General features: G+C 43.3%; 1 long non-coding RNA gene across 1 annotated transcript; it reads right to left on the reverse strand.

Annotated features, from left to right (window-relative positions):
* Positions 1 to 20,381: 20,381 nt before the first annotated feature.
* LOC120093789 (uncharacterized) lies at positions 20,382 to 51,269 on the reverse strand. Its single transcript, XR_010053634.1, has 2 exons — positions 49,289 to 51,269; positions 20,382 to 38,058 (listed from the first exon to the last, which is right to left on the reverse strand). It is a non-coding gene; the product is annotated as an uncharacterized LOC120093789 (long non-coding RNA).
* Positions 51,270 to 57,172: the final 5,903 nt, after the last annotated feature.

Below are 57,172 nucleotides of genomic sequence, written 5' to 3' on the forward strand. Positions count from 1 at the left end.
AGCTCAAAACATCCAGGAAATTTGGGACATTTTGGAAAGATCAAACAAAGAATCATAGGAGTAGAAGAGATGAAGATTCTCGGTACCAACTGCCAGAAGATATCTTTAACAAAATCCTAGAAAAAACATTCCCAAACTAAAGGAAGAAATTGTACCAGAAAGGAAAGTCCTTCCACCACATAATAATCAAAAATGGATAGAACAAAGAAAGAGTACTCAAAGCTGCAAAGGACCAAGGACAAGTAGGCAATAACAGTATCAGAATTACACTTGACTTCTCCAAAGAGACTCTAAAAGATAAAAATTCGGGACATATTTCTTGCTGATCCTAAGAGAAGGCAGGAGCCACCCCAAAATACAATACTCAGCAAAACACTCAATCATCATAGAAATAGAAACCAAGAAATTCCATGACAAAACAAATTTTAAACAATATCTTTCTACTATTCCAGTCCTAAAGAGTGTACTAGAAGTAAAACTCCAACACCCGAGGATAACTACACCTGAGAAAATACAAGAGATTAATTATCACACACACACACACACACACACACACACACACACACACACACACAAACACTCAGACACACACAGAGAGAAAGAGAGAGAGAAAGAGAGACAGAGAAACAGAGAGAGATAGAGAGAGACAGAGAGAGACAGAGACAGAGACGAGAAGAGAAGAGAAGAGAAGAGGAGAGGAGAGGAGAGGAGAGGAGAGGAGAGGAGAGGAGAGGAGAGGAGAGGAGAGGAGAGGAGAGGAGAGGAGAGAAGAGAAGAGAATTACATAAACACACTAACACCCCCAACATCAACATCAAAATAATAGCAACTAACCATCATTGGTCCTTAACATCTCTCAATGTCAAATCACCAATAAAAATAGACACAGACTAACAGACTGAAACCTAAAACAAGATTGAGCATTCTACTGCATACATGAAACAAAACGCAGCAAAACAGTGGACACTATATCAGACTATAAAGCTATAAGATGATTTTCCAAGCAAGTGGACCTGAGAAATATGATGGAATTACTATTGTAATATGTAATAAAATAGACTTCCAACCAAATTTAATCAAAGGAGAGGAGGAAAGACATTCCATACTCTTCAAAGGAAAAATCTACCAAGATGAAATCTCAATTCTGAACATCTATGCCCAATTGCAAGGGCAGCCAGATTCATAAAAGACACTTTACTAAAGCTCAAATACACACTGAACAGCACACCATTATAACGGGGAACTTCAACACACCTCTCTCATCAATAGACAGGTGAGTGAAACAGAGAAACAATGAAAATTACAGAGACTATAAACCTAATGGATTAACAAATACTACAGGACATTTCACCCGAACATAATGGAATGTACCTTCTTATCACTCACAGAACCTTCCCAAAATCGACAATATATTGAGCATAAAAGGAACCTCCATAGACACAAGATTAAAATAACCCCATGCATTCTATCAGATCAGCACAGATTGAATGTGGACGACAACAACAACAGAAACAGCAAAAACACACACCCAGGGTAACTGAACGACTTTGTATCCAATTATCATTTGGTTAGAGAAAAACATTAAAAAATGAAAGACTTTTCAGAATCCAATGAAAATGAAAGCACAATATACCCAAACTTACAGCACACAGTAAGAAGTGTGGTAAGAGGAACAGTAATAACACTGTGTGCCTTCATAAGGAAAATGGAGAGATCTCATACTAGCAATGTAAGGGCACACCTGAAAGCTCTAGAAGAAAAAGAAACAAAAAGAGCCAAGAGGAGTCTATTGGTTCAGGTTCTCTCCTCAGCGATTCTTATGTGTGGTGCCCTTTAGGATATCTGCCCAGTTTGCTTGATAACAGAGATGGAGACACTTGTCTCTCTCCTCTGTTAGTGAAAGAAAACAGCAAAAGGGTCAGGAATGTTTATTTAAGCTTCAGGAAGAAAATTTAAGGAGAATATACCGAAATACTCAGCTGTTTCCTGACAGGCGTAGGAGGCATTTCACCACAAATTTTATATCCTGTGGGGCAAAGTGCTGGTTAGAAGATGACCTGTTTCAATCTGATGACACTTGACATCATGCTCCCACCATTGGCAAAAATATGAACTCTAATGGCAGTAAGTACAGATCCCTTGAGACCGCTGCAGGGGGGAAAATCTGATTATCTTCTATGTCCAGAAATGTCTATGTAGATAGAGTACTGTCAGGGAGTTCAGCTGAAAACGGTCTAGACACAGGGCTCTCTTGAACAGTATTTACTGCTCGGGCCTGTTGAGGGTTGAGTCAACAGATTATAGATTTGTGGATTATTAAATACAGCCTGGGACAGGCGATGCTGAACAAGAGTTGGGAATTAACATGAAGAGAGTCAATGCTACACTGATGAAAACTGAGGTGATAGCAGTTCACATGGCTGTTTAGCGAGAGTCCACCAACAGCAGGCCAGCACCTATCAAGTCATGCTTCATATCGGCACTTCCCGAGAAGTGTTTTCAGAAACAGGCAGCTTTATACAATGACTCTGGAGTCCTTCAGTCAGTGTTGCCTGCTTTTCTTATCCCTATCACAAGGTATATGACAAAAGCCCCTTAATGAGGAAGGATTTATTTTGCTTCACAGTTTCAAAAGGTTCAGTACTGTGTCAGGGAAGACACAGTGGTTAGAGCATGTGGCCTATGGTGATGGGAACCAAAGCTTAGGAGATTGTTTACCTGAGATTTGTTTACGAAGCAGAAGGCTCAAGCTGGCATCAGAGCCAGGTTATAACTCAAAGTCTATCCTCCAAGATACCTGTTTTCTCCAGCTAGGCTCTGGTCCTACATATGCCCCAACTTACCAAACTAGTATTGTTATGGTGTCCCCTTGTATCTAACATAATGTAATCATAAAGTTAATGCAGAAAAGTTTATTGTAATGAGCCACTGCAGAGATGCAGACAGGAATCTGGAGATAAACTCTGACCCTGAGTCAGAATGTTATACAATTTTTAATCAAATATCAACAACGGCTGTAATCATATGTGCCACGTTAGAGTTCCATTGTCTGTCAATCAGGACTGTACTAGGAACATTTCTTCGTGGTACATTTATGCTTGTCTCATTGGTTGGCTTGCTCAACTGCGGGAGAGTGGTTTGCCCAGCATTCATATCTCAACTTGCCAACCAAGATGACACTCATTCAGGTAGGGCTTGGGAAGTGAACCTTTGACACCTGTTCAGAATGCAAGTTTTATTCAAAATGAAATTGCGGTCTGCAGCTGGAGCTGACCCTGTGCCAGAGCTCTTTGTACCCAGATCCTACCGGGAAACAGCTGGTCTCCCAGGAGTGCTGACACACAGGCTTAGAGGAGGGCCAAGCCACTGTCACAGACAGCAAGAAAAGACCAGCTAACACCAGAGATAACCAGATGGCCAGACAAGTGTAAGGACCTAAGCAACAGAAACCAAGGTCACTTGGCATCCTGAGAACCCAGTTCTCCCACCACAGAAAGCCTGGATACCCAAACACACTGGAAAAGCAAGATTCTGATTTCAAACCACACCGCATAATGAAGGTAGAAGACTTTAAGAAGGATATAAATAATCCCTTTAAAGAAATACAGGACAATACAGGTAAACAGGTAGAAGATTTTAAAGAGGAAATACCAAAATTCCTTAAAGCAAGACAGGAATACACAACCAAACATGTGAAGGAATTGAGCAAAACCACCCAGGATCTAAAAATGGAAATAGAAACAATAAGGAAATCACAAAGGGAGACAACCCTGGAGATAGGAAACCTTGGACAGAGATGGGGAGTTATAGACGTAAACATCACAGTAGAAAAAGAGACTTGGGAGAGAAAGGGTTCATTTTAACTAGCAATTCTAGGTTAAAGTCCATCCTTGTTGCAAAGTCTTAGTAGCAAGGGCTTTAGACAGTTGGCCATGTCTCATTCACAGCCAAGAACAGACAAATGGATTTGTGTGTGGTCAGTTGCGCATTGGCTTGACTGTGCTCAGTGCAACCTCTTGACTAAGTAGTTCAGTAGCCCTTGCCTAGGGAATGTTGCTACCCTCAACGGGACGGATCTTCCTACACAATTAATTTCATTAAAGCACTCCCCTTAAGTCACGCTTCCAGGAAAAACCAATGGACCCAGTCCCTCACTGGCATGCTGTCCTTCTTGGGTGATTCTGTGTTGTGTCAGGTGACAAGGCTGATGGCACATCACAAAGATATTACTTTGCAGGTAAAGGACCCAAAGCCTGGAGAAGTGATGAACGTTAGCCCAAGATGACACAGTGACACAGTAAGCTCTGGATATGGACTCTCTCACTCGGGGTTCCTCAACATTGATTACATAATACTGATTGTGGTAGATTGAATGAGAATGGCTTCTGTAACCTCATGTGTTTCAACACTCACTCACCTATCAGTGGAACTATATGGGAAGGATTTGGAGGTGTGGCCTTGTTGGAGGCAGTATTGCTTCTTACAATGGGCTTTGTAGGTTCCAAAGGACCATACATTTCCCGGTGACCTCCCTCTGCCTTGCAACTGTGGATAAGGTTTTAGCCCTCAGCTACTGCTCCAGCACCATCTCTGTCTGCCTTGCTGCTGGGATTCTCTCCACCATGATGGTCCTGGACTCTAATCCTATGGAACTGTATTCCCCAATAACTCTTCCTTCTATAAATTACCTTGGTTGTGTTGTCTCTTCACAGCAACAGAAAAGCGACTGACTCTGATAAAATATCTACCTGCTGATGTCCTGGCCACAACCCTGTCAGTTTATTTATTTGGATGTAAGGAAATGAGGAGTCCATGCATCTTGCATTTTAAACGGGAAGGTGGTTGACATGTGCAGCCTACCACGGGAATGAATCTCTGGTAAACTATTTCCATCTCCTGTCCCATAGCCTTGGACTCCCCCATTTACCATGCTGGAGCTGCTTCTGCCTGAGACCTGGAGGACAATTTCTTAGACCTTCAGAGGGACATGATCATCTGAGACTTCCTAGCACCCTTAATGACACAGCCATTCCCACTGGCATCTGCCTTCCTTGAGGGAGACTGCAAGAACTCAGAAACTTATTTTACTGGATGCCATGGCAATTCTTTGCAGTGTCAGCAGAAATACTCCACAAGACACACACGCTAGCAGAAGCCTCCCCCAAGTCTTCAGCTCAGAATCTCTCTCAGCCCTAGCTTCAAGCATTGTATTGCAGAGCCTTGACTCAGAAATTCAACAAAATAACCACACACTATGGGATTCTTTGCTATACCCTCCTCTTACTATGGCTCAGAGGTGAAACATTGTAACCAACTATCCATCTGGAAGAGGCATGGGGGCAGATGGAATTGAAAAGTTCTTCCACCACTGATCATCTTTGAATAGACCCCCCAAACTCCTGGCTTCTGTATCCCTCCAATTGCTAAAGCAACTCTAATCCTCCAAGATCCTGACCAGGTTTGTTTACAATCTCACTGTTTTCCAAGCTCTCAATTTGAGTTTTATTTAATTTCCTGTGACGATATGGACACATGGAGTTCAGGGGATAACCTAAGGTGTCGGCCCATATTCTCCTTCTTCCTTGTTTGAATAAGGTCTCTTTGTTTTTTGCTGCTTCACATAGGCTAGATTCTGGGTCTGCTCCAGTCTCTACCTCACATCTTGCCTTTGAATACCTGGGATTGCAGGAGTGCTACCGAGCCTGAACTTTTACCTGAGTTCTGAGCATGCTGATCCAAGTCCACACGTAAGCGCTCTATTCATTAACCCAATTCCCCATCGCATAATTCATCTGTAGTCATGTAGATCTTTAAAATAAATATTGAAAAATAAAACCTTCCTATCATCTTAAAACTCTTGCCATGTATAGAAAACAGAACAGTCCTACCCTTTCTAACAAGCAAAGCCAAGCTATAGCCCAGTAAACCCAGAGCTGTTGGGAGTTAGAACCCAGGATCCAGTCACAGATCTCTCAATTGCAAGCTGTGCATATGAAATGTGAAATACTTGCAAGCTCTAAACCTTACACTAGAGAGCACATGTCTGGAATAGTTTGTTGTTAAAGCGCCAGCTCACTTTTTAGACCTGATAAGAACAGTTACTGGGTTCTATTCAAGGTTCTAACTATCCTTTTCAAATGCTACTGCTACCACCATCTTTTGGGGTGTGATTTTTTATGGAGTGAGGATGGGATGTGTACACCTGTTACCAGGTAGGCATTTGCCTGTGCACAGATCCCTGTTCTAAACTGTTCATTTGCTATTGTATGAGGCAATCTTTCTTTCCTGAATCCATCAAGGTCTTGGAACAAAGCAACAGAAATGATTGGGTGACTAATGCAAGAAAGTGGATGCAAGCACGGATGGAGATTCAAAATATCAATCAATCAAACAAAGAAACAAACAACAACTGTACTGTGAGGAACAGGGGTAGCCAGAAGGATGAACGTGGAGAAACAGGCAGGAATCATGGGAGCACTGGGTCTGGCCACCATGATTCTGGACTACATGGTCCAGTCTCTTTAGAATGCTGCAGCTGTCACTGTCACCCTGAGCATCCTCATGTCCAATCTCTCTCCCTCTTTTGTTACTATTGGTTGAGCAATCATTCTGTTCCTGTGGATTGGCTGTGAATGGTAGATGGGCAAACTGTGGAGGGTTCTGTCCCATTGGGAATTGCCAGTCTTTCACACACTGAAAATTCACCCTTAAGAAGATGTGGAGGTACAGGGACTGCTGATACAGTTCAGTGGTTAAGAGTCCATACAGCTCTTGCAGAGGCCCTGAGTTCAGTTCTAAGTACCCAAGTGTGGTGGCTTACAATGGCCTGTAACCCCTGCTCCAGGGAACTCCCTTCCTCTGGTCTCTGCAGGAACCTATACTCAGGTTCAGACACCTACATACACGTAATTAAAAATAACTAAATCTCCTTTGTAAAACATATGGAAATAAAATATAAGGGGCATTTTCTAGAAAGACATCTTTTAACTAGTAATCTTTTTCCTGCTGACAAAGTTTCAGAAGCAATGACTTGTCCTCTTCTACCTCAGAAGTCCTTGTACAACCTACAGGTCCAAACCCAGTGATTTCTAAAATCTGCTGTTTCTCCACATTTAAACACCCTGTCAGGTGAGAACAGTAGGAATAAAGTGATTGTTTCTTCTGAGGGTGATTACTGTTTGCAGACCCCTTTCCTTATTTGAGTTTAGTAGATAAAAATAAAAATTCTAGGTGGTGCTGACCTCCTGTGCATAATGGAAGAATAGCATTAACGCAAAACACTTTGTTATGTGTACTGGACACTGGACACCATATATTGATAATTCAATGCAAACCACCACATGCTGCTACATCTAATCTCTACCTTTTAGATTTATAGTGCAATTAAACATGAATACTTGTGCAGGAATTTGCCTGGCTTCTCATCTAAACCTTTGCCCCGTTCCTTCTATCCTTAGAAATGTAAGGTTCTTTAGAATTACCTGTTCTGGCAAGAATTCCCCTTCCAGTTTTCCCCAGCATTTTAACTACTCATTTTGAACACCAGTAGTGTTTTTACAAATAACTATATTTAAAGGTCCACATACTGAAGTTAGAGTTGGATGTGGAGGCACGGGTCTTTTAACTCCGAACTCAAGAGACATAGGTAGGTGGATCTGTACGAATTTGAGTCTAGCCTGGTCTACATAGTGAGATCCAGGCCAAATAGCTACATAGATAAATCCTGTCTCTAAAGTCAAACAAAATACTGGAGGACAGAGGAACCTTGAGCGAGATCTGCTTTGGCCTTGTGTAGGACCCTCAGACACAGAAATGACACAGGAGATAGGGCCCTGTCAAAGCCCTCCTAGTCTGTTCTAGATAAGCTTTCCAATTGCCTTGTTTTCTAATACGAAATTTCTTTTAACCTTGTAGTCTTAATTCAAATCTCACAAATCTCCTCTGTACAGAGTCCTGTCATGGTCCGGGCACCACTTTTGTGTTCTTACTACACATCCCTCTCGTTGATATTATCTTTTGTTTGTGTCTTGTATGTAACCAACTCCCATGCCATCCCCATGCCAGGGTAAGATCTTTGCTCTTTGTTGACCTTGTGCTTGTACTCCTGTGAGTTTTGCTCACAGCTGCCTCACTGGTCTCTCAGAAGCCCCTACTAAGGACCAGGGAAGTCAGGTGACTTTCTCCAAGCTGGCTTCCTAAAATGCTGAACTGCATTATTCCCACTCCTGAGAGGCATCTCACCCCTCTGGGGATGGAGAAAAACCATTCATTTGGCCACTCCCGCACAAGGAGACCAAAACATATACACTGTAGCAACTTTCCCTGCTTGGCTGCAGAGGGAATGCCTTCAGGGTGAGAAAGGAGGGGCTGGAGGGGCGGGCCTGGGTTCAGGGCCCTTGTCGCCCCAGCCAATGGGCTTTCCAGCATAAGGAGACCTGGCTGCCCAGTGGAGGTGCTCTCATACTGTGCAGGGCAGAGACAAAGCTCTGAGGCTGCAGCACTTCCACTGATCCTGTATTTGGCTTTGCCAATCCGAGGTACATGCGGGCCACCGTAGCTGGCATGGTCCGTAAGCCACAGCAAAGTCGACTAGGTGGGTTTTCTGGCCATACAGAGCACCGACCTCGAATTCGAGCTGCAGGCGGGCCCTCACTTGGTGCCAAATCCCTATAAGCTCATTCTTTTGTTAGAAGAATGTTGATAGTGCATGTTGGCAGGATGCAGGTTCTCCCTGGGCCCGGAATGCCATTCTCAGGTCCCAGGCTGATGCTGCCTGGCTCTAGTTCTATTCCCTGCAGAGCTCCGGAGCCCCAGGGCTCACAAAGCTATGACTTCTGAGGTTTTTAACCCAGCATCCAGAACTGTCCCCAGGAAAACCTTCCTCTGGAAAACTGAGACCACAGCAGGTGTTGGTGATCTGCACTGGATCCCTGCACCTGCTGTGTGCTGGTCCCTCGGGACCTGTTGCCTTGGGTCTGGGGCTCAGATCTGTTACGCAGTCTTCTATGTCCAGCTATCCGGAAGCAAAGGAAGAAACCTTGGAGCGTTTTCCTGGCCAGACTAGGAACACAGACTAACACCGATAGAGAGACCTGGTTATTTATTTTAGATTTACTTGGGTATAGGCCAGACAATATGCTCATCTGTAGGGGCCTAAAAGGAATCCCAGGAGATCCTGAGGCCTAAGAGGAATGACAGAATAAGAGGGATTGCACTGAGGTGTTGTGCAAACTGCAAAAGGTGGGTGGGTCCTGATGTAGCCTGAAAGACTGGGAAGTCTCTATTCAATACAGAGATGCAGTGACTGGAGAGTTTCCAGCCTGAAAACTGTGGAGGCAGAGGCATCAGGGACAGAAGAATTCCAGGTAGACTTTTTATATGCAGATGAAAGAATTGAAGAAGCCAGAATCCCAGCTAATCCAAGAGCAAATTACCAAGTAGAACCAGGACTTGCAGTAAGGACATATAGTGCAAGGGGGAGGGGCTAGCCAAAATATGCACAGGTCTAGAGCTCAATGCAACCTTACAAGTTTAATCCTAAGAAGAAGGAAGCTGGGAAAGAATTCCAGTTGGTCTCATGGCCATTCTGCTGGTTCTCTTGATAGTGATGGAGGCTGGTATCTACAAGCTAGGAAGTTGTAAAAAGTTGGTTTTAGGGCAACTTTGCTGCAAAGACTCTGGCCCCTTAAGGCTGACTGTCTGGCCAGAGCCCAGTAACCCTGGCTTCTGGGCATGGATTCAGGCAGGGAGATGCTGCCGGGTGATGCTTGCTTCTAGACTTTCCTGTCATTGTATTGGAAACTGTGACCTCTATCTTGTCATCAGGGAAAGCCCTTGTGGAGTTTCATAGAGCAGCTGTGCTCACTTTCTGAGGCCCGGTCCCTGTGAGAACTTCTGCCTTACCTGGGCTTATCGTTCTGTCTCCCAGGGCCCGGTGGGTACTGTTGGGGTTGCCATAAAGAGACTGGTATAGCAGCAATATAGAGGCTCATGGGACGTTAGAGCAGAAGTCACTTCATCTGTTTGCCTTAAAGACATTATTGGCCTTGTGAGATCTCTCTCTCTCTCTCTCTCTCTCTCTCTCTCTCTCTCTCTCTCTCCAACGTTCTCTCTCTGTGTATGTTGTTTTTTTATTAAGAGATTACTGTACCTAATTGTCACAAGCAAGATTCCTCAGCTAAAATGTCAGAGACACTGACCTAATTAATTTTAAATTGTTAATTTTCCTCAACCTAGAATTACCAAGGAATAACATCACAATGAGGGATTGGTTGTCTAGATCAGATTATCGTGTCAGTAAATCTGTCAGACATTGCATTTCTTTATAAGTTGATTCAGGGGAAGACCTAGCTCATGGTTACCAGTGCTCTTCTCTGGAGTCCTGGGTGGTGTAAGTATGGAAGAAGTGAGCTGGACAGTAGGCGTGGGATTATTCTTTCTCTGCCTTGTTCCCTCAAGTTCCTGCCACCTTGACATACCCGTAAACTATGAACTATAGCCTGAACTTGTGAACTTAAATGAACCCTTTCTTACCTAAGTTGCTTTGCGTTATTTTATCACAGCAGCTGAAATGAACACAGAAGTGGTGCTAAGGTTTCTGTGTAGAAGGGTCCTTGAGAACATGCTTTACTGTTCAAGTGAGTACAGAGTGCTGGCAGTAGGACCAGGCACAGGTTGATGCCAGTCCATGATGCAGAGGAAAAGAGGATTCACGCCATCTACTGAGGGTTTTGAAAGCCACAGTGACCAGCCAGGAAGTAGAGAATGCTCCCAAAGAGTGGTGCAACTTAAGCTTTCCCTCAACCAAACAGTTTCTAAGTCAGGACGCAACTATGGGCTATGCCCACTCAGTACTCCTGCCTGCTGGGCTTTAGGATGTAACATGCATCTGGTTCTTGTCGGGAGGACACACATGCTTTTCCACAGCATGGATTCTCTGTGTCACTAGACGGCTTTGGGAAGAAAATTAGGATTGAGAAAGACTCTTTGGGCTTTCAAGCTCTTTATGCCTCTGAAAATAAATGTTGGGCTTGAGTGCTTTCTAATGTGAGACACCATTATTAATAACTCGAACGACTGGAGAGCCCTATCCAGTGCTTTCTAGGTGCCTCTACCCTCGCCTAGTTGGCCCACAATATGCAGAGTTATTCTCAAGTTTTATCGAAGAAAGCACTTTCATTATCAATTTTTTGTCATCTCAGTGATTCTCAAGCCTAATCGAGTCTGTTCTATGACAGGAGCGACAACATCAGTCACAGCGTCTTATACTTCAAGAGATGCTCTTACTGATTAGTCACTCGTTAACACAACCACTGACTAATCCACTCAGTCTGTTTGGAAGGCTGTCCCAGGCAGGGAGATACAGGTCTACCTGCTAAGAAAATATAAAAGAAAATACTTTAAAAAGAAAATATCAAAGTATGGACCTTTGATTTATATGGCGTATAGGAGAGGAAAAGGGGTTTTGCCCCTGTGTGATTCTTGTGTCTTGCAGTTCAGTGCAGACTCCATGAAAAGACAATCCTGAGGCATATGGAAACCTTCCTTTCCTTTCCTTTCCCTCTCCTTTACAGAACTTTTAATTTTCATTCTCTTCTGTTTGTTGATTTTCCTCATTACAGCACAGGCTCCAGACATTCGAAAGCTGTTTCTCCCTGGGGCCTATAGAGTTAAGCACCTTCATTACATGTATGTGTGGATGGCTATGGTATGAAGAGTGAACCAGAGATTCATCCATGCTAGCCACAGCACCTACCCCAAGCTGTACCCCTATCCTGGCACATATATCTTGAAGAATGAAATGAACGGTGGACGTTTTTCACAGGATTATGAGAGGAGCGACCTCTCTGTCTCCATCTCCCCTCCCCATCCCCCTTCACACGACCCTCCGTCCCTCCATTCCTCTCCCCCCTTAACTCTCTCACACTGTGTGTGTGTGTGTGTGTGTGTGTGTGTGTGTGTGTGTGTGTGTGATGTTTAAATTGATACATGATACTGAGCAAAGCCAAGATCAGGAAACAGAAGGAATAGCTTTTCTGTGGACCATGAGGCAGAGGAACACATCTCACTGTAGCGGGAGCATCACTCAAGGCTTACTTCAAGCCAGTGGAGATGCACTTGAAGTTCCTTGGCTTTGGACGCATATTGAGTGCAGATTTTACTCAAAGTGCAGTGAAGCTAGAGAAACGTTTCCACCCAAGTAATGGTCTGATATAATATCATGTTATGGGTTTCTTGATTGTTTTGCATTGTTTCTAGGAGACAAGCTCTGTAAAGAAAGGCCAAGTTACTAGAGAAAGATGAATGGATTGACGAGCTTTAGTTTTCTAAGTATCACAGTAGCTACATCGAGAGAAAATAATGAAGTGTACACATCAGCTAGAAGTTAGGCGGTTAGTGAGATAGGAGTGTCTGTGCAAGCAGAGAGAAGAACGGAAGCATTTGAACTATATTTGGAGAGAGAATACATAAGATTTGATTCTATACATGATTGGAGGTATATAGAAGAGAAAGGTCAGAAGTGACTGTTAGACTTATCGTTTAGGGTTGGATGGATGGAAGATTTCTGTCACAGGGGGAATGGATGAATGACATGTGTCACATGGACACAGTGACCTGTGAGAAAGTAATTAAAGAAATTATAATACATGCTACAGTGTAAATGGTCCCTTTAAGCATTACAAAGTCTGCATAAGCATAAGAGAAGGCAGACACAGGACTGGGGAGAGAGCTGAGTGAGTACAGTGCTGTTGCTCCAGCATGAAGAGCTGAGGTCTGATCTTCTTCTCCCATGTAAATGGTGAGGGTGGTGGCCTGCACCTGTCACCACACATTAGCAGGTAGAGACCATGTGATTGGTGGTGAGGCAGCCAATCAGAAGCAGTGAACGCCAGGCTCAGGGAAAGAGTCTATCTCAAAAGAAGGGAGAAAGCCATCCCACCTTCAGTCTGTGGACTCTGAGCATTCAGTCCTGAGTGTGCAGATACATGCTTGCACACACACACACAGACCGTGGGCATAAGAAGCCAGATGCTGCACAGTTCCACCTGATCATATGTGTGAATCCACAGACAAAAGAAGGAAAACAGCGTTTGTCACAGGCTAAGGATACGCAGGAGGGGTGAATGGTTTCCTTTGTAGCAACGATGAGGCCTTAGAACTCGATAGAGGTGGGTGTTGTTTCCAGTATGAAGGTGCTAAGTGCCACTCGACCATGATCTTTAAAGTGCTTACTTTTGTACAATGTAAGGTCAATTCTTTAAAGATTAGAAGGATAGTGTGAGTGTTTTGGCAGTGGGGAGACTGGGGAAAGCAGGCTGTGTGGGGCTGGACTACTCCAATGCAGCATAGATCCATGAGGAGCGTGCATTTGATGTGGGTCTGTCGTCGAGCATATAAGCCTACGCTGAGATATAGGAAACAGTTGTCAGCTCTGAGATGTCAATCATGAAACAGGTGAACTCTTGTGACAAAAGATATGGAGGAAAACATAGGACGCTGGACCATTATAAAGTGGTACTCATAGCTACCCTATAAAGAAGAAACTGTGGTCCTTTTCAGACAGTGAAACCAAGAATAAACCTCCTACCTCAATCAATATGACCAAGATCAGACAGTTAATTTATGTGTGCCCAGGCTTCCAGCCTTCTGCCTTTCTCATGCCAGCATGATGATGCCATTTAAAACTTCATCACTGCCTCTCCCTCTGGCCCCATTCTTCCTGTCAGCCACGACTAAGTATTCACACATGGCAGGCACTGTTCTGGGCATATGTGGTTGGAAAGTGTAGACACAACTTTAGTCTCACCAAGGTGATCCAGTAAACAAGTAAGCATATCCCCCAGATACACCCTTGAGAATCACAGAGCAAAGACACCTCTCCAGGTTTATAGGTAGGAGGGAGATTTCCAGAGAACACGATAGTGAGGCTGAGGTTTGCAGTAGAAGCCGATGGAATGAACATGAGAGAGACAAGGATTTCTAGATCATCTGGCTGCCTCTGAGTATACCTGTGTGAGAATTCACTTTCCTGTCCTCTGTTCTCAGACTCTCGCATTCCTAGCTCATTACCTATACCAATATTTTCTGAATTCTTGCAGACCATGCAAAATGCAAATGAAATGGCCTGAACTTCATCAACTTGAACTTCATTCTGGATACAGAGTTTAAGGTCCATAGTCACTACAGTCAGAGGCAGGTGGATCTCTGTGGGTTCTAGGCCATCCTGATCTACATAACAAGTTCTGGTGAATCCTGACTTTTAAGAAGTTCAGAACTTCACATGCTATTAATCGAAGGTACATCAGTCTGGCCTTCAAAGTGAGCCCCAGCCCTTGAGCAAATTACTTTGGTTCTCTTTTTGTCCGATGAAAATGACTGACCCCAGAACCTCCTTCAGGTTAGGCTGGTACTCTACCATGGAGCCCATCTGTAGCACTCTCTTTACTTCTTAATTTGAGACAAGATCTCACTCTGTTCTTAAGGCTGGTCTTCAGCTTACTCTATAGATCAAGCTAACCTTGAACAAGCCATCCTCCTTCCTCGGACTCCTGAGTAGCTGGAATGGCAGACCCGTGCCAGGAGGCCTGGCTAAATGTTTTTGTGAAAGAGGAGCCATAATGTCCTCTGTTCAGAGTAGGACATGAATGAGAAGAGGCACTAAGTGTTGAGTGTAGTATATAAGCTCAGAAAAAGAAATGTCACTGCCCTTGGCAAGGAAGGATTCTGAGTGCACTGGGTTCCCTGTTTTTTATACTGTTAAAATCGTTACCTACATACACACTAAAGGTTGTAGTGTGGGTAATTTGAAGTGTATGACTATAAACTACATGTTTAGGATGCGCTTCAGAGAAAACATTTTTTAAAAAAAGAACAGATTAAGAAAGCTTTGGTATAAACCAGTTTTTTGGTTGAAACATAGGAAAGAGTTAAACATCTAGAAATAGGTTTTTGCCTTTTAGGAATTACTAGCCAATCAGGGAGCTCAGTGGTGATGTAATGCCTGAGGCGGGCACTGCATTAGTTAAGTGTATTGTTTCTCGGGCTTCAGTGAGAAGGAGAGCTGGAACAGAGGGGTTAATCATTATCATATTCTCTCTCTCTCTCCCTCCCTCCCTCCCTCCCTCCCTCCCTTTCTCCTCTGTGAGGAAATAGCAGAGCTCATCACACTGTTGGCACTTGCTTTCCTATAAAAGCTATACTTGCCTCCTGCCTCCCTCCCAAGCACAGCACATGTTCCAGTAGTACTACAGAGGAGGACCTAGGAGGGGGCTGGGAAGAGTGGGAGGAGGAGCAAGAGGAGGAGTTGTTCTTTAGTTGAAAGAGCCCCTTTGCTGGGCTGTGGCCTCTCCATGCCACCTGGGATGGGAACTGCTCTACACACACCCCATGAATTATTTAACAGCCACCTGCTTCTGAGCATTGTTCAACCTGGAGGGATCCTAGAACTAGGAGGTGAGCCCAAGGATCTGGAGGAGGGAGTGGGTCTGGGAGGTGAAGGGAAAGTCTCTGGGTGGAGGGAAGCAACAGCCCTAGACTGGGACAAGCTCTGGCCAGTGGCTGCCACTGGCCTGTAGTGTGATCTCAGGAAGGCAGGTCTCCCTTTCTGAGTCTGTGTGCTAAAGTGCACATGGTTCTGTCAGGTGCTGGCAGGCACTGTGCTCAGGAGGAACTGGGAACAGACTTGTCCTTGGTGTAGCTTTCTGTGAAATGCTCCCTAAATATAAAGGCTTGGCTTTGGGAATCAAGCCAGGCTGGGAGCTGATGTGCTAAGGATCCAGTTATAAAGCAGCCCCTTCCTTGTATTGTCTGTGCTCCCTCCTTAGTGTTCCACCCCAGCAGACTGTGGAGTAAAATTTCTCCAGAAATCACTGAATGCTCTCAGAGAGATTCTCTTGTTTGCCATGAACCCTCAGGTCGCTGGCCCCTGAGTTACTGATGTGCCTGAATGAATCTGTAGCAGTCTCCAGCTGTCTTTGGTGGGTTGTCAGGGGATGGGGAATGCCTCAGTTCCTTTTGTACTGTAGATGGCACCACTGTGATGCTTTTCTTGTCTGTGTGTGGTGGGCTGTAGGCTGTTCGATTGTTGGCAAAGCCAGAGACCCCTCCCTACCGATCCCAAAGGGGTTCTAGTGCACATGTGTCTTCTTCAGTGCGTAAACTAAAAAGAGCAGAGGTGGGCATACATGAGGGGAGCATCTGGGAACTGCTGCTTGCTCAAAACTTTGACTTTCACCTCATCAGAACTTCAAGACTTTCTCCTATCTCATACTTTCATCTCAGACACACACTATGACACGATCTCCCTGGTACAAACCCCCCCGAATCCTAAGCAGGGGGAAAAGTTCAGCTACTGCTTAGATTTTGGTAAAATAGACGTTCCACATGTCTGTAAGGTGAGTGGGACCTACAAAGGGTCCTGTCTGTGTCTTGTGTAGCCCTTGGTGTCTGTCACCCTGCTTCTAGACCAGGCTTTGTTGATGAAGTACTTGCATATCTGTGAGCTAAGTCACCAGTTTTTTTTTTTCTAAGCCTCAGTCCTTTGGTTTTCCCATCATAGAGGTTGAAAGGGAGGAATGGATTTTCAGAGACTTTCCAGTTCCAGGTGATTGTGCCTTAGAGGGGAATGAGCTTTAGAATGAGTGGGTGGGTTCAGTTTGATGGGTAAACAATGTTTAAATAAAGGGGCGTATCACCTGTGTTCCCTGGGTCACAGGGGCTTCACAGTAGTTAATCACTCTGTGTGTGTGTGTGTGTGTGTGTGTGTGTGTGTGTGTGTGTGTCTGTGAATGAACACACTGGAATGAACAGACAATGTCCACTGCAGAGATGTAGAGACTGCAGAGTTTCCAGCCTGAAAACTGTGGAGGCAGAGGCATCAGGGACAGAAGAATTCCAGGTAGACTTTTTATATACAGATGAAAGAATTGAAGAATCCAGAATCTAGGAAGCAACGAAGCAGCAAATTACCAAGTAGAACCAGGACTTGCAGTAAGGACATAAAGTATAAGGTGGAGGGGCTAGCCAAAATGTGCATTGGTCTAGAGCTCCATGAAGTCTAGAATGTTTATGTTATGTGATTCAGTATTTGTTCCTAGTTGGTAAACCTGTTTCAGAAGGATAAGGCACTGCTTCTTGGGGAAGAGCGTGTTCCTAAGGTTGGTTTTATAGTTTTCAAAAGCCCAAGTGATTCCCAATCTGTCTCCACTTGTCCTAGAGACTCTCAGCTGTTCCTCTCACTCTGCCTTTGCTGTACCACAGTGGATTTGTTCTGTAAGCATGAGTCTGAATTATACGTTATGTTTTATAAATTTGTTGCCTTGGTCATGAAGTCTTATTGGAGCAAAAGAAAGGAAGATGCAGAACTTAGAATCTCTTATCCTACGATGAAGGAGGCTGGGAAATAATTCCAGTTGGTCCAACAGCCACTCTGCTGGTCCTGTGGACAGTGATGGAGGCTGGTATCTACAAGCTAGGAATATGTAAACAGCTACATTTTGGGCAACTTGAGTAGCAGGACTCTGGCCAGTTAAGGCTGACTATCTGGCCAGGGCCCTGTAACCCTGGCTTCTGGGCATGAATTCAGGCAGGGAGATGCTGCCATGTGATGCTTGCTTCTAATCTTTCCTCTCACTGTACTGGAAGCTGTGACCTCTATCTTGTCACTGGGGAGAGCCTTTAGGGAGTTGCCTAGAGCACCTCTGCTCACTTTCTATGCCAGGTCCCTGTGAGAACTTCTGCCTTACCTGGGCTTATCCTTCTTTCTCTCAGGACCCAGTGGATACTGTTGGGGTTGTCATTGTGGTACATCTACCCAATGGAGTACTATTCAGCTATCAAAAACAATGACTTCATGAAATTCATAGGACAATGGAATGAACTAGAAAATATCATCCTGAGTGAGGTAACTCAGACACAGAAAAACACACTTGGTAGGTAATCACTGATAAGTGGATATTAGCCAAGAAGCTCGAATTACACAAGATGCAATCCACAGACCACAGGAAGCTCAAGAACAAGGATGACCAAAATGCAGATGCTCCCACTCCTTCTTAAAAGGGGGAAAATATCCATAGGAAGGGATATGGAAGCAAAGTTTAGAGCAGCGACTCAAGGAATGGCCATTCAGAGCATGGCCCACATGCGGCCCATATGTAGACAGTCACCAAAAGTAGGTAAGATTGATGAAGCTAAAAAATGCATGCAGAAAGGGACCGGATATAGATCTCTCCTGAGAGATACATCCAGAGCATGTCCAATACAGAGGTCAATGCTAGCAGCAAACCACCGAAGTGAGAATTCCCTTGGGGGAATTAGAGGAAGGATTGAAAGAGCTGAAGGAGCTTGCAACCCCATAAGAACAACAATCCCAACCAACCAGAGCTTCCAGGGACTAAACCACTACCAAAAGACTATACATGGACTGACCCAAGGCTCCAACTGCATAGGTAGCAGAGAATAGCCTAGTAAGAGACATCTACCAGGAGGCTTAGCCAAATCTTTTTGACAAAGGTGTGTCATAATATCCTCTCTACAGAGTAGGACATGAATGAGAAGAGGCATTAAGTGTTGATTGTACTGTATAAGCTCAGAAAAGAAATGCCACTGCCCTTGGCATGGAAGGTTTCTGAGTACACTGGGTTCCCTATTTATACTGACAATATGGATACCCCTAGAGCCACTAAAGGTTGTGTACAGATAAGCTGAAATGTATCACTATAAACAACATGTTTTTAGGATGCTCTTTTGGAGAATTAAATTGAAAAAATAAAACAAGTTGAGGAAACAGTGGTATAAACCAAATCCTCTTTGGTTTGATACATAGGAAAGAGTTAAGCATTTAAAAACTGGACTTTGCATTTTAGCAATTATTAGACAATGAGGAAGCTCCCTGGTGAATGTAATGCCTGGGGCACTGAGAAGCAGAACTGGAAGAGAAGGGTTAATCATCAACATTCTTTCTCCTTCCTCTTCCTCCTCCTCCTCTTCCTCTTCTTCCTCCTCCTCTTCTTCCTCCTGTCACCCTCTCTCTGTCTCTCTCTCCCCCCCACCCCCTGCATCCTGTTCTCTCTCCTTTCTCAATCAGTCCTGCTCTCCTCTCCTCTTCTTTGTCTGAAGAAATAGCAGAGCTCATCACACTGTTGGCACTTGCTTTCCTATAAAAGCCATACTTGCCTCCTGCCTCCCTCCCAAGCACAGCACATGTTCCAGTAGTACTACAGAGGAGGACCTAGGAGGGGGCTGGGAAGAGTGGGAGGAGGAGCAAGAGGAGGAGTTGTTCTTTAGTTGAAAGAGCCCCTTTGCTGGGCTGTGGCCTCTCCATGCCACCTGGGATGGGAACTGCTCTACACACACCCCATGAATTATTTAACAGCCACCTGCTTCTGAGCATTGTTCAACCTGGAGGGATCCTCAGAACTAGGAGGTGAGCCCAAGGATCTGGAAGAGGGAGTGGGTCTGGGAGGTGAAGGGAAAGTCTCTGGGTGGAGGGAAGCAACAGCCCTAGACTGGGACAAGCTCTGGCCAGTGGCTGCTACTGCCTGCAGTGTAACCTCAGGAAGACAATTCTCCCATTCTTACTCTGTTTGCTAAAGAGCATATTGTTCTGTCAGGTGCTGGCAGGCACTGTGCTCAGGAGGAACTGGGAACAGACTTGTCCTTGGTGTAGCTTTCTGTGAAATGCTCCCTAAAGGTAAAGGCTTGGCTTTGGGAATCCAACCAGGATGGGATCTAATGAGCCAAGCATCCAGTTATAAAGCTGGCCCTTCCTTGTATTGTCTGTGCTCCCTGCTTAGTGCTCTATCCCAGCAGACGATGGAGTAAAATTTCGCCAGGAATCTCTGAATGCTCTTATCTCTTTGCCATGAAACTGCACTGGTCTCCTGCACTGTCCCCTGTGTCCCCAGTGCTGCTCTTGCTGCACAGCTCTCTGAGGCTCCTACACTGGCCTCCTGCACAGCCCCCTACAGGCCACAGCGCTGCCCAACCCTATTCTAAGACATCCAGCTGCTGAGCTGTGGGTCAGAGTCACCCTTGTTCTGCACAACTCCTAGACCCCCAGGCTTGCTGTTGGACTGTAACAGCTACCTGAGCAGCTCACTGAGGTTGGGCATCCTCAGTGGCTCCGAGTCTCACAGCCTGGACCCTGTCCAATGCCTCAATGCCTGCCCATCTTCTGCTACCTCTCCATCTCTGAGGACCAAAGGAAGGGGCGCCTGCGAGGGCTTGGGAGAGGTGCTACAGTGCATATTGGTTGGTGGGTGACACTGCAGCAGGCCTACTTGCAGGCCAAGCTGAGCACTTATACTGGAACTCTTTCAGGAGGGGCTCCTTCGGTTCTCTTTGTTTCCCAGTTTCTTTTTTATATCATCATCATCACCACCATCATCATCATCATCATCATCATCATCATCATCATCATCATCATCATTGCTGCAAAGTGTCGTTCTTGTTGAAATGAATGCCAATGAACTTTTATTTTGAATGAACAAAATATCCACAAGAGGGCAGTTGTGATGTGGAAAGAACAGAAATTCCAAACACTTGTTTAGGTTTCAGATGAGTTTGAAACTCTAGTTTTAGCTTTAAAAGAAAAGAGAGCCAAGCACCAGCAGCTATCAGCCACCATTCCATCTCTTCTCTCACCTGACAGCCTTAGTTACAGTCCAGATGTGAGAACTCTTACATTGGAAGGGTTTCCAAGACCAGTGTGAGCCAGCGGGCTGCCACCTCCCTAAACTATAAGTTTCTAGAATTGAAACTCAGTCCAACTCTTAAAGTATCTGCTAGTGAATAATACAATAAATAATCATAAGCTTGAACATTTACTACGTTTCCTGGGCTCACCATTTTGTTAATTTGCCTTTTTCTGTTCCATATGCATTTTTACCATCATCAGGTATAATGAATGGGTCTTAGCAGATTCCACTTGGGTGTTCTACTGAATTCTCTCTCTCTCTCTCTCTCTCTCTCTCTCTCTCTCTCTCTCTCTCTCTCTCACACACACACACACACACACACACACACACACACACACAGAAAATGCTTTCTTAAGATGATGTCGGGCTGGAGAGATGGCTCAGAGTTTGAGAGCACTGACTGCTCTGCCAGAGGTCCTCAGTTCAAATCCCAGCAACCACATAGTGGCTCACAACCATCTACAGGGGGATCTGGTGCCCTCTTCTGATGTGTCTGAAGAAAGCTAGTGTACTCATATAAAATAAAAACTTTTTTAAGGATTTATTATTTACTTCATGTATGAGTACACTGTCACTGTCTTCAGACACATCAGAAGAGGGCACAGATCTCATTACAGATGGTTGTGAGCCACCATGTGGTTGCAAGAACAAAAAGACCGAAACGTAATCTTCCTGTGCTCAGGTGTGTAATGATTATGTGTATTGTGTACAGTTTTGGTTTTTAATAGAAGAAAGATGTGCATAACTTTGGAACAGACTCAAACACATCAACTAAAAATATTCAGAGGCCAGAAAAGAAGCCATGTGGGCTTTATCCTACGACGTAATCATGTAAACTGGTACTAATGAGCAAAGCTCACACACTATAACAAAAGCAAAGAATTGGAAGCCATCCATGAATACACATCTGTATAATGAACTCACCTCAAAAATAGTTAAAGAAAAAGGCTGAGAAGTAGGGACAGGCTGGTATACTTCCGTGTTCCTAGTAATGTTCTGAGGCTGAGACTGGAAGTTCAGAGTTCAAGGCCAGCCTGATCTATGTATCCAGACCTTACTTCAAAACATTAGAAGGTTCCTTTATAGAAAGGTTTCCAAGATGTATTGTTAAAGGAAGCATGGCAGCACACAACTTGTGTGTAAGACGCTACCGCTGAATTAAAAAATGAAACATAGGGATGGGAGGGTGGGCAGGGAGACTGCCTTGGGAGTATGAGACACTTCTTGTCAAGCCTGACAACCTAAAGTCCTCCCTAAGGGTCCACATGGTAGAAAGAGAGTATCAAGTCTGACAGGTTGACCTCTGACCTCCACACACTCACATACACACATGCAAAACCAAGTGCAATACCTACTTTTAGTTAAAACGGGAGTCTTTGCAGTAGAGTCCTTGTTTAGAATGTTTGAGGAGAAAAGTGAAAGTAGGAGAACATGTACATTTATATCCCTGCATGACTGAGATTAAGTCTGAAAGTATACATACGAAATCATTAATCATGATTTTCTGTTAATGGGGTGGGTCGGGACAAAACGAGGAGGTATAGAAAGAGAAAGGGATGTTTTCTTTTGTAGCTCTGTATACCTTTTTGACATTTCCTATTGTGCTATTTATTTTAAAAACCAAATAAATAACATTAAATGAGGAGCATTAAAGAACCACTATGGAGAAAAATGAGGAGAGGAATGAGGGCTGCATTGTGTCTGTACTTAGGAATGGTCCTTAGTAACTTATCTTATGGGCATCTACACAACCAGTGTAAATTACCACACACTTAACTCAATTGTAAAGTGCCAAATAGGCACTTATTCCCTCCACTTTGAGCAATTGTGAGATTCTGTGTTAACCACTATTGACTATCCAAAAACAAACAAAACAAAACAAAACAAACAGAAACCCTTATCTGTAGAGGTCTGACAACCATTCTAGAATATAGAGAATGAATTACAAATTAAAATGTCACCTGGTTCCAGTGAAATACAAATAATTAAGATAGAGTTCTTAAAATGTTCATCTGTAGTCATCAGTGAAATGTAGATTGGGAAAAGATCTTTACCACTCCTACAACTGATAGAGATCTTATATCCAAAATATACAAAGAACTCAAGAAGATAGACTGCAGGAAGACAAATAACCCTAGTAAAAATGGGGTTCAGAGCTAAACAAAGAATGCACAGCTGAGGAATGCCGAATGGCTGAGAAACACCTAAAGAAATGGTCAACATCTTTAGTCCTAAGGGAAATGCAAGTCAAAGCAACCCTGAGATTTCACCTCACACCAGTGAGAATGGCTAAGATCAAACACACAGGTGACAGCAAATGCTGGCGAGGATGTGGAGAAAGAGGAACACTCTTCCATTGTTAGTGAGATTGCAGACTGGTTCAACAATTCTGGAACTCAATCTGGAGGTTCCTCAGATTATTGGACATTGAACTACCTGAAGATCCAGCTATATCTCTCTTGGGCATATACCCACAAGATGCCCCAACATGTAACAAAGACATGTGCTCCACTATGTTCATAGCAGCCTTATTTATAATAGCCAGAAGCTGGAAAGAACCCAGATGCCCTTCAACAGAGGAATGGATACAGAAAATGTGGTACATCTATACAATGGAATACTACTCAGCTATCAAAAACGATGACTTTATGAAATTCATAGGTAAATGGATGGAACTAGAAAATATCATCCTGAGTGAGGTAACCCAATCACAGAAAGAAATACATGGTATGCACTCATTGATAAGTGCCTATTAGCCCAAATGCTTGAATTACCCTAAATGCACAGAACACATGAAACTCAAGAAAGATGACCAAAATGTGAATGCTTCACTCCTTCTTCAAAAGGGGGAACAAGAATACCCTTGGCAGGGAATAGGGAGGCAAAGTTTAGAACAGAGGCAGAAGGAACATCCATTCAGAGCCTGCCCCACATGAGGCCCATACATATACAGCCACCCAATTAGACAAGATGGATGAAGCAAAGAAGTGCAGGCCGACAGGAGCCGGATGTAGATCGCTCCTGAGAGACACAGCCAGAATACAGCATATACATAGGCGAATGCCATCATTAAACCACTGAACTGAGAACAGGACCCCCGTTGAAGGAATCAGAGAAAGGACTGGAAGAGCTTGAAGGTGCTCGTGACCCCATATGAACAACAATGCCAACCAACCAGAGCTTCCAGGGACTAAGCCACTACCCAAAGACTTTACAGGGACTGACCCTGGGCTCCAACCCCATAGGTAGCAATAAATAGCCTAGTAAGGACACCAGTGGAAGGGGAAGCCCTTGGTCCTGCCAAGACTGAACCCCAGTGAATGTGATTGTTGGGGGGAGGGCGGTAGTGGGGGGAGGATGGGGAGGGGAACAACAATATAGAAGGGGAGTGGGAGGGGTTAGGGTGATGTTGGCCCAGAAACCAAGAAAGGGAATAACAATCGAAATGTAAATAAGAAATACTCAAGTTAATAAAGATAAAAACAAAAAAGGAGAAAAAAAAGATATTCCACATACCTAGCACATTGTAGGGATTCAAATCCCTACAATGAGAGAGCCCTGAGCTATTAGAATGACCAAACTACTTAGCAGGCCTTACCAGGTGCTGATGTGGAGAGATCACTTGGAACACTCAGGCATTACTAACTGACTGGAAACCAGCTCAGCTGCTCTGGAAATAGTCTGACAGTTTCTCACAGAATTTTACAATGCCTTAGAGCATGGAACTATCAATCCAAAACTATCTGTGTCCACACATAGATGCCTGTGCTATAGGTATGTACAGGTGTTGGTATCAGTGTGCACTTCTGAGTGTGAGCAAGTGTGCATGCCACCCACAGGTTGACTTTTACATTACTTACCACATCACTCTTCATGGTTTTAGTTGTGTGTTTGTTAGAGACGTGATCTCTTACAGCACCTTGAATTCACCAATTCAGCTAAACTGACAGGAGAGTAAACTTCAGGGACCTCTCTCACTCTCCCAACCCCTGTCTCATGCTGGGATTATAGACATATACTGCTTTTCCAAACTTTTCTTTAATGTTGGCAGTCATGGTGATGGTAGAAGTAAGGTTCTGCTAGGAATCCAAATGCAGTTTCTCCTGCTTGCACAGCACACACTTTACTGACTGAAACATATCTGTGCATATGACATTTTGTGGTGACACAACATTGTGATAGAGATGAAATCTATGGTTGCAGTTGTTAAAGGTGAGATGTTTGTGACTATGGCAGGATGATAGCAGGCATATTGTGAGCATAAATGGAACTGTTCAGTATATTGATCATGGATCATGGATCTGAGAGTTACACACACACACACACACACACACACACACACACACACAAAGAGAAGTGGAGGCAAACAGAGACACAGAGAGATATTGAGACAGAGAGTCAGCCAGGCATAAAAGCATATCCCTGCAATCCCAGCACTTCAGAGGCTGAGATAGGGGAATTTTGAGTTGGATGGTAGCCTGAGATCCTGACTAAAATTAATAGAAAGCTAGTTAGTCAATCAGTCCACCCATGTTGCCTCCTTGATTAAAACTTCTAACATGGGATGGAATCTAATCTCCCTTGCTCAGAGCACAAATTCCTAACAAATCCAGCTTCAGGGACCCGTTAATGACATCTTCTCTAACTTCCCCTTATTGGCCACTCTACCTACTCTGAGGCTCATTTACTGTTTCCAATTTTTCCCAGATCTTTCCAGCTACGACTGAGCTTCAAATGAAACTGACTATCGGTTCTACAGAATGCCACTAAATGGTTAAGAATGCCTCAAATATTGTTGAACCGGATAAATGAATAAACCCAAGAGATCAACTTTCAGTCCTGAAATTTCCGGTGCTCTGAACCTGGCCTTACGTTTTAGTTTTGTATTTTCCCCAATCTAGAAATAATTAATTCAGCCCTTGGTATTTAAAACTGTATTCAGGCTGACATCTTACTGTAGCTTGCTTGAGCAGGAACAAGATCTAGGAGACACAAAGGCTGAAAACTCATGTTTTCTTAAGAGTGAGTCTACATGAATCTTAACCAAGAGAAAACTACTTAGAAGCACTACCACCCTAAGAAAATGAGATGTCCCTGTAGTATCTTTCAAAGGAGGATTAGCACCTAGTTCTGGGTCTCCTACAGGTTCATTGGGTCATCTCAGAGTCAGCAGAGTGAGCCCTACGACTGAAGGACACAGAGTGTCAATAACAAACTCAATGTCACACAAAGGTGGGTAACACCTGGCGTACTTCCACTCAGGTGTTTACAGCCTTCAGCCCCATTCTTTTTCCACTTGGGATTTTGGAAGTAATGTTTATTCATGATAATAAATGTCAGAGGTGTCAAGCAGGATGCACAAACTCAAAGATGGCCTAGTTCTCCTCTGAAGTTTCTGAAAGACTGGCATAGTCAAGGCTGACAGAGCAAGAGTCCGATGACTGCACATATTTATTGAACATCTGTTCTGTAACAGGTCTTGGACTGGGGTTTCCCCCAGGTACTGTCATTTGATTGTCAAGATTGTCTAAACAACTTTCAGCACCCATGCACTTGTTGGCCCGTTTATACACAGAGAAGGACATAAACCCTTCAAGCAAGGATGCATTGGAACTCCGCACTCCCAGCCAGTCTGGCTCATAACCTGTTAGTTCCCTTGAAGACAAAAGCAGTATCAGCCCTGTGCAAACCCATGCAGATTTTGATTTTCTATTTCCTTTAGGCTGGGCCAGCATCTTGTGCACTGATCAGCACGGGCACTGCTGTTGAGGGTTACATACACAGAAGCCATACATAGTGCATGCTCTTGGTGACTAAATTCTTTTCAATGTATTTTTGCCTATACAGCTCTTCATTTCCTACTATGGCCTTGTGACCTAGAGAATATGAGTGTTCCTGCTGTACCCTTGTTTATTCTTCAGTAAGAATAAACAAGGAATCTGAGATCTAATGGGAAGGTTGAAGGCTATAGGGTTCTGTTTATTGCCAGGATTTCTGCCCACTTTGAGTAAGAGCATGGAAGGTGAACTCTACTCTGCGGGACAGCTCTGTCTATCCCTCTATATTCTGGGTCTCCTCCCTACTTCTACCCACTCCTGTGAACTGTGCCCTCTAGTCCTGTAGAATAATGACTGTTTCTTTCCTACGATAACCTTTTGTAGATCTGGATGGTGCTTTCTTAAAAACACCACGTGGGCTGGACAAAGAGTCACGTGTCTGCACTCTTTAAAGTTGACTTCATGTGCTTAGGTCTGGCTCTAAATCTCAGGTGTCATACAAGGTAATGAGACTTGCCTCCTTGTTATACAGTACCAGAAACTAATTCTGTTCAATTTTGGAAGCTGCACTCATGAATCAAGCAGCTTAGTTGGGAAGGCAAGGAACAGAAAGCTTATGTGAGGGGATCTGGTGTAGTTGCCTGGATATATACAGCCACACGTGCAGGGAATGGGTCTCAATTCACCCATGAGAAACGATTGCTCACCTGGGAAGCAAAGCCCACATGAAATAGTGCTGGCCCAGCTCCAGTGGAGCCTGTCTGACATGAAACAATCGTGGTCAGCAGGCCAGAGATATGTGTTCCTCGGAACCTGGTCTCCTGGAGACACTTGGCCACTTCCTCTCGACTTTCTGCCTACTGATTTGAACAGACCCCTTTGTTCCTTTTTCTACTAATGGGAACATCGAGACCTGATTTGGGCTTTACGGACCATGCCTCTTTTGAAAGCACTAGCAAAAATTAAGTAGAATCAGAATGGAACTCTAAGAGATGTGATCAATAACTTATAACAGGAAGAATGAACTGTGGATAATCCAGACCTCCTAGATAGTGAAAGAATCAAGGCACTAGCAATTAGAGGGGAAAGTCCCGTCAATTATAAAAAAATCCATACATTTAGGAATTCCTATCAAGTAGTTACATGGAAGAAAACATTATTTAATTAGAGGAAGGTGGTGGGCCCCTCCTCCAGGTAAAAACAGCCTGAGTAGATACAGGACCGCTGCACAGCCATTGCCCTACACAGGGACATATAATGAAGAAGGTGATAGATGGGTTAATATTGATGGAAAGAGAGTATTATATTTTTCTTTAAATTTTATAGAACACTTGGCCAGATCACATCCCCCTGCTTGCCTATTATCAAAAGGAATTATCCTACCTTTAAAAAGACGATTACATGAATTTTGGCTAAGAGAGAGTAAAAGACTAAAGATTCCTTACAGCTGGCTGTCCTGTTGTTATCCGAGAGATGATATTTAGAGATGGAGGTAAATGAGGTTTATGACCACCGTCTGGCACCAGTCCGATTCTCAGGAAAGTTTATTTCCTGTCTTGCTTTCTGTTCTGAACTTCATTTAAACTGTTAAACTTTTTCTTTGTTATGGTTTGACTGTACCCTGGCAAGGGGCCAAAAATTAGCTCCTGTTCAAGCATTGTATATAACCACTAAGCAGAAATTTAGTAAAATCGCAGCAGATTCAAATCACCCTGAGTGTGTTGTGTCTGTCTGTCATTGCACCAAACCTGTGCCTTCCTGAGTACCAGAGCCCTCCTTCTCCCACAGTGGTATCCTCTGTCTGAGTGGACCGTGGCACCAGTGGATTTAATGAAGTCTATGGCTCACTTAAACAGGATCATCTGGATTTTGGAGTTGATTAGGAGAAACAATGCACAACTGCAGAATAGGGATCCCAACAAAAGAAACGAACCCATGACCACACAAGTGCAGAATAGGTAAACATACTGCATGGCAGTTGGGTGCTCTGGGAGGCAGCAGTCTGCCAATGTTTCTGTGACTGCCATGACATTGGGAATGGAGGTCGAAGACCTAAATTCAAAGTATTCTGCTATTGTAGGCAGGAACCACAAACTGTGTTATTTGGAAAACTGGTTCAAAAAGTATTCTGCTATTGTAGGCAGGAACCACAAACTGTGTTATTTGGAAAACTGGTTCAGGGTAGGAGAAACTAGGGACGTTCTAGCCACATTTTTTTCAGTGAAGAGGGAGGGAATGACTGACTCAATGAATGAATGAATGAATTTTTGCTGTGGAACATATGATGAACTGGAGGTCTGACCCTAAGTCAGTGCTCCCTCATTTCTTCAGGGGCATTGCCCTATCCCTTTCTGGGAAGGACTTTTGGAAAGTTGCAGGAGAAGCCTCAGAGGATGTTGAAAGTCTTTCTGTCTGTCTTCTTCCAAAAGGGGAGCATCCTGCCTTGATGGTTAATTGTTGTCCTGAGGGAGATTCCTATATTGGAACTCATGATGGGGCACCTATTTCTTTTTAGAGGTGACAGATTCTCACCACATTGTTTGGAGGCAAAAGCCACCTTCCTCTCATTCCTTGAGATACTTCTCCCTCCCTCTATAGGCCCAGCGGACTTAGGATACCACCAGCATCACAGCCGCCAGGAGGTTTCACACATCTTCAGGGTCTGGTTGCAAGTCTCTGCCTCAAGGAAGGGTGGATTTTTATGACCCATGCATGGACCAGGATCAAAGGCAGTTCTGCAAACTTGGAGAGGGCCAAAGAAGACAGAATTTTAGTTTTATTAAGGACTACCAAGTTGCCAGGATCAAATTTATATTCACAGAACAGACATCCTAAATGTCTTCCTTGCACCTGGATGTATCTTGATCCAGCTGTACTGAGGATTGTGCTTTCTTTTCCTAATCCTCTGAGGTCACTGTGACTGTCCTAGGTCTGTGCTTGCATATTGCCTTCCACACAGGAGATTCTGGGCACTGTCCAATTCAGCCAGGTCTGCCCTCCTTTGGACTGAGGTATCACATTCTCAGGGGCATGGAGCTGTGCATTAATCAAAACTTTGGTTACTATAAATGTCTCAGTCATAGCTGTAATTTCTGGACGGTAGGACAGTTCACCTATGTCAGCATTCTTTCACTAGACCTTACAGCAGTACTCTCTAGAGCCTGATGCCAAAGGCCTGATGTTGTTTCCCCTGCATTCTGTGACTGGTTTAGTGACACCTGGTACAGAAGCTACCTTCTGTCCAGGCTCTTAGTGAAGCTTCATTATTTGGTACACTTAGTTTCCATCATCTAAATCATAGGAGACAGGAATGTCTCCAGAGTCCTGTTTCAGTTTTGTTGACAGCCTTCTAGAAAGGAAAAGTGCACTCCTAGATCTGCCTCCTCAGGACACCTTCATATTCCTTCCCAAGGTATTCTCAGTGACTGTTATCCAGTGCAGGACTTCACCATGGGCCAGGTCAACTGCAGCCTCAGTCCTTCCTGCCTCTTCACTGTTCAACTGTGGAGGTCAATAGGCTAGGGCCTGCACACAGAATATGGAGCCATTAGGATTTAACTCTGAAAAGAATCCAAACATGGCTGATTCCCTTCCCACGTCCCTCAAACCCACGGGGTTATGGCTGTCCATGCTGTCTATTTTAGGTGCTAGGGGCCAAGGAATCCTTTGCTCTGAATACCTTAGGAGAGATTGCTATGGTATCCTCAGGGTTAGAGCAGCTTAGCCACTGGCCTCTACTCTTTTATTCCCCCATACTTTTCTCCATTCTACAGGGCTCAGGGGCCCATCACATCACCCTGCTGTGTAGAGTGTCTACATGTATTCCTCCTGCCCCTCTGAACTTTGTTCGCTTGGGCTACTGGGCCTGCTTCCCATTAGCTGCTATCCCTGTGCCTGGTGCCTGGGGATGGTCACTAGACTCTCCACATTTGGTAGTTGAATGATTGCAAATGCCTTGAGGAAGCCTTGTGGTGGAGGTGCACACCTTTACTTCCAGCAACATAGGCAGGTGGATCCATGAGTTACTTGCCAGCCTGGTGTACTGAGGGAATTCCAGGATAGTCAGGGCTACACAGAGAAAACCTGACTTGGGAACTCCATGTTCCAAAGTGAGAAACCTCTTGTGGAGATAAAGGCAGAGTATCTGAGTACCTGGCTCTTGAACCTTGTAGCAAGGTGAACCAAGGTGACTTCAAGGACTTTGTCAGGGTAACCTGGGAGAGGCTGTCTTCGGTGTCTTGGACAGTATGAATAGAGGTTTCCTTTTAGATGGTCAAGCTCTCGGTCCTGAATCACCGAGATTCAGATGACCCTTGCAAATGCCCTGGGACAGAGCTCTCATGTACTTGTCCTGTACTTAAGCCTAAGGATTCTCAGAATCAACCCCAGCAGACTGGAAGCTCCCAACCCTAGTTAACAGCCTGCCCTAGCCCTGTCCTCAGGGTTAGGGCAGCTTAGCCACTGGCCTCTATTCTTTTATTCCCCCATACTTTTCTCCATTCTACTTCGCTCAGGGGCCCATAATGCTACTAAACTTTAAGCTCTCTGACTATCCTCTACTAAGTAACTAGTAATTCTTTTTCTTTCTCTAGGATTATATGAAATAAATTTCAATTATTTTGTAGTATTCTCTTCTTTTAAATCCCTCAGTTTATCCTCTCATCTACAGAAAAAATTGTTAAAAAAATCTATTTCTTTACATCTCACACCTCTGAGGGTTTCTCCAGGCCTGTTAGACCTGACTTATCCCTACTAACTGCCAATTGCTCAGAGAAGGGGAAAGAAGGAAACTCTAAGACCCTCAGTTTTTAGTCCCACACTTCTTTTCTGTTTAATCCCTTCCTTTGTTTGGCTCTGCTTACTCTCCTGGGGGTTGGGTTCAGAAAGGGGGAAGGGGATCCCACAGAGTGAAAGCAAATCTATTGTTGGGGCCCTAGGAGGGACCACCTCCCATCCCCTCTCTACTCTCCATCCAGAATACTCCCATAAGAAAATCAAATGATATTTCTCCCCCGAAAATGTGGGGGGCAAAAAGAGCTTAAACCCAAACATATATTAAAAAATTAAAATTTGAATCTGAATAGAAATGTATTTTCTTCTCTCCCTACCTACATAGTAAACTTTCTAAAGTTTTTTTGGGTCACTTTCTCATTGAATATAATTTTTGTATCATAATTACCTAATAAAACTCATTTTCATATTAGCCCAGGCTCTTTGCTACATTTATATGGTAATAAATGCCTTTATTGAAACAGAAGATTAAATTATACTGAAATGCTCCTTTTCATTATTGATTTTTTTTCCTCTCCTCTCTTGGTAGCCCATCTCACTCCCTCAGTGCTTGCTTTGCTGCTAGATCCCTTTTGTGCTTGTTTCTAGGAAAGGCTCACCTAGCAGGGATGGATTGGATCTGTGGAGCCCCTAATGAAAGAGTCTTTTGCCTTTGTGGGTGAAAAGGGGAGGGGAGAGAGGATTGACAGACAGATTTCTATTCTTCTGACCCCACTCCCATGCCCTGCCCCTGGGCAACCCACGATGCCCATTTGGTTTGGTTTCTATCCTGCAGAGATCTCAAGATGGCTCACATTGGTGGAAAGGAATGAAGCACTTATAAAAGAGGTGCATTCTTTTCTTCCCAAGAAACATGGAAAATTATGCATAAAATAAATCCTCTGCCAATTCAGAAGCAGAAGTACCTGATTTTTTTTTTTTTGACATGCCACTTTAGGGGTAAAAACAAGGTTTCTGCTGCACACATGTGTCTAAAGCAGCTTTTGGAACACAGCACCACCCAGAGTACAACAGCTTCCATGAGGTGCCCTCTTCCTCAGTTTTTGTTGGCTGGGTCAGCATAGACTGGCAGATAGTACACTGGTCCTCGGCCACGGCAAGCCTCTGGCTGTCCAGGACAGGGCAAATGCTCAGGGGGCATGCTGTCCCTACCAAGGCAGGGGACGAAACCAGGGCATTTGAGGAAGACTTTGAATGTGAAGTGAAACTTTCATTCAGTGACATTGAGAAAACTAGACTGTGTCATTCCATGAAGTCGTTCTATCTGAAAGCTCATTAGTTGATTCCATAAGACTTTTTTGAACTTTTTTTCAATTACAAATCCCCACATCCTGTCATTGTTTTCCTTTGGTTTTTCTTTTTCCTTTAAAACTTAAATAATAACATTGGGGGTTGCATGGCAGACGGTGAACAGATGAAGGAGCTGTAAGGAATTGTCTGAAACCTCCTATGTGAGGTCACGAGCTTCTGAATACATTGCTGTGGTCCACAGAGGCTGGAGAAGAATAGAGGAGTTGCTGGATCAGCTATGGGAGACTTTAAAATTGTTTCTAGGCAGATCATTTTAGTTTTGTTTAATCAAATAAACCGTGAGTTTTCCCATGGAGTAGGGACAACTTAATAAGAAACTAATTAGTATAATGCTGGGAATACAGGCATGAACCAAACCAAGCCCCTGATTCATAGGACTTAGAGGCTTAAAGATAAAGATGAAGCAGAACAAAGTGAACCAGAAGGTAAATAACTTGCACTTTCAATGGTCATAGTTGCTACAAAGCAGAAGTATTAGCGATATTAGATATTAGATATGAAGATATTCATGGTGACAGAGCATCTACTGCAGGGTTCCTTAATCCCAGCAGTAAGTGCATGTGCAAAGGTGGTATGGAGTCCTCCACCTGAGAGAAAAGGTAAACAAAACAAAGGTTAGAAGCAACATCAAACCCCTTTAGGAAGCAGGAGAGCAAGCTATATCTGGTTGGTCAAGACTTCATTGACAGTGAGTTCACATTTTATCTCAAAGTATGACCAAATCCGATTTGTCTCTACTACCTGTTATCTCAACCAACCTTAGCAACAAAACTCTCAGATTCTAGACAGGGACATGGCTGCCTCCAGTAGAAACTACATTTCCCAGAATCCTAACTGATTTGGTTCTGCCCAATAAGATATAAACAGAAGTACTAGAAGCAAGTTGGGATAAGTGTCTTTAAAGCAGAGAGTGCATTCTTAGACTCTCCAGTTGATAGGAAGGCTGAGGAGATCTTAGGATTTTGCCCCTGAGCTGTGTTGTAGGAGAGCAGCACCAGATGCCTGTCACCATGGCACGGGACACAGAGGTTCTGGGTAGAGACCTGGCCTTCTTGAGAGAAAATTACACTTAGATTTAAATTAAACTTATTTGAGGCTTATATGCCTCATTACTAAGCCAATTCTAAATCAATGGTAACACTTAAAGACTATTTAAACAACAGTTAAAGAACTGTGTTATGACTGTTAAATTCAAATATAATTTCTGCAGTTTTTATAAGATTCCTGACTAGATACTTAGCATAAGTGTAGCGGTAAATATTAAAAAAAAAAATCTCTCAACCCACACCAGTGCCGGCTCCAGCAGGTCACACGGCATCTTAATCAACAAAGCATCTCAACCCAACTTGCTACCTGTGGCCCTTTAAGGCCACACAGACCTGGGTTGTCCTTCTCCTCCTCCATCTTGGTTCTTCTCCTTTCTCACTCTCCTCTCTTCAAATCTTTGTGCCCTCCTTACTTTTTCACTGCCCAATCACAGGCCTTGCCTTATCTTGTGCCTGCCCTCATCTGCACATAGACATCAATCCACCCATAAGAACCAAACCCTGAGAATATTTGTTTACATTTTGTTTGTTTTCTCATTAGCATAGTCATTTGGTATGGTGTTGTTTGCAAAGTACATTTGATATTATAGAAGACAAAAGTCACCAATAATGAATTCTGACTGAGGGCTTCATGGTGAATGTCAAAGTGTGACCTGTGGGGAGAGGAATGATCTATCTTGTTTAAGGAAGCAGCAGCAATGAGACAGGGAAGGAGAAAAGAAGAGGAAGGGAGAGGAGGATGGAGAGGGAACGGAGAGGGAACTTGGGTGAAGCCAAACTCAGGCTTTTATATCTACTCTGTCTATACATCAATGGGTCTCTTGAGGAAAAGATCCTACACTTGGGTTACTTCCCCAGTGACCTAAAGATCTCCCACCAGACCCTACACCAAACTATCTCCTACAGTGCAATCCTTGAGAGCTAACTGAATTCATAATGGATCTTTGTGGGTAACACATATCCAGAGTAAAGCCTGTTAAGTCAGCTTTGGCTGAGTATGTCTCCATGAAGTAGTCAGTCAACCACATCCAAGAGTCATGAGATTGCCTATCTGGAGCTGTGAGGTGGACGGGTTCTCTAAAGGAAGGTCTGGGCAAGGAGTAAATGATACGCATTTCTCCAGCACTACAGGAGGATGAGGAATAATTAATAGCATGCTATGGAATAATCTACAGTCAGGAAGTCATCCTTTCCATGGATGTCCAACACCATGAACAATGGGGCTCAGAAGGCTAAATTTCTCATAGGCAAAAGAGTGAAGCTGGACCCTTTCCTCTTATCATATACCAACGTATGCAATAAAACTCAAGATGGAGATAAAACTTAGAATATGCAGGCACAAGTCTCCTTGACTTAACATTTGTCTGTAATTTCTTAAATATGGCAACAAAAGGATGAGGCAGTGGAGTGAAAAAGTAAGAGACAGCCGTTGTGGCACATGACAGTTCTCTTCAAACACATAAGAGGCAAAGGCAGGAGGCCCACTACCAGTTCGAGACAAGCCTAGTCTACTTATTGGGGCCCTGCTTAAATGAATGAATGAATGAGTTGGACTTACACCCAAATGGAAAAGTTTGTGATGTAATGTGTCTGCATACTGGAATATTATCCAGCCTTTAGGGGGGCAGAGTTTAGCCATGAGTACCTCCAGAAACAGCTTCAGTGAGACAAATCAAGTGAACAAGGTAGATCTTGGGGAGTGGGTAGGGATTTCCAGGGTAGGTCTCCATTATTGGCTAGGGCTGGGACAATTCACTTACATGAAGAGGAATTCCAAGAACCAACTGGCAAGTTCTTATCAGGCAAGAGGAAGCTGAACCTGTAATCTGGCCATAGGCTGTGTGACTTTCCTCAGAGGTTTTTTTGTGGAGTGGGGTGGGGGATTTACAGGCAGGAAAGGCTGATTGGTCATAACACAGTACCTAATTATTATATGGTGGAAAGGACTGAGTGGGACTTCTGTGCAGTGGGACCATGTAGCACTTGCAGGAAGCTTTGTGCAGTGACCAGTAGGTCAATTATCTTAAAATCACAAGAGGTATTAGTATTAGCTCATTAGTCTGCAATTTGTCTGTCAGCTCCATCAGGTCACTGGAGAAGGTCTAAACCTAGAGGGCAAGAGCAGCCTGTGTTACTCTCAGGTCAGCAGCTGATGCTGGCTGACTGCCATTAACGTGGACCTCAGCTGGAGCTATCTGCTAAACAGTCATGGATGACCTCTCCATGTGCTCACTTAGATTCCTTACAGCATCGTACTAGGTCAAAGGAGTTTTGGAAGAGTCAGGAAGATGCTATCCCTTGTCATATCACCTAGCCTTGAAAGTTACCTAAAATCCTCCTGAAGGTCACTGACTTAAAGTCAGGAGGAACCGTGACTCACAATGGTGGGTTGAAGGAAGACACTCTGGCTGAGACCCTTGGTAGCTTTTGACCAACCCTTCAGCTCCTTTCCCACTCAGCTGTCACATTGTCATATTTTGAGAGAGTAGGCAAACAAGGCAGAAGTGAACTACATCCTCTGTTATAAGAAGATGGTGTAAAAAGACGAAAATGCTACCATCCTGGGAGAAAGGGATTGCTCGTTCAGCAAAACGCACATGAGGACAGTGCAAGGTGGGTGACAGCATTGGGTGTGGCCTAGTGCTCTGTCACTAAAACTTGTCCTAATGCTCCCCTTATTTCTTAACCATAAAAGTACTTGGCCACACTTTTACTACTTTAAACTATCTTTGTGAAAGAATGGACAAGTGCACATCAAGATATGGGGTCTCTCATACACACATGCATTATCACATATCTTAAATACAAAGTAAGAAAGGAAATATGAAAATATGTTACGTTTATATTGGGCATCATCAATATTCCTAATTAAAATACAAGATCCAGTTATAAAATGGGAACTATGGAATCCAAATATTGATTTCTCTGTTGTTAAATGAATATTAATTAATCAAAGGAATGGTTATAGTCTCCTGAGAGATAACCTTGGTAAAACCGTTGCTCATAAAAAAAGAGAAAAGTATGGTATGTGTGTATGTGTGTGTGTGTCTGTGTGTGTGTGTGTGACAATTGGTTATAGAACAGCATTGGTTGTTGTTTCTCAGGAGCCATTTACCAAATGTTTTCTCATTTGTTTGGAAATCCAGAATTTGCTAGTGCGGTGGCTAGTGGAATGTGGGATGGTAAAACAACACCAGAAAGTTTGCTAAGGTGGAGCAGGTTGAGACCCAGAGAGTTGGTGGGCACACACCTGAGACTTAGGTGACAGATTCCTGGCCTGGAACATGTGCCACATTCCCCACATAAGGAAACCTGGCCTGTAGTCTTGTGGGCCCAGAGCAGAGTTCTCCATGCTAATGAGGTACCTAGAGGCCCTGAGGACTTAGCCAATAAGCTTCCCTTCCAGACATTCCTCCGTCCAAAAGGTATTTAATCTTGGGTCCACTCTGAGAAGTAGGGTATGGATCCATTTTCTGCCATGAATAATGAATGAACAGTTTAGAAACATGGGCTGTCTTTCATCAAGATCCACCAGGGCAGCGTGGAAAAGGCCTACAGAACCACAGCTAAGTCTCCTGTAGAAGGCTCATCTGTACTCCCAGACAACCACCACCAAGCTAAGGACAGTCACAGCAGCTAAGCTGGAAACCCTCTTCCTCCATCCCTACTCCACCACTCCTGCCCCAGGCTAGATGCTGTCCTCAGCCTGCAGGTCCTCTGACTCAGTTCTAGGCTGTTCCAAGACTCCCAGCAGCATCTGGATGTCGGAGAGTCAGAGGAACCCCGCAGCACCACCCTCATTGCAGGCCAAAGACCTCTGAACCAGCTCTGGCTTTCACACATCTCAGACTGTGCTTTCCCTCACCTGGAGCTGAGTCTTCCCTGAAACCCAGCACCCAACTGGCTATGGCTGGATAAGCACAGTCAAACCCCTCCCCAACCAAAGATGTTTTGCCTCCTGAGCTGCCATCCCTACCCTGAGGTGAGCAGAACGCAGACCAACAGTGGCATGCAGTTATTCTCTTGCCTCCTCTTCCCTATCTTGGTGTTAAAAGCATGCATCACCACATCTGACTTTATTATGTGAATTTAAGGAATCAAAATCAGGTTGTCTTCATTCTTGGAAGGCAAGCAGTCTACCAACTGAACTATCTCCCTCATCCAAGAAAAAGAATGATCTTCTTTTTAAAGTATATGACTTGAATGGTTTTTGAAAAATCATGAGGAAATACTTGCTAGAAATAAAATACCATAGCCAAAGTATTTATAAACACATGAGTCATTTAAAGAAGTTTGGAGATGCCTAGAAAACATCTATAGCATTTGCACATGATAATAAAGTAAAAACGAATATCGGAAAGGAAAGGGTTTTGACTCACCCGCGCTAGGTGGCTGAGTGGGCTGAGTCAATGAACAATTCTATTCAAGTTTTCCTCCCTAGAAGGAATGAGAGGTCCAGGTAGCTGGGATGTGATTTTTGTGTTAAAATAAAAGGTTCACAGGAGACAGGTTACCTCTTTATTGCCCAAGTTCTACCAGGCAAAAAAATAGAATAACCCAGAGTGGGGGATAAAGTATTATTTGGGGAAGCAATAATTGGCCCCAGTCATGTGGTCTGAGCTGTAGAAGTTATGAAGTGTTCTGTTTGTTCTATAGGAGCATAAATATTACAGACTGTTTTTCAAGATGAAAAATAAAAGCAAAAAAAATTTTTCTGGTTGCCAATCATCTATCTTGGTGGCTTTTCCTTTGGCTATGATAAAAATACCCAACAAAAGCAACTTAAGGGTGCAGAGTTCAAGGTTATGTCCATAATTAGAGAAGGCTCAGCATCAGGGGCTTAGGGCAGCTGGTCACATCACAGCCGCAGTCAGGAAACAGAGAGCGAGGAAACGGGACAACGGCTCTTTTACACCTTGTCATGTGCTCTACCATTGGTGCTAGACATGATGCAAGATCACAGAATCCCCCACAGGCACCACCCAGACTTGATCTCCCAGATGATTCCACATTCATCAGGTTGACAACTGAGATTAAGCATCACAACACCTCATGGAAAAGCACACCATAATCATTTCCACTCACCACCCCCACAGAAATATTAAACACAGAAATTACCAGCAATTCTACTTCTACATATATGCCAAAGAGGACCTTAAGGGTTGACAGCCGAGCTAAGCATGACGGACATAGTTTGATCCCTGAGACCCATATGGTAGAGAGAGGAAGCTAATTCCCTTTAGTTGTCTTCTGATACACACATGCACACACACCACACAGACCCAGACAAAGACGCACACAGAGTAAATAAGTAAAAACATAATTAAGATATTTGTAAACTAATGCTCATATAAAAATAGATGGAAAGATGTCAAATAGGTGTCATCCAACAAATGGACAAACAGAAATGTACTGGATCCATTCAATGGACTATTATTAATCAGCTCTTTAAAAAGAATGGATTTTTATATGAAACCACAACATGGGTAAATAAGTGATATATTAGTACAGAACAAATGTTTCATGATTTCACATGTATGAGGAACAGGCAAATCCATAAAATGTAAGCAAGTGGATCAGGAGCTCTAGAGGAGAAGCACTGAGTTACTCTTTAACTAATACAGAATCCTTATTTCTGGTGGTGCACATTTTAGGAATGATGGTGATGGTGGTTTCACAGTAGCGTTTAGTCACTTAATGTCACTGTATCCTTAAAATAGTTAACGTTGTGACATCTGTGTTTCCTGAATTTCACCACAGATCAGCTTTAACAGTCCACCTCTCTGACTTCCCTCTCTTCCATGTACTTTGTGAGAGACAGACACACCTGTTTCTTTCCTACCCACTACTGTGGTCCTGAGGCAGGCTCTGCCCACTGCAGTCATTAATTAACAAACTGAATGTAAGAACATCTAAATCCAAAATTAGGGATAGAGGTATTAGAAATATTTTGAAATATTCATGGTATTATTTTCCCTATCTCCAAGGTTAACGATCTTCATCTAAGAATCAGACTTAAGGGATTCAGAATCAGATCTTGCCCTGTAGACTCAGACAATATCTCTATTTTCCTCTGGGCCAAATTTCCCCATAAAATAGAACTATAAGAACAGTGTACCATGCTTGACCACACGTCCCAGGAGTAACATGAACCTAACTGGGCAGACCTCATTCTGTGATGAGCAGGATAAAGAGTCAGGTGACTTGTGGATGACAGCCTGGAGATCACCTGGCTCTCCCTGCCTTGGCAACTGTAGATTTTCCTTTTCTCATCCTCCTATCTTGGAAAGAAGAGAAACACTGGGTTGGATCCCTGAATTTGCTTATATGGCTAGATCTTTACTATTTTAATGATTCCCTCTATGCCTTTCCTGGGCTTCTGTATCATTTTTTTTATCCTACTGCCTACCAGCAACAGCACCCACAAGGGAGACCCAAAAATATCCTTGCTTAGTTGGTGGAGGAGCCCATCCTGGCCCAAGGGACTGAGTTTCTACAGTTGAAGAAGGGCTATAGTTAGCATGTTGACATTATATTGCAAGTAATGTAAACAGTTGGTTTTGCAATGAAGGTGTTCTGTAAATACACTGTCAGTTATGAAGAAAGAGTAGGCATGAGGATACTGTAACTGACACTTTTTATTGGTGCATGAAACCCAGCTAGAGAGACATTGGTTTGGTTGTACAGTTTGGTTTTTACCCTGGGTATATAGATCCGCAATGTAACAGAGGTTGGGGAGGGTGTTAAACTTTTCACTCTTGAAAATGTAAGCTGGAAATGTACTTGTCGGAGGGGAAGGAGCAGCCCATGGACTGTAGGGTCTTTAAAGGTGTCCTGGTGTTTACTTACTGAGCTATTACTGCCCAACTCTCACGTTAGCTGTGACAAAATAGCTCTAGATCTTTATCGATCTATCTGGAGGAAAATGATTACCCCAGTAGAGAGACACTGCTCTTTCACAATCCTATAAACTGCAAGATGGACAGTGGGTGTTCTCTACAGTGGTGATTGTATCCTACTAGGAAACATATCCCAAGTTACTCAAGAAAAAAAAACAAAACAACAACAACAGAAAAGCATGAAGTCAACAATTATCACTCCCTCCCAAACTGTGACTTAGCTCCACTCAGGCTGCTCCACCTTTGTATCCATGGTTACACTACAGACGAAGCCACAGGAAACAACTAGTATATCCATTATGCAATCAATAGAAAGAGCTAGGGTTAGCTTAGGGTTTACCGTGATCTCCTGTTATTCTTGCTTATATCTGAATGAAACCTAATTGTTTCATTTAGGTAGTTTAAATGGATTTAGTTTTTTAAATACTTAGACTCCTATTATGCTACTTGGTCTAGTAACGTGATTCTCCAGCCTTACTACTTACCCTGCTCATCACAGAGTGAGGTTTGCCCCAGTTAGAAGGCTCATGTACACCTGCATCTGATGGTCCTTTGACTCTCTCCCTAACACCAACAACTAACTTAATTTGCTTAGAGCCTTTCTGTATGGAGACCTGGAAGGTGGCCTCTGTCTAGCTGCCTTCTGAGCTGTAGCACTGTGGCTTTGATTTTGGCTCCAGTCATGTTTCTTTATGCATCCCATTTATTAATAATGTCCTTTGACTCTGTCTGGATGATTTTTAAAATTTATTTTCCTCTTTGCTTATCCACTGTCTTGTAAAACATCCTGAGCTTCTTCACAATGGGTTCAACAGTGCATTTTCCTTTAGAACAGGCCGTGAAGTTCTTAGTCCAGAATAGGCCTAAGATTGGCCCAATATGAAGACTTACGTAGATCCTTTCTCTTAGTTTAATTTCAACTGCATCCTTTGTAGGGTGCTCCACAAGCTAATAGACCAATAGACATGGGAAACCTTACAAGGTACCAACCTTAGACAAGGAACTACAGCTAGCTAAGGAAAGCTGAGAGTGAGAGAAAATAGTCCTCCTCATGACAAGAACCCTAATTGGTTATCCAATACCAGGTGGTTATCCCTGAAAACATTCATACAAATAACAGAAAACAATTCTGCTACTTGTATTTATATATTTATGTGTTTTATGTATCATATATGCATATATATGAATCATCAATGATATAACATATGATATATATATAGATATGTCTATCTATCTATCTATACATACATATGTACATACATATGACAATCTTGATTAAAGAAAAAGAGGATGTGAATTTGAGATGGACCAAGTGGGCATGTGAGGAGTTAGAAGAAGGAGAGGGGAGGGAGGGGGTGATAAAATTACATTTTAAATTAAAGTTTACATAAAAGTAGCTAGAGGCTAAGTCTTAGTCAGCATCAGAATTGACCCCAGCATTTTCCTTTCCATCCACCAGCTATGACAGATAAAAATGACTAAGAGACTATACATCCCATTTCTTTCTTGTTCCTCTTCATTTCCTACGCAAGCAGTGAGACAGCTCCTTAGGACTATGGTGTATCACTTTACAATTGCCCTGGAAAGGTCTCCTAGTAACTGACACAGAAAACTGCACCTCCACATCACAAGTAACTCTGCATCCACCCAGAAATCAAAGTTTCCCAAACCAGCCTGGTCGTGTTTCTTTTTCCCACTAGCGTGCTCTAACAAGTCAGGTTTGGGCTCACAAACCCTGCTTCTGCCACTACCTGTCGTCTTTCAAAGCCAACTACAAGATTAGAAAGTACAAGACCCATGAGAAGCCTAACTACTGATACCTCCTACAAGTTCACAGTCTTCCCTCAATCCACATCCCGCTTTCATAATTTGCTATACTTACACTTCACTATAATCACTGAATCACACTATTTATCATGGAGAAAGTGTGCAGATCCAAACCAGCCAAAGTAGGAAAACACAGGACAGTCTTCCTGAGGAGGTTCCAAATGAGTTTTTCTTCTTCCTGTAAGTGCACATGAACAACTCCGGGCACTAACGAGTAAAAATCACAGAGCACACACAGGCAAGAGAGTACATCTAAGCTTCTATTTTCAGAGTCTGAACTGGGTCTTTATTACATGCACAAGACTGACTAATTGGTAACATGATGGAAGCTGGTCTCTAGATCAACTGAACCATGTGGCTCATCGTCCCCTGGTTTACATAGTTGGCTTTCTGGAATGGTCAGACTCCACTTGGAATCACATGAGTAGCCTTTTAAATGTGGTCAGTTTCTACTGAAATACGAGACTTCCATCATGTGTGGCATAGACTACCAAGGTGAGAAAAGAAACTAGCTATCTTTTTGGATGAAGTCAAATTGCTTACCGTGTAACCTACACCTCACACTTTAAACACATAACTAACTTGAATAAGTAACTGAGTCAAAGTTAAGAGCTAAAGTTATGGGCTGGAGAGATGCCTCAGTGGTTGAGAGCACTGACTGCTCTTCCAGCGGTCCTGAGTTCAATTCCCAGGAAACACATGGTGGCTCAGAATCATCTGTAATGGGGCTCTGATGCCCTCTTCTGGTGTGTCTGAAGACAGCTACAGTGTACTCATAAAATGAATAAAGCTTTTTTTACGTTATAAAAAGAGCTAACATTATAAAACTCACACATTAAAACATAGGTGTAAATTTTCATGACATTGTATGTGGCAGTTTTCCTGTCTGTGACTCCAAAACTGCAGTATCAAAAACAAAATAGATAAACAAGACTTGACTGTATTCATGTTTAAAATAAAGTTCACTGTCAGAGCCAAAGGAAACTCCAATTCCACTGACTCCAAGAGGCAGTCCAAATATCCAGGTATGAGCTCAGCCTGGACTACAGGAGGGTTTCTGGTGGTTAGATAATAGCCAGCATCCCTCAGGAATTGTGAAACTCATTGCTATCTATGAAAGGCAGAGAGACAAATGGCTACCTGTGGTATCTGTCAGCACACCAATGCTCACGCTGGCCTTCAGGCTCCTTCAGTATAACAAGTACCCATCCCATATTTCCCAGTCCATGCGAGCATACTAGCCCTTCCCAGCTCCTCCTCTGCCCTAAACTTTCTATAGGTACTAATTCTCTTTTTAATACTGCTATTCCTCTCTTCCTCTCTCTTCTTCCCCCCCTCACTCCCTCCCCTCCCTCCCTCTCTCCCTCCCTCCATCCCTCCCTCTCTCTGAAAAACAAAAAGAAACACCCAAAAAGATGAAAATCAAAACAAACAAAACCAAGACAAAATGGCCAAAATAAAACAGAAACTATACCAACACTGAGTTTGTTTTGTGTTGGACAACTACTCCTGAACCTGCTCTTAAGTGTGGTTGATATGCCCAGTGACACCTCACTGGAGAAACCTGAATTTCCCCTTACAAGTGGGCATTAATTGCAAATAGCGTCTTGGTTAAGTATAGGGCTGGAGAGATAGTTCAGCTGTGAAAGGCTAGGTTCACAAAGAACTATATATTTTGAGTTTTGATCTCTTTTTAAAAATCAGGCCATTAGTCCCACCATGAGGTCTCAGAGCCCCACCCTCTTTACCTCTTTAACTTTCCCTCAAATGATATCACATCAGGGATTACAACCTTAACCATGTGAATGCTGGAGAAGACAGCACTTGGTCTTCCCACCTTTCAGGGAAGCTTCCTTCTGGGCCAGCCACACCCACCCCAGGGTGCATCCTGGGCTGGCTTCCCAGCACAGTGTCTTGGGCATCAGCTCAAAGAGAAGCCCAGGAAGGACTTGCAGTGGGTCTCACATTGCTGCTGACCTCCAAGCGATGGAGAGGAGGTCAAAGAGAGGGGAAGAGCTGGACCACAAACTCTAAACGTACCGTAGGAGGACCAGAGATGAAAATGGGTATAGTGTGTGAGTCACTGAATGGACAGTTGGACAGACAGGGACAGGCTGCAACCTGCTCTGTGTCTTCAGGGCAGAGTGAGAAGGACACAATAACCTATGTGCTTACAGAGTTGATCACAAGGAGAGGAAAAGAGACACTGCTATTCATGAAGGTAGACCTCTGGGACAGATAGCAGTAATCCACTTAACTTGACCCCAGGTTTCCCAAATTTACCTAAGGACACCTATTAACCCCCTCAGGGAACCTTCTTGTAAAATTTAGTGCAATCTTCCTATTTCATCGGCTTAAATTTCCAATATTTATACCTACAACCCTGCGTGAGTATCTGCATTAGTAACAGCTGGATTCTGGAGCTTTAAGTGTCAAGAACCTCTACACCTCTAATGCCTTTCTTCCCATAAGACATAATTAAGGCTCAAACTTCCTATAGTGAGATTACCAAGCACCACTGTGGATTGACTACTAGCCACACTGTTAAATAAAGTGCTTTAAATATTTTTTTAAAAATATCAATTAAAGAAATGATGATCGACTGCCCCCTGGAGTCCACAAAATAGAAACAAATGGAGCACTATCAAATTCCTTCTATGAAGCCACAATTATGCTTATCCTAAGGCACACAAAGACCCAACAAAGAAAGAGAACTTCAGACCAAATTCCGTTATTAATATCAACCCAAAAACACTCAATAAAATTCTTGCAAGCTAAATCCAAGAACACATCAAAACGATCATCCATCTTGATCAAGTATGCTTCATCCCAGGGATGAAGGAATAGTGCAATATATGAAAATCCATCAAGGTAACCCACTATATAAACAAACTCAAAGAAAAAACAGCATGATCACTCAATTCACGGCTAAGATGCATTTGACTAAATTCAACACCCCTTCATGAATAAAGTCCTGGAAAGATCAGAAATTCAAAGCCCACACCTAAACATATTAAAAGCAATATAGAGCAAGCCAGTAGCTAACATTAAACTAAATGGAGAGAAACGTGAAGCAATCCCTCTAAAATCAGGGCCTAGACAAGACTGCCCACTGTCTCCCTACTTATTCAATATACTTCTCGAAGTCCTAGCCAGAGAAATCAGACAGTGAAATGAGCTCAAAGGGCTACAAATTGGAAGGGAAGAAGTAAATTATTAAATTTTAATGTTACTGAGTATGTTAAATCAAAAGCATATTAAAACTCCAAAGTAAACAAAACACCTGTTCAAAATCCCAAACAGAAAAGTATCGAATTCTCAAATCAGTCTTTTATCTTTGCCCTTCTGTTATCAAATTAATATAAATCTTAACACTCCCACATTAATGTCCCACTGACTTTAGAAATACATGAATTCTGTTCCTATTCCTTAACACTACCATGTTTAATGCATGTTCTCAAATAGCTGTTTCCTGAATAATACCATATAAGCCCCACTGCCATCTCGAAATTTTCAGTGGTTAATAGAAACAACACCATCTTTTATTTTCAGATATTCTACGCATACAACTCGTTTTTTCCTGATTTTGATCCAAACTCTCTTCAATCAACATACAGTAGATTCTTAATTGGTTAACATGAATTTTTCTAAGTACAACTTATTGGGAATGTGTGTATGGAAGAGGCAATACAACAGAGCACAACAGAAATGGACTTAGTCAAAACACCTACATTTATGCCTCTTACTAAGTTAATTCATAAGCAGCATGCTTACCAGAGTGTATCTCTGACAGATTGCTCTGATAATGACTAACATTGGTTAATCTCATTTTATAAAGTATAAAGTAGCATGCTGTATTTGAATTTGTTTCAATGAAGTTAGAAAAGTCGCCCCCACTAGATTTTCCTATCTTAGCTGCCTTTATTCACTGAATTGAATTGTAGTAAACTATTATGTCACATCCACTCAAAATCGATTCATGAAACATAATATTAAGGAAAAGCCAGAATACATAACTTGTTTATATGTGTGCATACATGTTAAGAAGCTAAAAATGTCAGTTAGTTTTTAAAAGATTAACTTAATAAAAACTTTAGAAATGAAAAATCGTCAAATCATGTTTTGCTTTTATCTACTTAAAGCCATATTTGCTATTTTGTTTCCTACATGAGAACTACCTTATTCCTTTGAACAGTAAATCCCCTTTGTGTTATTTCATGCTAATGAAATGGCAGGGAGTAAGATTATTAAATTTTTTCCTTCTTTCACTATCTTACAATTTCAGTTTTATTCTAAATGGAACTATTATATATGCTATGCATCTTCTGGACTATTTAGAACCTGACTTGATTTGATTTCCTAATAGACAATCTATCCATCTCTACTCAATTTTTTATTCAAAAATAAACTCAAAACAAAAAAACATTAGTTCTCTAATTTTTATAGGATTCCATTTCTCAATATCCCATTCTTGTATGGATGAATTTACAATATATTTACATTTGATGGTTCTTTTTACTGGTGTCTGTACCATAATACATGGATATATTTCAACTTAGAAGTGTAATATTTCACCAGTTAACCAGAGTATAAGTTATAATGCACCGATTCTCAGTACTGCAGGGGTACTATTAAATGTCTAGAACATTTCTGGATGTCACCAGTGAAGTAAACTTCTGGCATGTGGTAGGCAGCCAGGGATATTTCCATAACAATGGATTCCCATAACAAAGTATTACTGGGACCAAAACCTCTACAGGGATATGATGAAAAATCCTGTAATGGGTACCTCTAGAACTAAAGATCAAAATAATTGTTTGGGAGAACTTGCTTTTCATTGTTCATAATAGTGGTTTGCTTGCTTACAAAAATTAGAAAAAAAATCTCAAATGTCTTCTAAATGTATTCTGTGTACAAAAGTAAAATGAATGTTTGAGAAAAGTTTACTGAGAATGAAAATAAAGCAGTAAATATTATAGGATGCTTGATTTGGGCTTAAACTACCTGTTTCACCAGAGTAAATATAAAATCGGTTTCATCCTAATAGTGTAAACTGTATTAAAGAAAGCACACCATATCCTGGTCCTTATCCTTGAGTAGGTGGCACTCAAAACCAAGAAAGCAAAGAACTCCATTTTAATAAGACCTAATGTCTACAGTATGCTCAATATTGTTGTATTTAAAACACCCACTACTGATAAACGCTTTAGTTACTTCTTTTAAAATATGATCAAAACCACTCCACAACCAAATACTTGTAAGTCAAATTTTGATATTCAAGAAAGTGTTAAGTTTTAAACTTAAGAGATAGGGCCTTATTATGTAACTCTGGCTGGCCTGAAGCTTGCTATGAAGACCAGACTGGCTTCAAACTCATGCCTCTATTTCTTGAGTACAACAGATTTTAAAGGACGTCTTATGTTGCCAAAGTTGACTTGAATTTCTAAAGGGCTCAAGTGATCCTCTTGCCTTGGCCTCTGGTCCCCACTCACCCCAATAGTTGAGATTTTCCACACATCTACATGCCCACTACTGACACTGGTGGAAAAGTATAATCTTACCCACCAATAGACTGTAATAGCATACTGAAAACAAATTGTAATAAATTTAAGGCAGATTAATTATATCTCCAAATGTGCTATGACTTAACGGGAAATATTAGAATACCAGCAATGAACTTGGAGGCTAGCACACACAAACTTTGCTATTATGTACAGTAACATATTCCATTATATTTGAATATCCACATAACAAATAGTGCTAGAAGCTGAGAATACTGTTATTAAAGATTTTAGGATAACGTTTTTGAAATGCAATTAAATCACTGTACTAGGCAAATTTCCATGTATGTCACAAATACTAGCTAATATAAAGTCTGAAGTCCTCACATTTCAAACACTAATGTAGTGAGTAACTGTCCGGTATTGTGCGATCTTAATTACTGTAATAGATAATTCACAATTGTGATTCACAATTATTGCAAATGTTTACAAAAGTCCAACTTAATTTTCACATCTGTCATAAACTGTATGAATTTCTTCCTTTACCTTTAAAGTGCAAAAAATTATAAACAAGATGCAATATACAAGGGATTTGTGACTAAATGGCCATCAACGTTTACAGTACTGATTCTGAGGCAGAGTCTTACTGTAGCCTAAGTTATCCTGGAAGCTCTAAAGCTAGCATCCTGTAGTGGGGTACAGCACGTGTCCTGTCTAGCTATCCCCTCCTTCACCCTTTCCTCAACCCAGCTAGGCCTCTGGCTCTCCCCCAGCCCATGCACACCAGAAGTTAAACACACAGCTGAGGCAAAGCTGCCTCCACCACTCAGGCACCACTGTCCACAGAGCCTGACCAATGGCAGCCTGTGAAGGCCCGCCTCCAGCCTCCCAATAACCATACTTGCTGAGTCACCCTAGACACAGCAGCTAATCCAAAAGTCCACAGGCTCTGAGGCTGCCAGCTTAGGCGCCACCTGGCAAAGGAGCCCACACTGACTCCTACCCGGAAGCTGCTCCAGACAAGGGCCTGTGCGGCAGGGTGGGGCGTGGGAGGCCGCGGGCCTGACTCAAGGCTTACTCCTCTGGGCACCTCCGCCCAAAGGCGGGAAAGGGCTGTCACAGGATGCCCAGGTCCTGCACATGGCCCACCCTGGACCAGCCCGAGGTCCCCAGGGCTCCCATTGGCCACCGGCCGACCGCCATCTTCCCGGGGCCCCTCAGTGCTTGTGTAGGCCGCAAAGTCAGCAAGGCCACGACTCCCGCCCTCCAGGCCTAACCCTTGGGGCTGTCCAGTGGGGGAACTGGACAATTCGAAGGAACCCCTTTTGCCCTCTCCCCATTTCTTTGTGCTACACCTAAAAACCGAATTTCAACCCCGTGTAAGGAATCTGCAGCTTAGGGCTGGTCTTCACTGTCACCCGGGACCTCCCCTCGACTCACCATGATGGCGGCTGGAAGTCCGGTTGAAAAATAACTCGAAGGTGGCACCACCGAAGCCATGTGGTTAGCAGCTTCTCAGGGCAGCTGCGGAGTGGCAGCCTGGCCGCCAACGGGCAAAAAGCCAAGGTGGCTGTGGAAGGAGAGCCGAGGGCCTCCAAGGCAGCTGAGCAGACTTGGCGGGAGTCTGTGAAACACTGAGGTGTGGGTGGCTCGCCCTAGGGAAAGACTGTGGGTGGCTGGCCTTGTCCTGGGCTTCAGCCAGTGGGCGGCAGCCCTCGGCCCTCGCCGGGGGGCCTGGGGACCCACGTCGCCCACCCGAGTATGTGAGGGGTACGCATGGGGCATGCGCGAGGAACAGTGCTCAGTGCAGAGCTAGGCCGGAGCCTCACAGATGTACAGACTTGCGCCACTCCCCTGCCCCCCAGAACCGTGTCTGAAGACCCTTTGAAACAAGTCCTGTGCAGAACCGTGGTCAGAGTTCTGTCAGGAAACCATTTATTCAGGTCATTCCCTCAAAATGGCGCCTGCAATACATAGGGTTATCCTGTCTGAAAAGCTCGGCGACCAAACTGAAAAGTAACAAAATGCCCGTAGAAAGAGAAAATAACAGGCCCGTCTAGAAAGAAGGCCTTGCCTGGCCTTGCCCCTTTACCCCTTTCGCCAGCCACATTTAGCAGATGAGTCCGGTTGCATATTGGAGGACATAGTCACAGACTGGCCCTTCAGCCGTCAGGACTTATGTTTTTCCTTCCGTTTTTTTCTCCCTTTCCGATGATAAGTGCCTGAATTATCAGGTACAAGGGACATACAGCAGTGAACACGCAAGGGAATATTTCTCCCCTCGTGGCACTTAAGTTGCAATGCGAGCTTTTCCTTGTAAACTTTACAGAAACCAGCTAGGCTGTGAAAATCTCATATCACAGAACCCCTTAAGCGCCTTATTCCGTCATGACTACCTTTTGTACTGAAGAAAAGTATTACGTGTTTTTCTTTTTCTTTTTCTTTTCTTTCTTTCTTTCTTTTTTTTTTTTTTTGAACTGGCAAAACGAGAGACTTAAAATTGCCATTAATGATACAGTAATGCTGGATAAAATGATAATAACATAAAAAATAAAAAAATATTAGGGATGATGCACCCATTTAAAAGGGGGGGGGGGATTCCAAGGTCCGGAAAATGAAAATAAATTGGAAACTGCAGTGGTGAAGATCCGATTCTCCGCTGGCCTTTGATTGGTGACTGCTTTGTGGTGTGAATGGTCTAACAACAGGCCTGGACTGTCCTAATTTTAGTACAGAGAAAAAAAAAAAAAACCACCACACCTATCTGGAGTGGTTGGTTAAAGAGCATGGACAGACGGTTCTAACCTCTAGCTCTAGGCATAGTTGTGTGGGCTGGAGGGAAACTTTGAAATAGTGCAGACAGATGTGGAACTGAGCACCCTGCAGCATACCAGTACTCTGGAAAGGCAGCACCCTAAGGAAATGCATGGACTTGAGGAACGGAGAGCACGGTAGAAATTAGAGCAAAACACCACATCATTTAAGTCCAAATAGAATCTGACGCTCTACACCTGCATTTCCGGAGTTTGGCATTTATATTTATGACATGTTTATTACCAGAATCTCGAAATGAAGAAATAGGCCTTCCCAGCTCACTATCCCCTTCCCTGCAAAAGATTCTTAGGCATGGTATTTTTAAATGCTCGGAAAAAGGGAGCAAAAGACAGTCTGGAGAGATGGTAAGGGATCCTCACAGAAAAGGACTTTTCAAAGAGAACCCTACTGGAAGTGGGGCTTAGAGGTACAATCTCCTAACCCCAGCTGCTTGGGAGGAGAGGCTGTGAGGCAAAGAAAACAAAAAGTTCAAGGGTGCCCTGACGATTTAGCGACACTGTTTGTACATAAATGGAAAGGGAACTACAGAGGATGCTACACAGGAGAGAGTTCTTACCTAGCATAATAGAAGGATGTCCTGGCTTTAATTCCCTTAAGCACTTTCCCCCTCTCCCCCTCTCCCCCTCTCCCCCTCTCCCCCTCTCTCCCTCTCCCCCTGTCCCCCTCTCCCCCTCTCCCCCTCTCCCCCTTTCCCCCTCTCCTGCTCTCTTCCCTCTCCTCCCTCTCCTCCCTCTCCCTCCCTCACCCCCCCGTGTGTGTGTTTGTGTGTGTGTGTGTGTGTGTCTGTGTGTGTGTCTGTGTCTCTGTCTGTGTCTGTGTCTGTGTCTGTGTCTGTGTCTGTGTCTGTGTGTGCATGTGTGTGGGCACTCCTGTGTGCATGTCTCTCTTTCTCTGTGTCTCTGTCTCTGTCTCTGTCTCTTTCTGTGTGTGAATGTGTGTGTTTGTCTCTGTTCCCCCTCTCTCACAATACCCCTCCTGAAAGATTACAAAGCCTTTACCAGGAATAGGAATGGCATGTTTGGATTGCATGGACTTTTGTCTTTTTCTGTCTCTGCCTTTGGTCTTTTAAAACAGACTTTCTCTGGGAGGCCAGGAGTTCTCTCTGTAGACCAGGCTGGCCTTACAGAGACCCACTTGCCTCTGCCTCCTGGGGAATGATCACTTCTGGTTCTTTTATTGCTTTCACATACACTTTAAATAGAAAACCTGATAAATATCTTCCCTCTTAAAGAATTCAAAGGCCTCTCAGGGTGTTTTTACTTGTAAAGCTCTTCTCCCAGTTTAAACTGGCCAGTTTTCAGGTTCCTTCTGTTAGCCTCCTATAAGTCAGCCATGGTGGTTTTTAGACCAACCCGCACAAAGAAACAACTCTCCACATTACTTCCTGCTCTACCCTGCTCTCCTAGCTCCCTCCCAATTTAATCCCCCTATTCCATTTTGCCTTTTATCTCTCCATCACAATCTATCCTATTCCCCTTTTCTTGCATGATCCCATGCTCTGCCCTGGTTTCTTACTGGCTACTTATGGATGGTTATCTGGATTGTAGCAAACATCAAAAAACTTCTTAAAGCATATAAAAGCTAATGCCTATATAAGAGAAAATATGTGATTTTTTTGAGGTCTGGGGTGCTTCACATGAGATAATTTTTAGCTCCATCCATTTACCTACAAACTTCATTTTTCTTAGTAGGTGATTAATAGTCCATTGTGCTTCATCTTTTGAGAATTCTCTGCTTAATTCTAGATCTCCCTTTTCAGCTGAGTTCCGTTTCTTGGTATTTAGGTCGTTTCATTTTTTTTTTTACATATTCTAGCTATTGACCCCTTCCCATGTTGTAGGCTGCTGGTTTGCCTAAATGATGCTGCCCTTTCCCGTGAGAAGGTTCTCACCTTGATGAGGTCTCATTTACTACCTCTTGGCCTCCATGCCTGTGATATCAGTGTCCTGTTCAGAATGGCCTTTCGAGTGCCAAAGAATCAAGCCTGTTCCACCCACTAAAAATAATTAGAGCTAAACCTGAAGCCTTCTTGACACCACTGTCCCACAAAACAAGCCCAAAGTGTTGCTGTATTCCTCCTAGTCCTTTAAGGTCTGTGGGCCATTGGGGCTTCTTCTTTGTGTGCTACTCTCCTGAAATCATATGGGTAAGAGTCCACAGACTTCTTTGCACTGAAAACCAGGCATGCAGTGCTGCTGTGTTGTGCATTATTTCTCTGCAGGTCAAGGAAGTGAGTGTATATGGAGACAACAGAACGGTTTACAAACATCATACACTACTTGGTGTTTGCATCAAGGGTCAAGCCACGAAGCGTAGTAGATGGTGCAGCAGGCAAGTCTTGGCACACTGGCAGCAGGGGATGTGGTGGGAGGGGTCCAGGCACAGTACCCCCAGCATGGGCCATTGAGTGTAGTCAGCTACCTGGTCAACTAATGTGCTGTCCCATGCAGGCTGACTCATTTGCAAGGCACCTGTCCTGGGCTTCCAGATCCTGCTCCGACTTGTCCTCTGGCTGGTCCTGGGTGTTCTTCCAATTGGAAATCTCTGGTTCATAACACTACCACAAGTGTAAGATCTCCTTGAAAAGTTTGTTTTAAGTTTTAAAGTTTTCATGTATAATTTAGTGTAAAATGATTTTACATCAATACTTACTGTATTATTTCCTCCCCTAGAAAATTAGTTATCACTGCATTAATTATTTCCTTCTTTGAAAAAGGAATTATGTTAGCCCCATGCCTCTGATTCTTGCTAGTATATTATCTTGAACTCAAGAAGAACTGAGCCAGGGCCTGGAAATTTCTGTTTGAACCTGAGGAGAGAAGATGAGTTGGAAACCTGTAAGTCACATGTCTTTGTTGAGCTCCATTTCCAGAGATGAGGCTCTCTTCAATTTACCTTTGAAAACCCTGAGTTCTAAGACTCCAGTTAGGATGAGTTTTCGTTGAGGGAAGGGTTGCGCTGAATTTTATTATTGTTGATTTTTAAATGTGTGTGTGTGTGTGTGTGTGTGTGTGTGTGTGTGTGTGTGTGTGTGTGTGTGTGTGTGTTGAGCACACATGCCCACATTTCTGTGCATATGCTTGTGCTGGAGCACATAATTTAGAGGTTAGAAGAATGTTAAAGAAGCCATTCTTACCATCTGCCATGCAGAGTCCAGGGATGGAACTCAGGCTGTCAGGCATGATGACAAGTGCCTTTACTTCCTGAGCCATCTCACTAGCCTCACCAGTGTGATGTGCTAAGAAAACGTGGCCTTTTGTGTTGTTGCCTGTCTAGGAATCTGCCAAGTATTTGGACCCACTTTTCCAGGGCAGAGAATAGCTCTTCTCCACCTCAAACCCTGACAGGAACACTCAGACTCAGTTTCCAAATAGTGTGAAATAATGCTGTCTTACAGAAAGAATTCACCGATTTAGAGTGGAAAACTCTCACAGAAGAAGGGGGAGAGTGGTGGGGGTTTTATGGATGGGAAATCAGGAAAGAGGATGACATTTGAAATGTAACAAAAGCCCTTCTTGGGCAGGGGACAGAGGCTGCAGCTTTCCCAGGCCCCACTGCCCGGCTGCCTCCCTTTGCTCATGGCAGGCGGTGTCTGCCTGGGACTTGCCCTAGGGCTGTTGCTGGTACTGGTGCTGGTGATGCCTGCCAAGCACATGGTGTGCAAAGAGCGCTTGGTTCAGTCAGATTAGGAGCTGAGGGAGTGGCAGTCTGAAAACAACCAGAGCTTCCAGTATGATCAAGAGGTCTTCCTGGGCAAGGACTCCAAGACCTTCGATCAGCTAAGCCCAGACTAGAGCAAGGAGAGGCTGGGGAAAACTATTGATCCAATTGACAGTGAGGAGATGGCCTTGTTACTACTGAGGAGCTGAAAGTTTGAATCAATCAGGTAGAGAAAAGACACATCTACGATAATGTGGATAAAGTCTGGAACGATTATGATAGTGACATAGATGAAAAGATCTCCTGGGAAGAAAAAAGCAGGCCACTTATGGCTACTGCCTGGGAAACCATGCTGAATTCCAAGATAGCTCTGATCATCACACGTTTAAAAAGATTCTGCCACAGGATGAGAGGAGATTTAATGCTTCAGACTTTCATTGCAACCTGAGAGCTCCTCAGGAGGAGTTCACTGCCTTTCTGCACCCAGAGTAGTTCGAACGTATGAAGGAGATTGTACTTCTGGAAACCCTGGAGGATATCAGCAAGAACAGAGATGGTTTGTGAACTAGGATGAGTACATCATGGACATGATTTTCCCGTGAGGACAATGGCCCTGAGCCAGACTGGGTTTTGTCAGAATAGGGGCAGTTCAATGATTTCCATGATCTGAACAAGGATGGGAAGTTGGACAAGAACGAGACTCACCATTGGCTCCTCCCTCACGATGATGACCATGCACAGGCTGAGGCCCAGCATCTGGTGTATGAGCCAGACAAAAACAAGGATGAGACACTTAAAAAGGAGGAGATTCTAGACAACTGGATCATGTTTGTGGGAAGCCAAGGCACAAATTATGGGAAAGTCTTACCAAGAATCATAGTGATCTTTGAAAGACACTCATCCTCATGTGGCCAACGGTCACAGGCTTTATGCAGATGTTCTGGGTGATTGCTATAGTTGTCAAGTGTATAGCAGTTGTGTCCCTAAACCGTGAGATTATACGTCAGATTGGGGTAAAAATTATTTTTCACTCCATATTTACTGGAAAATAACCATCACTATCTATTCCAGTAGGATTTGGCTTAAAACACATTGAACTCTTGGCAAAATGCAGTATTCTGGGGGATATGTTGCTAGAGCATGATCTCCTCAACTCCTTCCCTACTTACTTAATTAATGGGCAAGAAATCCTGAAGGGGTTCTGTAAGTCAAGGTGGGTGGCAGGGACACTGTGCAGAATAATCACTATGTATTTCAACTATTAAATTTTGCGACTTCTTAGTTGCCACTGTTAAATGGTGGCAAAGGTAAAGGCTTGAAGGAGGCAATGTTATATTGTCCTATGTCAGCCAACTTGGAGCAGGCATGGTTTTTCAAATTCTTTATATTGGGAGTTGCTATTGTAAATGGTATATATACTTTTGTGAGTTTTCCTGTTTGGACCTGCTAATGTGCACAATAAACCCACATCTTTGTGGTTTTGTTTTGCTTTGTTTTTAATACTAAGAAGCAGAGTTCCCTGCAGCTAAATCCCATGGGAGAGAGAGCTGGACCCTGAGAAGTGTGGAGACTCCTGAGAAATCAGTGATGACAACATTCCAACATTCCCTCTGCCCAAGAGAGAATCGCCTAGTGCCAACTGTGCCCCCTGGGTGCAAGGACCAAGGAGAAATCAGAGGCAGAATTCTTGTGATTCCTGCCCCCGCCTAGAGATGTAAGAGAGTCACTAGGATTGCCCACACACAGGAGATCAGAGCACCTGTTCTCAGAAAAGGCTGAAAGAAAACAGGAAAACAGTTCGTTGGGAGTGCAGACACAGAGGCCTACAGGAGGGTGAAGCCACTCTCAGAAACAACAATTCAAGCAAACACCAGAGATAACCCAACAGCTAGAGGCAAGCACAGGAACCTAAGCAACAGAAACCAAGACTACTTGCCATCATCAGAGCCTAGTTCTCCCACCAAATAAAATACTGAATAGCCAAACACACTGGAAAAACAAGACTTGATTTAAAAATCACACTTTATGCTATAGATGGAGGACTTTAAGAAGGACATGAATAGCTCCCTTAAAGAAATGCAGGACAACACAAGTAAACAAGTAGAAGCCCTTACAGATGAAACACAAAAACGCCTGAAAGAATTACAGGAAAACACAACCAAACAGGTGAAGGAATTGACCAAAACCATCCAGAAACAATAAAGAAAACACAAAGGGAGACAACCCTGGATACAGTAAACCCAAGGAAGAGACAAGGAGCCATAGATACAAAAATCACCATAGAAAACATCGACACAACCATCAAAGATAATGTAAAAACGCAAAAGCTCCTAGCCTAAAACATCCAGGAAGTCCAGGAAACAGTGAGAAGATCAAACCTAAGGATAATAGGTAGAAAAGAGAGTGAAGAATCCCAACGTAAAGGGCCAGTAAATATATTCAAGAGAATTATAGAAGAAAACTTCCCTAACCTAAAGAAAGAGATGCCCACAATGGTATAAGAAGCATACAGAACTCGAAATAGATTGGACTAGAAGAGAAATTCCTCCAGTCACATAATAGTTAAAACACCAAATACACAAAAGAAGAAATGATATTAAAAACAGTAAGGCGAAAAGGGCAAGTGACATATAAATGCAGAACTATCAGAATTACACCAGACTTCTTACCAGAGACTATGAAAGTCAGAAGATCCCGGACAGATGTCATACAGACCCTGACAGAATAAAAATGCGAGCCTAGCCTACTATACCCAGCAAAACTCTCAATTAACATAGAGGGAGAAAGCAAGATATTCCATGACAAAACCAAATTTACACAATATCTTTC

Source organism: Rattus norvegicus, chromosome 7, assembly GCF_036323735.1.
Source record: "Rattus norvegicus strain BN/NHsdMcwi chromosome 7, GRCr8, whole genome shotgun sequence".
NCBI classification, from domain to species: domain Eukaryota; kingdom Metazoa; phylum Chordata; class Mammalia; order Rodentia; family Muridae; genus Rattus; species Rattus norvegicus.